Source organism: Anopheles coustani, chromosome 2 (assembly GCF_943734705.1).
Source record: "Anopheles coustani chromosome 2, idAnoCousDA_361_x.2, whole genome shotgun sequence".
NCBI classification, from domain to species: Eukaryota; Metazoa; Arthropoda; class Insecta; order Diptera; family Culicidae; genus Anopheles; species Anopheles coustani.
Window position 1 is genome coordinate 21,412,182 of NC_071289.1, and position 72,089 is coordinate 21,484,270.

Genomic DNA, 72,089 nt, shown 5'->3' on the forward strand with positions numbered 1-72,089 from the left:
TGCATAGTTTGTTTATCGGTTGACAGTTAGCGTTATTTTGTTGTGAGTCGTGTGTACGCGTGATGAGTTCGGAATCATTCAAACAACTGAAGTGACGACGAATGAAGGCTTCTGATGAATGAAAGTTGCTGTCATCTATCTGCACTATAGTTGTGTAATTCAGATTCAGGTTCATAAATCTGAATGGTTCTTTGCGTTTGATAGGTTCACGAATTTTTTAATGAGAGATTGATGAATCCTAAAGGTGCAGCAGCTAATGAAAACTGATGAGCAAACAGTGGGTAGAGGGACCCCCTTTTTTTTAGTCGCATGATCCAGGCCAATGTTTGAAAATTCGAATCCCTTGAGATTCATTAATCAATTGGAATGAAATCTGAGCTAAATGATATTTCTTATTTCTTATTTCTTAGCTAAATGATTCATATGAAAGAATCCCGCCAAAAGATTCATAAGGCACAACACTAATCTCCACCGTAAGGTTTAAGCATTTCATTCTTTCCATCATCATTTTAAAATTACGAATAAAAATGTTACAGAAGTTCAAAAAATATTCGCGAGCAGCATACAACAGACAGTGTTATCCATGTGTGGGTGACGCATCGCATCACTTAGTACTAGCAGCTCGTACGCGCTTTCCTTCGCCATCGATCGAAATAGTAACATATTTACCAAAACGGCGTTGTTTCGTCTTTTATCTCCCTGAAAAGTGATACAAATGTCGTCCGGAGGAAGATAAAATTCACTTTAACCAACACGTCATTCCGCCGGAGCGCTAGTGTGCATAATGTTTTTTACACGCTCTTTATCTGCGCAGGAAAATCTTTCATGCGAGCGATTTTTCTTCTCTTTCGGCGCGTGGTTTCTTTCCTTTTTGCTTTGAAGTGAAAAGGCACACACACGCACCGGGGCTGTTGGGAAATAAAACAAAACGTGCAGCAATCATGTCGAAGAGAGCACATATACTTTATATCCATCCTGGCAGAAGCTGCTCTAGACTCACGGATACAAAAAGAAGGACGCACACACACACACATACGCAAAAGGCACACATGAGCGAGCGGCGGATATAAAGTTGTCCTGCGAACGATAAAGAATACCCGGCGGATACTTTCCCTTCCCCGCCACCTCCCACCGTGGCCGTTCGTTCTACGGGACCACCTTGTGCGTCCTTTGGAGTGAATTTTCCAAACGGTTTTGAATTTGCCTCCGTCCAACGTCGCCGATGGTTCGTACCGGGGCCATGTTTTAAGTATGCATGTGGCGCTATTGGTGCCGGTGCTTCGCTCAGCTGTTAGTAAGCTTAGACGACGACGACGACGACAACGATGACTCCAGCGAAATGTACGTGTGCGCTGTGCGTGTGCGCCCTTCCGTTGCGTTTGCTCGTCGGACGAGACATTCTGTTCAGCTTTCCGCCGGAGCCTGAAAATCAAAGCCCGGCGCTTGCATCCTTCCACAGCACAAGCCATACCCCTTTATCTCCTCATGCCTTCCCGAGCGCTTTCCACGGGAGGAAAAAGCTACCGTCCGGAGGTGTCGCTCCGCCGAGCTGCAACCGTTTCTTTGGCGAACTGTATGCAAACTGACTGCAATGGAAATTGTGAAAATGGGGTTCAACGACGCTGAGCCGCTGGAAACTTTTGTGCTCGGTGGAAAAAAAAACGAGTCCAAAAGGAGAGGGTACCTTCGAGGTCGCAGTCACCGTAGTCAAGCCGGGGTGCGTGGGTAGAGCTGATAAATAAATTAGCATGGAAACTAGACCCGAGCAGCGAATTGGGGTGGATGGTAAGAGGACCGGTACGGAGAAGGTCTTTTCAGTGCAGACCAGAGGAATTTCCCCCCCTCCCGGTGGGAACGTTTCCCTCTTCGACAAAACGATGCTTTAGTTCTCCAAGTGGATTTTCAACCCTGTACCATCGTGTTCATTTTCATGAAGTAGTCGGGTTTTGGATGATGGAAAACGGTTGGAAAACGAAAGCACACCAATTTCCCAACATCGGCACACTCGATCCATGCGGTTTACGGGGCTGGTGTTTAATTGATTGTTGTTGCATCCGAATGCAAATTGTAATGCACCGATTAATAGCGAGAACTTTGATGAAATCCTACCAAACGCTTCCGAGTTTTCCTTCATTTTCCCCCAGTGGGAGCTTACGCCGGTTTCGGTTTTAATCCAGCAATCGATTTTGATTGATAATTTGAAACGATTTGCATTAAACCGAAACAGTACTCATATGGTCTATCGGTGTTCAATTCTCTTTGAGGTGCGTGGCTCTCATGGTTCAACAGATTTTACATGTTCCATGTTCCTTTTGCTGTGATTTTTATATTAAAAAAATATACCTACCCTGATCAAGTTGTATTGTTTGAATAACGAGTTGTCATTTAAATTGGACTTCCTTAACGAAGAATGAACAGTGTATTCACGCACAAGAAATGAGGTTACCCTGGAAGGTCGGCACTCGAAAGATCGCCTCATAAAATCCGTCCCACTAAACTCTCATTTGATGACCGGGTTGGACGATACGAAGCGATTTATTCATACAACATGCCATAACCGTTCGACGTCGGCATGCATGGTGTGTAGAGCATTAAAAAGCAGTAACACTTGGGCAAAGCAAAAAAAAAAAAATGTAATAAAAATGCTCAATAATCGTACGCCCGCGTTACTTCCGGTTCGACACCGGCAACGACATACAGCTGGACGCGAAATGGAGCATAGAAAGGGAGAACATTGTGATAGATCGGTGTGTGAGATGGGTTTTGTTGTTCGATTGTTTCTAGTAATACACACATAGACACACACGCATGCGGCTATCGATCTGTAGCCATGTCCGCTGGAGATCTTTTGGCCCATTCGTTTCCATTTCGCTATGCTCCGATTTTATTGCTTTATGATTGGCGGAAATGCGCCGTTGCGAACGTGCCGCGCCAGGGCCGGCTCCATAAATTTGGCCGTTGCGGCATATAGCGTTTGGTGCACGGCGTGGATGATGATTTGGATGATTTGATGTTAACATCACATTCACTCTCGTCTATGCCCTTCCGTGCGTCGGTTTGCGGGAGAATGCGATATGAACTCCCTTTTTTCATTATTATATGATTTTATGTCGCATTGTTGTTTGACCTCTGATGGAGGTTGATGCGGGATGCGTTCCGTTTCGAGTCTGCGAACTTCTGAACCTTAGCGTGACTTAAACGGCGATTATCTAACTGTTTGGCAAATATTGGTATGAGTAGATCAAATGTTTTATTCTTTTAGTAACGTCCATTTTAGGCTAAGAGTTTAGTGAGACTTAAACGACACCTACCTTCATTAATCTAGCAAGTATTGATATGACTAGTTCATTTGCCCTGTTACACGGGCTGGACTATGAATATTTTCATGGGAAAGCTGTCTAGGAGGTGAAATATGCAGTTTTAGTCAAACATTACATTCACTCAACATTTTATTCCAAGTCCAGTTGGCCCACTTTTCGAACCATTGAAATCGGTACTGTCCGACTTCATATTAATCTTAGCAAGCTTGGTTGCTGAAAAATGTCCATCAAACATCTTCTTTAGTTTCTGCGTGTTGTCCATCGGAGTCAGCTTTGGATTGCGTTCTGGTTGATTAGTTCTTTATTGGTTGCATAGCAAAGTTGCATGCAAGCTGAGCTTGTACAGCTTAAAGCATTACAAGTTGTAAGCGTGCTTTACTAAATTTTATATAGATAGATAGATTGTAAATAGATTACATAAAATTTTATTTCTTTCAACAACATGCAGCTCCTAAATTGAGACGGTGATTTTAACTTCGGTTTCTGTTTTCGGTTTACAGGCACGATGAGCATGATAGGATGGAGCGGAGAGAACGGGATAAACAGGCCCGTGCCCAGCTACAGGCCGAACGGGAGCCGGAACCAGCAGCGCCACTGTTTGCAGCACCGGTTAAAGTGGTAAGTCCAGCGTGGGACAAGTGGTTGTGTTGAATTATTATGCGGAAGAATTAACCCGCTGGTCTGTAGTGGATAACAGATTTAACCAATGTCATACTGTTGGATTCGAATCAAAGTCTCAATATCTGTGCCTCGCACCGTGTGAAGGTAAAGGACTGTAGAATGGTCTTCGGCGCACAACAATTACGATGATCGCAAAGCATTTTCATAATTGATCAAACGAGGCATCGTGGCTCGTCTTGGGAAACGGGTAAATTAGGTAAATGAATCGACGCTCAAAAGGAACTGGAGTGCTGGTAACAGCTTGCGGGGGCTGAGCAGGACGAACGGCCGTGGTTGGTCCTTGGGATGCACCTTCCAAGCCACTCGCAAGAGCCTCAAGAGGGACAACATGCACGCCGCACGCCGTGAGATGCTCGAAGGATTGGGAATTTCTAACCATCGTTTATTGGTTTCCGGCCCTGAGCTTCCTCACCCGGTTGCATATTCCGCAACGTTCCGGCCTGCAAGCCCTGTTACTCTAGCCCGGGAGAGGGGCTGTCCGGTGCCGGAGGTTCTTTGCAACTGGATCAACATCATCTAACTTTCTGGCTGCGCTCGTTTGTCCGATTGGTCTATCCGGCCGGTTGAGAGTCTCGGAAAAGTCAAGCATTGTGTACGCCACTCCTGGCGAGTGTGTGCACACATACCAGCGGCTTCTGTGGTGTGCCCCGGGTGTAGTCAAAATGCATGCCTGCCCAGGAAGGACGTGGCATGTGTCTCCTGTCGGTGAGTGTAAGATGGGAAAGTTTCAGATTTTCGTGAAAATCTCCCGTTGCTCCGGCGGGGCAGTAGCACACTTCGGTGAAGCCAAGTTTGGTCATGGATTGGGGCCACAGAAAAGACACACATATACACACGCACACACAAAGTAGATACATATTGTGCCGTTGGACGGAAACAAACACTGGAACCGAGGATGGGTGCATTCGAATTCGCTTCGGTTTCCTCCATCGGTGTGACTGGTTTGTCGGTGAAGGGGAAGAAGCAGTTCAATGTTTATCCAAGCGTGACCCCCCAGGCCCCCCGGGTTGGGCGAGTTTCCGGTAAGATTGCCCCCGCTTGCCATCTCTTCCTGGGTGGCCCGGATGTGCTGGTTCTCGAGTGAAGCAGCTGCTAGTTGCAGTTACCCATCGTCGTCGTTAGCATTATCATCATCGTCTACATCTACGTAGGGTACGGCCCTACTGTTTTTGAAGTATTTTCAATTGGATGGGATGTTCCCGTAATGCTGGATAGATTTTAGATGGTGAAGAAGATGGAGATACCTTTCTTGCATTCCCACCATCCATACGAACCTTTTACGGTGGGAAGGTTTCCGTCAAACGTTGTTGGTTCTTTTAAATAAATCGAGTGATTCTACTTGTCCGAAGTTATTGTTCTTGCATCTGAGGTTCTAAAGAAGTTACTTACTTCCTAAACGTTATTCTTGGCATGCAACTTTGTGTTGTGCATCATGTATATGGATTGCTTTATACAGAGTTTCGTTCTATACAATGGAATGTTTCAATAGGCAAAGGTAACATTTAAAAAGCATAGTGAATAAATGCAATCGATAGAGAGAGCATTGCAATCAAATAGGGGAATATGGCACACAACTAAGGGAAATGTGCATACCAAACGGGGAGCTTTGTAACCGGTTAGAGGACCAAGTTGTCAACCTCACAAAACTTAAAACTTGCTTTCGCGAGTTGAAGAAAAGAGAATTAATCATCATGTATTTTTGCTCGTTTATTACTTGATTAAACTAGTTTACACTCGTCTGTCAAGCAAACGTAGAGAATTTCGCATCGAGTGTTCTCCATCGACGAGGTCCATTTCATGTTTACCACGACGAATCTGTTGTTTAACAGAACCATAACAACTCGAAATATAGATGGTGAAAAATTGGACAATATTATTTTATATTTCAGTAGAAAAAACTTTCTTGGACGAAAACAACGTTTTTGAACGTTTTATTATCCATTCAGTAACCATTTAGTAAAAAGAAATGATGAGTTTTGCGAAGTATGAAGTTTGGTCCCCTAACCGATTGCATAGTATCCCGGTGGGTTTTCATGATTCTTTTTGTTATATTCTCCTATTTGATTGCAAAGTTCCCCGATGCGCCTGTAAACATCCCCTGTACCGATTCAATTTTCCCTCTACCACTTGAAACATTCCATTGTATAAATACATCGAAACTCTGTAATTGGTTTATAATTTATTGTGACCCCTCTATGAATGAATAAGCCAAATTGTTTGCTTACATTAATAATCAATGATATTTTTTCTTTTCTTCAGTGATATTCTTCCATTTGCTTCATTGTTGAGTGTATTTCTGTGTGCAGTTCAAAGTTTTTGTTTTGCCTTTCTCAGACTAAGCTGCCGTGCACAAATGGTGTTACGAGTGCCTTGGGGCGTGACGAAAATGTGTATGTGTCTTTTCCGGTGGACTACCTTTTTATTTGCCTTTTTTTCCAGATCCATGCCGACGCTGCCTCAGGGTGGCGCTCATGTTCCGTGTTTAAAGTTTCATCCCCGATCGCTTTTGGGTTGAGTTTTGGTCCGATTGGATGCGAATGGGTGTATTTCTTTCCTATTTGCTTTCCGCCTATCCCTTGTGAACTTTAGCAGCTGTATCTCGGTGTAGGTGCAACACAAGTATGTAGATTTGTGGTTTCCAGCCGGCACTAGGAATGTTCCACCGAGTGCTCCCGGAAAATGGTATATTCCAAAAGGGAGCCACTTCGAAAGTCCCGCGTTAAAACCGGATGCGAACGTCCTACCGAAATTCAACCAACCGCTCCGCCTCCCCACTGTTAAGGGAAAACGAACTCAACTTGCCCAATTTTGCTACTTCCTTCTCGAGGTCATGATGATGAACGTCGTTGGTTGGGGTCCCCGGGTCCCAGCGGGTCGTGCAAAATTACTTCATCAAGAAAAGGAAAAGAACGAAATGAGAAAGGCGGGCAGGACGAACGTCTTCTCGATGCACTTGATGGAGAAATTTGTCCGTGTCCCCGTTGACGGGTCGGGCGAATGCGTGCGGACTCTTGTGCTTGAGCTTTTGTGGAAGGGGGGCGGTAAGGGAGCGAGGAAATGACAGTATTTTCTGGAGAAAAGTTTTGCATTACTTTGTGCTTTCATCCGCCCGGACCGTTCACCGCTTCCGTGTAGCTGGGAGTGTAGCTGTTTCGGATGGCGAAAAGCGTGTTGTATGTTTCCTCTTGGACACTTCCGCCGAACCCCCCCAGCTCGTAAATCCGCTTTCTTGGAGATCCCTACGAGATTGAGTAGAAGAGTAGAGGGATGTAGATGGGGACGCATTGAAATTCTTATCTCACACTCCTTGCACGCTAAGTCTTAGCATAGCCACAGTCGTTCGCAGGATCTAGGAACGAGAAGCGAACTGTTGAATTTCTACGTTGTGCTTGATGCCTTCTTTTGCGCTCCCATTTGTGCTTCGTGTTTTTTCTCCTGTGATCCGGAGGGTATTCTTGGATAGCGCTGTACTTGGCGAAGGAAGACAGGTGTTGGTTGGGAAGGAAGTAGTTGAATTTTTCGATGGTTCCGTCGGAAGAGAACTTGCATTTCATAATATTTCAAGCAGGACCGAAAATTGTCAACCTTTGTTTCGATGGTTTGAAGAAAACTAAACCATCATTTTCCTATGTTTGATATTTGTAAACCGCTCTAAGAAAGAAACAGAAAAAGAGCTAATTAGTTTGAAAAGCATGAGTTAAACGTGTTTTTTCATCATTATCCTTGATTTTATGTTCTTTGCATGACAAAACCATGTACCATGCATGTGTGTGGGTGGTAAACCGTGCTTATATGTTTGCAATGGCAAAACGATCATTTGTGCACACATTATCTACCACATGGCTTACTCTCCATAGTTCTCCAAGTTCCATCCGTAGCAGAGAAGCACAATTTTCATTTCGCTCGAAAAGGATTATCAAGTACGCTTATATCCGCTATTCGTATTTAATATCAACTTTGGCAAATCCTTCAGCGTACAGAGAATGATTATGCGGGACGGGAAAATCTAAAAGTTAATCCCTCGGGAATGTATTTCAAACCGAACTAGTAGCATAATAACAAGCTGTGGTGCGCTTGATAAATTCCATAATATTTTTTTTACATTTTTCTTTTAAAACATGGTCTTATATACTATGTGTTCAATTATCGTGTGCCTTCAACTAATTGAAGAATGTTTTGATGATATGCTAAGGATTTCGTTCTGTATAATTTTGTCTATTTCTGATGTAAATTTATCCACACTTGCTATGCATTATTTGAGGTAGAACAGACAAAAAATGCCATAAATTTTTAAAATTTATTCCGTATGCGTGATGTGATGTCGCGCATTTGCCCGAGCTCCCGTACTGGCGTGCGGGAGGCAATTATATGCTAGAAGGCGCTAGCGAAAGATGTGCGAGCGTTTTTAAATATGTAAAACAATCACGTTCGCACCGATTGTGCATCATGCATTAATTGCAGATCCGGCACACGTGTTCCCCTGGAAACGGAAAGGAAAAGCTGACTGCGGGGGAAGCGGTGAGACGAGAAATAAAGCATACACTTAGCTCGCCTTGTGTTGTGTTACGGTTACTTTGGAATCGGTCCTTTTTGTCCTTTGATGATGGTTGCTGGTTCGATGGGATGAATCTTTCTTTTCCTGAACGAATCCCTGTAAAACACGACCCGTCAACAAGTGTAATCAATATTCATTGCCGCCGTGCTGTTATTTGCAAGTAAAAAGATCGATTAAACTTTCCCCATATCTTTATTTTTCTTGCGGTTTCTTTCTTTGAGCACGTGGCTCAAAGTGTTTGATGGATAAACTTATTCATCCGGTAAGCCAAGTTTACTGTTTCTCCAACGTGTGATTTAGAAATCTTGTCGACAACTTTTTGATCAATGAGGAATTGTTTACACTTTAAGCGTATGCTGGCGCAGATTTACATTAAAGCCTCGCCAGTATCACACCGTTGCACCGTTTTGTGCTTTCCTAATGCAGCCAAAACCACTCCGTCACACCTTTGCCCTTTCGAGCTAGCGGGTTTGGGGAAAAGTTCGCAGCCCACAGTCGTCGTTTCCGCTGACGGAGGTGTTTGTACCTGACAAAGCAAACACTAATTACCATAATTAGTCGCGGGAAATTGTTTCCAAAGCGGCCCGCGACGAAGCTGCGAAGCCATCGCGACCGGGTCGCTTCCGAATGCTGATGATGCTTCACGTGAACTCCCGCGCGCGCGTCCTTTTGTGCTATAAACCAGCGGGACCAGCGGGATTCCGTGTGCGAGGGAGAAGGATTGCCGGAATCGATATTGGTTTTTGCCAAAAAAAAAACCCGGACACACAAAACCTTGCGAAAGCTAAACCGGGTGGTGCATGGGGAGCATTTTGGGTAGCTTTGGAGATCCTGTCGGGATAAAAAGGACGACAAAACGGCAGCAGGAGAGAGGACTGAAAAAGAAAGGACACATAAAAGCACCGTGTGTTTGTTTTAGCCTGTTAAATCCTGCCCGAGGTTTTTTTTATGGCACACACCACCGGTGTTGTGTTTTGCTGATTTAGAACGACGAGCGCTTGGCAAAAGATTCTGATGACGACGAAGCGATTGCTTTTTAATGAGACCGAAGCCACAGTCTCGCGAAACACGAGCATGATTTCTTCGCCTCGCGCTTCTCCGTATTCCATTTTCTGCCTTTTATTTTTTGTATGGTGCCACAGGGCGAAAGCAGGCGCGCTCTCATTTTTAGCGACTTTCACTGATGACTTGAGTGAAGTTGATTTCGCTTCGGATGCAAAAGGTGATGGTAATCGTTTGTCGCTGGTGGTTTGAAAAACACACTGCAGTAGTTAACAAATAGTTTTCCAGCAAGGACATTTTACTTCTTTTTGTTATGTTTTATTACAATCTGAAGAAGTTGTATATCATTTTAAGTATAACATCTCAAATCTAAAGCGAGTAAATAAAACGGTTGTAAATGACACAATTTTCTTCAACCAATGTTAATGAGCTCCTTCGTTTCACCTTCAGTTTATTTGCGTTTACCTTTGATTTTGATGATTTTTCCCTAACGAATCCCCACTTGCTTACACCATTTCCAAGGTCGGTGCGGTTTTCCTCACATCTTGGCATGCATGCGTTTGGAAAAACTCAACCGAGACCTGCTTCCAACCGAGATTCTACCGTGTGTGCGTTGCTTTGGCAACGACAGCGCGGCGGGTCGATGGTTATAAATGGAAATAATTGATCCATAAAATATGAATGGCAGACAAATCTAATCACGCTTGGCGATTAAATTTTCCCCACTGTCGAGACCCAACCGGGCGACGGGTGACCTCCGACCTTTCGCATGCGAATGCGGCAGCCATCCATTTTCCTTCCAACTTGGATGGATGGAAGGTGATGAATCCGTGCCTACGGTTCGGGATGAACCGTCCCGATGTCGATCTAACGACGATGTCGTCTATGGCGATGATGAAAATGCCGGTTCTCTGGATGGATCGTTCTGGCCGCTTCTTCAAGGGAATGATGGAATAGAATTATCCAACGACGGTGGCGCTTCGGACGCCAGGAAACTCCTCCGTCATGTCTCGTTGCATTCCAGTGGAAATTGACATATGCACCGGTATCCATCGGTGGATTTTGATGGACCGGTTTCAAGAGTGTCGGTGTGTGTTTCGGATTTGCGGGTTGTCTTCTTCGAAACGATCAAGTTTAATATAAAACAGACATATGACAACGGTTACCAAAAAAAAAAAGAATTATTAAAATTATTTTTCTCCCATATTTCACTAACGACACAAATTGCGACTCACTGTAGGTCTGCCTGGGTTCCCGAGCATTCCCGCCTGATTGCACTGTGGGCGGGGATAATCAGCGATTGGGAGCTCAAAAAAGGACGACGAAATAAGACCCGCAGGTAGGCGGTTATGCAAATGTCACCCGTTGTGACGTACTTGCGGCCTCCACACACCACTTTGACAGTCGGGAAAATGCCGAACCACCGTCGTACTACAATGTTATCGATGCTTTGAACGATGTGGCAGAACCACCGGGGTGTGTTTTCTGCCGGTCGCGCGCTTACTTTTGCATAAGAGTGCGCTCGTCGTATCCGTTCCGCATCCGTTCCGCAGCCGAAAAATCCGTCTGGGAAAACTGCACGTCACAAGCTGTTCTGCTGGTGTGTCACAACCACCGTACGACCAAACTCGGTCCCTCCAGCCTGTGAAGCGTCGGTTCCGGGAGTAATCAACCCGAAGGATAAGAGACGATGACGACGAACGACTACCGACCGACCGACGGTTGGACGATCGAAAGAGCAAATGATCCGGTTGTTGCAAGTTTAATTACACATCGTTGCTGGTCCTTTGCGGCTAGACGGAGGACGGAATGCTTCGGTGGACGAAACGATTCAAAGGACGCCAGAAGTCTGGGAACGGAACTAAACTGGAGTCGAATCAAAATTAAATGCTTGACATTGGCAGAAAAAAGATGCACTTCCATGCACATCGATCCTGATATAAAGTGTTAGAACTAGAGTTGTGTAATTCAGAATCAGATTCATGGATCTGAATGGTTCGTTCAATAAGAGATTCATGAATCTTTAGATGAGAGATTCATGAATCTTTCGATGAGAGATTCATGAATATTTCGATAAGAGATTCATGAATCTTTCGATGTGAGATTCATGAATCTTTTGATGGGAGATTCATGAATCTTTCGATGAGAGATTCATAAATCCGAGATTCGTGAAAGATGATGAAAGATTCATGAAAATTCATTAAGATTTCGAAAGATTCATAAACGTTTGAAGATTCGAATCCCAAAAGATTCATGAATCCATTGTAATGAATCTTAGGTGAATGATTCTTATGAATGAATTTTGCCAAGGCACAAAATTAGTTGGAACCCGTTGGTTGTTAACGGGGTGGTATACACTTCAATCCTCACATGATGATTTCAAATTTAGTCTTATTTTGCATTGAAAATCCGAAACGTTCCTTCAAAACCTACTTTATCGTGTGCTGGTTTTTATTTTGCGAGAAACAAAGGGAAACATAAAATTCATTTCGACAAAAATAATTAAATCGCACACCATTCGGTAGTTATATACATGAACATGTTTTTTGTTCGCGAATGCAATGGTAAAGGAAACCATGTGATTCACGTACAAAACATAAAAAAGTACCATATACTGTGGTTCAATATAAGACAAAACAACATTCTTCTTTTGGGAATTTACATCACACACCGACACAAGTGCATGTAAAGGCCACACCGATGGCTGGATGCACATAAGTTATCCTTGTTGTTTTGTTGCGCTACCCAAGATAGCGCTGTTCATTTTTTTTTCTCCAATTTCATTCGAAACTTTTCGCTTCTCAAGCTAAAAATAATTATGCAAGGGTTCCATGGGCTTGGCCAACTAGTTTTTCCTACACTTTGGAGTTATTCTCGCAGGGGAGAGCGCATTCCGTGCTATTTCGTTGGCAGGGGGTTTCATATTATTTTTTCCTCCTTTTTGCATAAAAAGTATAACTCCCGAAAAAACTCCTGGTGGGAAATGTAACAATTTTTTGGAAATTTTTCCATTTCACTGGCTTGCAAGAGAGGAAAAAAAAGAAGAAAAACACTATCTTTTGTACACGAGCAAAGTACAAATGTCGAGCAACAATGGAAAAGCAAAATTTCATACAAAACATGTTGCCTATCCCGCTGAACCTCCCCCCGCCTTCCCCTTCCCGAATCACCTTGTGGTGTCCCGGGCGCGGGTTTTTCCGAGCGGTGCTGAATATTGTTTTCATTTATGTGTGTGCAAACGTTAAGCCCGGGTGTCATTCGCAGACGTACGCGATTGCATTTGGCGAGGCAGACGACTTTCATACCCCCGGCTGGTTCCGAATCCGAATGAGTAACGGGCTGCTATCTACCACGCGGTGACGCTTTTCCTGTTCGGACGAACGGTTGAGTGGAACGGGAGATGGCGCGGGGGACATATCGCCAACAAAGTACAGCCATGGGAAAAAGGAATCGTAATGAAACGGACGGATGAGATGGATTGACTAAATCGTCGGCTGAGTTGTGGTTCATAAAATGCAGTGATTTGTGCAGATCGAGAAGGAAGGACGTCGTGGGATGGGGCAGAGAGGAGGAGAAGGAGGAGTGGTCTGGTGGTACACATACATGCAACGGTGACGGCGGTTGAAATTAAATGCACCGAGCGAACCGGCCGGAGGCAACAAACATGATGGTCCGCTGTTTGGAGAGATTTTTTCGCAAATAAAGCTGAAAGAGGTCCCGAACTCCTCAACCTCAGCCGTCAAGAGTTGTACCTAAAACTGTGTGCGATGCGGTGCTTTGGGTTTTTTGTTTTGTTCCTTGTTTTTTGTTTTTTGGGCGGTTTTAGCGAGGTGAACGGAGGGCTTTTGCAACTGCTCTCCACCGCATCCTCCAACACTCGGTCTGGGGTGGTTTGGTTCAAGGACTTGAAACATAACTGGCACCGCGAGCAGTAATAAAATGGCTGCTACATGGCTATGTCTGCTCCACTTTGCTGTGGAGAGTTATAGCTTTTTTTCTTCCTCCTTAAACCACGTAAACCCGACACGATTTAGTTCCTTTGTGAACATTTTGGGGGCTGTATTTAAAATGTAACTCTTTTAAGGGAAGCAAGGTACCGCTGTCGTAATGTACCGCTCGAGTTTAATGAAGTAGCTAACCCTTGCGTAATCTATGTTTCAACGTTTGTTTTAAAGAGAAAGCTACTTTGTTAAGTGGCTTAGGCGTGATAGAATCGGAAAGCCGTACACCTTATTCATTGTGAAACGAATGATTTTCAAGGCACTTACACAGTTCCTTTGGTTGTTTGAATATTCCCTCGCCGAAGGTCGGGGGAGGCCAGAAAACAGATACAAAAGTGCACGAAGTCACATTCCACTCAAAACGGGGTGGTTTTTTTCTTCTTCATCCAGGCAAAAGGAACAACTGAGTCGCACTTCCGATATCAGCTAGAATTTACTGGGCGAACCCGGCGACCAAGGGAAATTGAAATTCAATTTTCCATTTTGCTCACGCTTCGATGGAAGCACCTACTCGCAAACACACACACACGCACACACATACATCCACTTACGCCCGCTTTCTACGTGCCGGGCAGGAGAGATAAGGAAAATCCTCCAGCATTCCAGACGGGTGGGGTTTTCGGGGTGGCGGAGGAGCACCGTGGTGGGAGATGTAAAAGGTGTACGTGACGGAGCATGAACTTCGGGAAGGTGGAACGTTTTAGCGCTTTTTGCCGCTTGTTCTGAGTTCCAGGGAGGTGGGTTGGTTTCGTTGGTAATATGGGATTGGAGTACTTGTGTTGTTTTCCATTTCCTTTTTTTTTTGCCGAGTGAGTCCGCGTGCCCATCGTCCTGCGAGAGTGTGTGTGTGTGTGTGTGTGCGACCACAATAAAGGATAAATGGGCGGCCACCCAAGTGCGGTGGTGCACAGTTTTCCTTTTTATTTGCCGGGCGCGTTGGTGGAAAGTCGGTGGAGGTGGGTGCCGGTGACCGGTGTATAATAAATTACGATTCAATGCTTTTCTGAGGTACCTGAGGTGGGTGGGGGCGGGAAGAAAAAGCACGGGGCCGGTCATCTTTAGTCGTTGCTAGCGAGCGAAATATTGTTCGCTTTGTTTGGGGCTGGTCAGTGTGCGCCTGAGAAACAACCACCACCTCGAGCGAAGAGAACTATTTTTGTCCATCCTGAATGGTGGGTGGGTGTGTGTGTGGGTGTCCTATATTAGGATTTCTTTTTGCGATGTCGCTTACAGGATTGTCACTCGCCGTAATTTTTCATTTTCATGCTATCGAGTCTAGGACAGTGAAAAAAGTAAAGGGCATTGCTTTTATTACATTCGTTATGATAGTTTGTTTGAATATTTCTCTTCTTCATTTTGTATATGCATCTCTAATATTTTCTCCAATATCTTAAACAAATTACTAACTCTAAGATTTCGCTACTTAAATGACCAAAGTAAACACAAAAAAAAAACACTACCTGTGGCTATCTGTATCCTTGAAATGAATGTCCCAAATACCAAATGAGCAAAAAAGCGCGCGCTTCGCCGCTTTGATTCGCAGCCATTCGCCGAATTTCTTTCGTTCACTTTCTTCGGCGGAAGCCGCTTTTGCCCCGGGCTCTGTTTGACAGCATCCGCATTTTGTCTGCATTGTTTCGCTGAGTGGTTCCAAAACAAATTAGGCTTCAAATTTCCACCGCTTCTCCACGCCGTCAGGACGAATTCGCACTCGTTGGCTCCATTCATTTCTCCTTCTCTTCACAACATCAGATGTCAAAATCAGTCAGTTCTCACTTGGGGGGTATAGCAACCCGCGGGCTGAAATGACAGAGGAGGCCCTCTGTTATACCTCCTCTGTGTTCGAGGAAAGCGCTTTAAAAAGGAAAAGTGCCTCCCCTGCCCCCCGCACCCGATATCGTATTCCTTCAGTCGAACAATAAACTCATCCTTACTCAACCACGAGAGCAGTGTAGTAGAAGGATGTTGAACCGTTTCCCGATACCGGGAATCGGGCCCCGTGGGTCGCTTTTCCGCGTGATTGCGTTGCAAATGCTCTTGCCTACATTTCCCCGAAGCACTCGGTGGTTTCGCTGCCAACGTTTGGGCAAAAGAGAGTAATAGTAGTGGAAGGATAATTGTATAATAGTCGAACACATTTTCCAGCTCCAACAGTCGGCGGTATCATTTTCCGCGTTTGGATGAATATTCTTTTCCTCGCTATCATCGTAAGGTTTCAAACGGGAGAAAAGAATGTGATGAAAAACTGTTAAACATCATTGGTGATTAGAGTTTCTGGGAAGAGATTGCAGACCGGAGACGTAAGGTTCTTCTGGCAGCAAAATGGTGTTGGTAGCTTGTAATAAATAAAACTGAAAGCTGATGATAATTTTTCTACGCTTTCAATTATTCTCTCCTTGCTTGATATTTTCTTGAAATTAGAATAGGTTCAATATTTTTACTCGAGGTTGGAGACTGTATTTTTTCCGTTCAATGCGACTGGAGGCTGTCAAAGGGACGTTCAACCTATTGTTTACTTTTCATTTAACTGGCATCAATAAATCATTAAAGACCGTATTATCTTCTGTTCTTCCTCTGAGTTTTAATCGAGTCAGTTCGGTTGCTTCGCAATGACGAATTGAGCTTCTGGGGTTAATTAGCTTGGATTTCTTATTTTCTAAACCTATTTATGTGAATGTGAATTTGTAAGTTTTGCAATTTTTTTCTCTATAATAAATTGAAGATATCATGCGAAATTTGACGTCATTTACACCGATCTGAAGGCCGCATTTGACAGCCTGCCTCATGGCTTACTGCTGGCAAAACTCGAGCGGCTGGGGATTGGGGAGCCTCTTTACTCCTGGATCAGATCGTTCCTTAGCGGACGGTCTTACTCTGTGCGAGTGGAGGGTACCTTCTCTGATCCGTACATCGGGGTGTCTGGTGTTCCGCAGGGCAGCATCCTCAGCCCTCTCCTGTTCTCTCTCTTCCTTAATGACTGTGTCAGTGTGCTGCCTCCTAATGGGCACTTGCTGTATGCTGACGATGTCAAATTATTCCTTCCCATATCCTCTCCTTCCGACTCCTTACTCCTGCAAGAATCCCTCCTCCGCTTCTCTGAATGGTGCTCTGCGAATGGATTGACTCTCTGCACATCCAAGTGCTGTGTCATATCCTTCAGTCGCTCCGCTGGGGTGACCCACTTCGACTACTGCATTAGTAGCGTTGCGTTGTCGCGAGTGTCGGTTGTCAGGGACCTCGGGGTGTGGCTTGACGCTGCCTTGTCCTTCTATGTACAGATTGACCAGGTGGTGTGCAAGGCCAACCGTTTGTTAGGGATTATTTCTCGCCTGGCATCGGAAGTGCGGGACCCGCGCTGCTTGATGGCGCTTTACTGCTGCTGGGTCAGACCGATCCTCGAGTATGCTTCCGTGGTATGGACCCCAACAGGTGTCACCGCCTTGGGAAGGTTGGAGGGGGTGCAGAGACGCTTCACGCGCCTGGCGGTGAGGCGTCTTCTCGGCTACAATGCCTCCTCCCTCCCGCCTTACGAGTCGCGGTGTCAATTGTTGGGGCTATCCACGATTCAGACTCGCCACCGGAACGCTCAGGCTATTTTCATCGCCCAACTTCTCCTACACTCCACTGACGCTCCGGAACTCCTCTCTCATATCCCTCTATATGTCCCTTCCCATAACCTTCGGGAAAGGCCTCCTCTCCTTATTCCCACGCGCCGTACGCGTTTCTCCCAAAATGGTCCTTTTATCCGCGCCATGTCTTCCTTCAATACCTTTAGCCACCTGTTTGACTACAACGTCTCCATCCCTTCCTTTCGTTCACGTCTTAACAACTCCCTCATGTAATCCATTCCTCTCCTCCTCTTGTACTTGGTCTTCTTGTTTTAAGTGTATCTATAGTTTTAAGAAATACTTTGTATAGCCCGCGTGGCAAACAATGTAAAATAAATTAAAATTGAAATTGAAAAAAAATTGAAATTGAAATATGACACTTTTTCGTGTTTAAAATATGAAGCTGCTTTAGTTTTGAAAACTTCGTCTTTCTAAAACAAATTTCAGAATAAAAATTCTAACAGCCAGATGCCTCTTTTGCGCTGAAGCCTTTCTTGCACCGTGCGGTAGCGTAAGTTTGCAAAGTAGTTACAACTTGTTTGTTGCCACACGGAAGGAGAGGGTGGTAGCTCTAATTTTCCCAGCAAACGGCATGAGTTGGCAATAAAAGTCTTATCTGCCTCGGGCAACGTTGGGGATATTTTCGTAATTATCAATTAAAAGCAAAACGCGGAAAAGACTAAGCGAAGAAATTGAGTTCCAGTTTGGGGAAAGTTGGAAACTTAACGAACATTTCCTAGCTTAATTTTAGCTAGGTGCTCTCCTTACCATTATTTACAACTTACATATTAAGTTGGTTGAGAACCTGCTGGTTCAAGCAGTTGCTACAAACTTACATATATGCGCTTGACTTTCGGCCAGTTTTAAATATACTTTTCATCCCAAAAAGTACGACGTTGAAAGATTGAGAACGGGCACGATTGACTGCAGTACCATCAATTAATGGTAATGCCGTTAATAAATCGTAACCAACCAACCTAGCAGTAAACGATTTGGCCGCTGATGCTTCTCACTTACACTTTAATATACGGCAATAACTCATCGGGCGCGCACACCCGCACCTAAAAGGAGGTTAAGGAAATGCCGTACTTTGCTTTCATCGTCCTTTTCAACTGCATCACACCGCGTCGGGCGGAGAAGCGGGTGTTATGAAATCGAATGATGAGAAAACGGAGAGAAGCGATTTATTTTTCCATCGTGTCATACAATTTATTGTAAATCTTTTTCATGACTCAAGCCTCGGTCTGGTCCTTCGGAATAATTTTATTTACTTTCAACGATTGTTCAATTGTAGTGAATATTGTAGTGTGTTCTTTATGGGTACTCGTGTTCTTAGTCGAGTTTTTGTGTTATAATTGAAGTAGCATTAGAGTCACGCTATCGTAGTCTCAATGCCGAGGAAAGCCCAAATATGCTTCCGTTTGATTTTTGCCTTGTCCTTGGATGATTTATCGGCGTAGCGTGTTAAGATGTATTTTAGGTATTCAGCCTACGTGGTTTACATACTTAATTGCTACAGCGATTCATTGAAATTGCGAGAGATTACATTAACTGGAAAGGGTAATTTTAGTCAAGTAATGTCTTGCATGAACAAGTCACACCTGGTTACTCCGCGAGTTTCGTTTCTTCAACGAAATCCACCACGGTTGGAGATAGAAACCTTTCGATCATAGTAAATGTAATTATTCCGCAAAATTTGGCAGAAAACCTCCCCGCACACGCTTCGCTTCGTTAGGTATTTGTTACGTGCTTCTCGACCCAATTCATTAGAGACGTCGAGTCACATTAATTTCTGTTAAACCTGTCTTCCCTGCTAATGACCACTCGAGACGAAGGTGAGCGAAAGTTCAAGGTGCTTACCGCACTCTAGTGTGTTGGTGTATGTGTGTGTGTGCGCACGATAGTGTACCGCTTCTAAGCAAAGTCAGTCTGAGAAGCAACCGTACAAAGCCCTTTGTTCTCCCCTGCATGACTCGACAAGATGTTTGCAATGTTGCCTGGATGAAATATAATCTAAGAATATCCTTCCGATGGACGTAGAAGGTTCAACTACACTTTTATGAAATATTTTTACTTTCGCTCGAAAATTGTGAAAGAATATAAATAAATCATCCCTTATCAGTCATCCCCCTACCCCCACCCCACACCTCCCTCGGGGGTGCGTTGTCAGAAGGTGCGTGAATCGAAGATGATCGGACAAGAAAAGTAAGTCACAAAAAATGGGGGCAAAAAAATAAACACGTATAACTTAATGAACACCCAAAAGCTGGACGGAGTTCAGCCGGGTCAAGATGATGGATGACGTCTAATGAGACGGTCCTGCTATCTCGACGCGTGCTTCTTCTCGTCTTTTTGTTGGTATAACTTTGACTGTGTTGTGTTTATGTGTGTGTGTGTGTGTGGCTGAAACTTCTGCGGGTTCAAAGCAGATTAGAAGCAGGTCGGCCCGTTCATCCGCTAATATGGATGACCTTTTTCGTGCGTTAATACGTTATGGATTAAATTATGCCACACAGGAAATTAGTGAATCGCTGCTACCCTATGTACCTCTGCCAACTTTAACATTATTATCAACAACCACGCTAAGCTCGCACTTCGCTGTAACACTATTTGACACTTTACATGGAGCCAGCCTACAAGCACAAACACACTTGGCATTGTGTGTTCCCTTTGTCATGCCTTTGTACATGATATGTTTCCTACGGCAATTTCATGCGCACCTGCTTCGGTGCGATTACATTGCATAATTGACACTTATTTAGTCCTAAATGGTGTGCGTCGTAAATTTCACTACACGGTGCAAACTTCCTTGTCCGATTTTCACCGAGCATTTTCACCTTCAACCGGGCGGTGTGAGTTCGTCCTCTTGTGCACTACTATGTGTGCGGGAGGGTGGTGGTGGTGTGCTCTAGGGAGGCGTGTGTATGTTTTGACTGCCTAATCATTGTTTATGTAATAGACGGCGTCGGGCGACAGCCGAGCCTCCGAATATCGGGCGGGAAATTGTATGAGCGGGGGATGACCGGGAATGGCGTGCGAAGAAAATCAATTTTCTTCATCACCTTCCGTGCGCAAGGCAAGGAGTGAGTGTGGGGAGGGTGGGAAATGAATATGAGGGTGGGGTTTTCTACCGGACCGGTCGGATGATGGATTTTCCCGCTTCACTGGAGAACCAACATAAGCGCGCATACTTGTGCCCCGGACCGACCCGGACGCTTTTCCTCTCCTCGGTACACCCGTTTTCCTTCGGGGTTGGAGAGTACACGATAATGGCATCGCTATAAATCAAATACAAATAAATTTACGGCCACTAATCTCTTTTCGTCTCGTGCACCCCGTCTCGGCCGTTGTCTTCCTTTGCTTTTGACGTGTTATTTTTTTCCACTCTTGGAGTATTTTTGCATCACCGCTCCCCGTGGGTTGTCTTTTATTTGTTGCTTTCCTTTTCGGTACCAAGCGTTGATTTATGTGCAAGGAAAGGCTAACTGTGGTGTACTGCTTGTGCGAGAGTACGTACGGTAAACATTTTCACGCCTAAACCCGGGCGCTCTCCATCTGGCGATGATCGATGCGGGGTGATAAAGAGCGAAATGTTTCTTCACCGCCTGATGGGGGTGGAAATTCGAAACAGTAGTTCAGAATTTTACGCAAAGCTTGAAAGAACTCCCAGTTGTGAACGCAAAGTTTCTTCAGCGTTCTCGTCCATTCGTTTTTTTTTGTTGAGGAAGATTGTCGCTTGCGGTACAAAGAAAACCCCCTTGTCAGAATAGTTCCGGTGGATGTTTTCTTAACTTTGACGGATCGTAACAAAAAGCACATTACAAGTTGCAACTATCTCTTCCCGACTCCCCGCCACGAAAACCCACCTTCGGGAGGGTGAATGGAAAACACATTAAATCGATGATCGTTCTTTTATGGTAGCAATTATTCGATTCTCGTAGATTAAGTGAAGCTGTTCCCGTGGCGCATCGCATTGGCCGTTTTTATGAGCTTCGGTGACAAGTTGGATTGTCGAGTTGACTCGTTCGAGTGAGAAGTTTGTTTTCAAACGGAAGGGCGATTGTGCGGTAAAACCATTTGCTCGACTGCTGCAATTGCTCTCGGTAAGCTGTGTGTGTGTGTGTGCTTGTGTTTGTGCGTGCGGCGGAGGAATCAGCCATTTGATGGTTTTATTTCAACTAGTTAAACCACTTTTATCTCCGGGCGATAAAATAAAACCGGGTGGGATAATTTCGAATTAGTGGTTGTAAAATCGAAGTTAAAGTCCAATCCTTCTGAATGCAAACTGTTAATTTGTCCTCTTTAACCTCTCGTGGTATCGATGCAACTAAAAGATCAATCGATGCATAAGTGATAGGGAAAATGTGAATATTTCAAGTGATTTATGGTTCATGAAAGGTCACAAATCATGATTCACTTTAAATTGATTTGATATTACAGTTTATTAGCAGGATGTTTTGGATTAATGCCACTTCCAAATTGACAGTTGACTTTATTTATTCATCATCTTTTCAATGTTTGCTCTCCCAGTCCTCTCCCAACGTTAAATTAGTATCAAACTTTTTTGCGCCCCACAATGAAAATGTTGTCGTTTCAACAAAGAAAGCAAACCAACACACAATCGATGGTATCGCAAGGTTCGTCGTTATGCCATTACTGCTGCCATGAACGTGACATTGCACGTGTCATAGTTCGCATACCCGAGAGAGGCTCATGGGAAGGTCATGGCTAACCTTTAACGAATTCCAGTTCCCTCCGGCCTGCCAACCTTGGCAGGTCCCTTTCACTTTGAAAACATTGTTTCGTGTGTGTTTGTGTGTTTTTTTTTATTGTTCGAAAAGCGTGAATAGTCAAATTAGTAGCACAAACCGGTCTCTTTTTTCCCGCAACCCTGGTGTGGAGTGGAGCTAAAACAATTGTGGAAGTTAACCTACCCTTCCACCGGAAGAGCAAAGTTTCCTACGTGGCTATCAATGGTGCGGCTCATGATTCTTTCTTTTTATGCTGCCCTAATCCGCTTCTTTTCCTGGATGGATTAGTTGATGAAAAACTCAGTTTGGTTGGTTGGTCAGTGAGGTTTCCTTTTGCGTTGTAGGGCTTCGGTTTTGTTATTCCTTCCAGGGGGTGGTGGTGTTGGTGGTGGTTTGGAAATAGGTGGTTGAAGTTCGTGCAGGCGTACTGTTTTTTTTTGTGTACACCCCCTTTGCTGCAATGTTTTCTTTGTTGTGTTTCTGCTGTCAATGGTAAAAACTTGCTCCCTTCTCTCCTGATCCACCGGTTTCCCTACCTAGAGAAGGTGAGAGCCCGAATGTATGCCAAGGTCGTTGGACTGACACGAGTCGGGTAGTGCAACGGTGGTTTTGATGCGATGACGGGGATAGTTCCACGAAAACGACTTCAGCAACAAGAAGAGAAGTTATGCAAAATGCGAACTTGAATTGCGAACTGGAAATAATTTGCCATCCGAGTAGAGAGTGAGAGGTAGGGTGTATGATGAGAGGATAAGTACGGTGGAATGACGGCTGTGTTAGGCCCGGTTGTCTTTACTCGGAAAACGGCCAATCCGACGGTGTGCGGTTGGAACCGTCCGGGTCCTCGGCTCACTATGGCCACTGCGAGACAACGTTAATTAAACCTTCATCGTTAGTTTGCTTGCTGCTGTTCGTGCTGGTTTTTGTTCTCCCTGGTTGCCATTTTTCGTCGCCATCTTCCATTCCATTGCGCCTTTTTTTGTTCTTCCACGAACGCTTAATCGGTTTCATTTCATTTTCCCCCTGCCCCTTAAGTAGCGTGAGTTGGAAAAGCTCTCCCGCCGGGGGTGGCATGACGGGAGCTAATTTTTACTCGGCATAAAGATGACATTCACGATCCTTTGAGAGATTTCCCGGAAAGTGTCCTTGCGGTTAGGGGTGAGTGAAAGAGCAAAAAGGGGAAAAGTAAAGGGGCTTCCTTTTTTCTTTCACCATACGCCATTCATCGCTGACAGTTGTTTGGAGTTGATTGGAGTTACTTTCTCAAGTCTTTTTTTTTCATTCTGAGTTGTGTCCATTTCAGTGCTGTTTAAATGTTGTTCTGGTAGAGTAGAGAAGTTCCTCGCATAAATTTCCTCAGCAGCTTTAGATTTATTGATTTACATGAATGTGAGAATTTTTGATGGTAAACGCATTTAACCATTTTATTTCAAGAAGGGAAAAAGATTTATTACTGCTCTTCCACCCTACCAAGGACGTTCGAAAGTACAAACAGACAGAGTGCAAAACAAAAACTGCAAAGGAGTAAAAAAAAAAAGCCAGGCATGCACATAATGTTGAACACTTGAATTAAGCAGCATCGCACGCGCACGTACCATCCATATTTGTGGCCAGCATAAACAACGTTCTTTTTCTCCCCCCGGTCCCCGTGACACAAAGGGACTGGACAACGAACCTGACTCCTCAGCTCAGGAGTGGAGTGGTTTCCGGGGGACAGCTTGCCACCGACGATAATCACACCCATAAAACGGACGAGACGACGGAGTGGAATTCCGTTTTGCCGGTGGCCAAAAGACGACATTCTCGCCCTCGCCCTTCTCCACCTCACATTGTTTGTCATTCGTCTGAGACCCTCTCCCTCCCCGCCAGGCGTCCCGGCCCGTTCCGTTACGGAGGAAATCCCTTTTCCCGGCTAGACAATATGACAATTTCTCAACTGTCTCGGGCAGTTTTCGTTGCGTCGCCTTTGGGTTTCTTGCTCTCTGTCTCTCTGTCTTTCTCTACTGCTCGTTGTTTGTTGCCGGCAACCGTCGTCCGTACGCAGAAGCAATCGTTTCGACGTTTGTCAGACTCCTGTTGAGCCGCATGCGGTGTAGGTAGAACCGGTAAGAAGTCCTTGTGCTAGGTAGGTGGTGTGCGATTGCTTGTGGGTCGCTCCTTTGAGTACTGATGTGTTACAGCTGCAGACGTGTGGGTTATGGATGCTAGGACGCCGTGTAATGGGCCCCGGCATACGTCGTCCCGGGACACGACAGACCTGTCCAGGGGAACATGGGAACGCTTGACATCCGTAATGAACCCGAAGGGCGAATCATAAAAGACTCGCAATTAGTGATCAACTGTCTGCACTACAAATGAAAATGAGACATGAACTAATATTTCTCGGGACAAACTGGCGTCACAACGAATTGAATGTTTACATCACGAAATATTACGATTTACACTTCAATTCTTAAACCCGTGGGTGCCAACTAAACTATAAAAATAAACTGTATCTCTTGCGCGCTGGCAGCACAATTACCCTGAATTACACGCTTCAGTTAAACGGTGTTAATTATCGCTGATGGCGCGTGAAGTAATAGTTCACTGTTGCATCTTATTTCTCTGTAACTGCTACGGACGGTCGGGGGTAGTCTTTCGACTTCGCTTGGAAAATCTGTCACCTTGCTCTTTCTTTTTCAATAATACTAGTTGTTTTATCGACTGTCCTATTTATGGAAAGGATTTAAGAGGCAACAGTTTATTCTGTTAACGCTTTTGTTGACTGTAATATTGTTACCTCTTGCTTTGTTTTTTAATGTGTTTAATTGGAGCACCTATTTCTATGCGCTACTAGTTTCATTTGTTTTATTACCCCCACCACATCATTCCCTCGCTGCTCCCAGGCATCTCTGTTCTGTAATTTGTTAATTGCTTTGTGCCATTTAGTGGCATGATGGACTGATTAAATTCCATTTCAATCCCACTCCATCAGCCATTACCCAGGAGGGGGGAGAGATGATTTGCATTCGAAAGCCTTCCCTTCTACTTGATAGCTCTCGTTATTTCGGGGGGAGAGAGTGAGGATCCTGGGTGCCATCAGGGCATTGCTGCTGTGGTAGGTAAACAATTTACCGGATTGTGTTGTAGTTCAATTTAGTCACACATATCTCTAGTGTTGATATTTATGGATAGTACCTTTGATCTCAGGTATTGATAGTTGGAGGTGTAATTGGCTACTTTTCTATGCTCAGTTGCCTATCAAAGTAATTATTTAACCAGAACCTAAATTTAAACCTAACAAGATTATGGAAACGGTTATTTAAAAAAAAGAGTTTTATTTATGGATATATACTAAAACCTTCGAATGGATATTATATATTGTCGAATAAATTAAACTAGATTATTTCTCATGAATATTTTGTTTCCTTTTCTCGTTTCAGGTACGTTACTCAAATATCAGGATCGATGGGCCAACTAAGCAAGTAGAATTTGTACCCAAAATGTACTTCTTGATTACACCGAAACTCACCATTAAATTAATAGATTTACTCCAAGTCTTTACCAAGTCTCAAAAATGCAGTTGCACTGTTTATTTTTATGTTTCAATGGTTGGTCTCTTCAACCTTACTGTAAGTTATGTTCATCAATTATAGCACTCTGAAACTAGCAGAACTTGCATTTCCATTTCATTGAAACCCTTCAAAGTTTTAACAATCATCGTGGCAGGGACCAAAATCTTTCGCCATGTAATGTTGCAACTTTTCCGTGCGCTTTTCCTTTAAGAGTTTCCTCCCCGTTGCGCTAACTCATATTCTTCGCTGTTGGCGAGATTCTCGGTACGTTTTTCTATGTACAGTTTGCCGGGAGCAAATCTTTATGGTTTCCCATTACGCAAGTGAAAACGTAAAGCGAGACTCGGGGGGTGTGTGTGGAACAGAGAATGTGGATTCATTGAGAAAATGGTTCGCTCCCCAGAATACTCCCACACAGCCGGTTGATGCTTGCACGTGTTACCTTCAAGAATATGCCGTGCAGATTGTGCTTGGAGGTTTTTGAAAAAGCCTGGAGTGCGTACGTACGTACGAGAAGAGGAATGCATTACAATTTAAAACTAAACAATCTTCGTGAATGAAGCTCTTCCGTCCGTAAGCTTCGATGCTGCTGGGCTGGCCGTAGCAAAACTCCAGCCGGGGAAAATTACAGCCCATCGTGTTCCTACGCTTGACGTACGGAAATATGTTGCTGTTTTATGTAAGAACATAACGTCGACCGCTTCAACCCGGGCCAGACGGTTTCGGAAACGGGTCGCTCGTTTTAAAATAAACTGATGTAGAGTCCTTTATGGCACTCGTCAAACGGAAACTTAAGCGGAAAAGAACTTTCTGCACTCAAGCTCGAAAGGGGTGGCTGTAGAACACTTAATGATAAAAGCCTAAAAGAGGGCAAACATAAGGAAAATTACAATTGGGACAAAAGGTTGTAGAACGAAACGACACCTTAAGAAAGTTTGATTGTATGTCGCATAAATGGTATTGAAATGCTTTGTTGATAAGATGTCTTTAGAGCAATTTTAATGAACGTGCTCTTCGAGTACATAATTGATGTTTTTATTTTTTATTTAATTCTATTGATTATTTCGTTAGTATTGCTTAAAAGAGCAATATTTTCCTTCTTTCACGAAGTTATACAATCTTGTTATAATTTCACTTGCCATATTTCCACGAACAATGTGACTTCCAGCGCGGTTTCTGCGTAGGTAAAGGCTTTTCAGTTAAAACGTCCGGGAAATCGATTTCAAACTTATTTATAACGCCGAAACGGAAGCACAGTTTTCCGCGTCACGTGGATGAACCGGGCACGCCAACGTGTCACGGCACGTGTGGGCGTCCGGTAGGAAATAAATTCATCGCTAGAACGCCGAAGCCATCGCCACAAAGTCGCTGAAATTATTCATGTGCTTAATCGTTTCTCGCCTGCTCCCGATGCTAATCGATTGCGGCTGATCTTGTTTTTCCGCGGGTGGTTTTTGTTGTCGGTCGGGGTGTGTTCGTACGTTCGTTCGTATGTGTGTGATGTGATGGTCGTCAGTGGGAAGGCGACTGATTATGTGAATTAAATTACCATGCTGATGATGATCTCCCTGCTCAATGAGTGCAAAGAATTATCATTATGCTAAAAACCCAGTGCTGCTTGGAATGCGTTATCCTTCTCGCAACAACCTGCTTCGTGGAAGAATGAAGATTCCTCAATAATTTAGCTTTTCGATTAACGAAACAGAAATCGACCCGAGCTCAGTAATGGCCACACGAAGCCGATGATCCTGCTGATGAGCCCTTCGGCTGTCACGGCAGTCATCACTTTTGCACAATCAAGCGGCGTACCTAACCCCCTCGGCACTGTAACACGCAACCACAGGCATACACACGGACATGCAAGGCAAGCCGTGCCTATTACACACACCGCCATTGGCGTAGAATACTCGCGGAAAACTGAAATACAGCTGTTTGACGCCTTCGAATGGCTACAGGGTGCGACTTGCGTCATTTACCCTTCTTGCGTCGCTTTCTTGTCTGGCAGTATTGGTGCGCGGATCGGTTTTATGTCCGCTGTAATAATAAGGGTTGTTTTTGTGGCATCGTACAGTGGCCTCACGTGGCGCACTATGCGGTCGCGGGCCTTCGGTTGGCTGAACCTGATAGTTGTTGGTTGAGTTTTGTTTTGTTTTTCCTTCAATGTTTAACATTGAAAACATTGGTGCGAGCACAGCTTACTTAAATGTTCATAAACATGTTTTTGTTTCCGATTGAGTTCAAAGTGATAGTTTATCAACACAAATGGATAATTCACTTCTCATTTGATTTGCTTCATTAATTTCCATTTCTGTATGTTCTTCGACATGTTTATTAACTAAACTGTGTTTGTGTTTTATTCGATAATATCCTTCAATAGATTAAATTGATTTTCACATTGGCCATTTTTATTTTAGACCAAAAAATGATCTCCTTGATGATTCGGTTTCGAATGTACTGTTTAAAAAAAGTAAGGAAAACGAAGCATCTTCACATTCGAAAAACGAGCAAAACAAGCAAAGAAGACATGAGACTTGACGAAGCTGCATCGGTGCCCTTTCGAATGCTCGTCCATTGCAGGCCACTTCACATACACCCCATTGACCGTGGCGTCGTAAATGTGTGTGAAGCATTTCTTTGCACCTCACTTACCCGTTTCGCTCGTTTCCTCTAATCTACGGTGGTGCCGGTACTCATTACCACCAATCGGTCGCCATTTAGATAAAGTCCCGAGGCGCCCGCCGGGTAAATCGTTAGAAAATCGCGATTATTTTGCCTTTGTTTTGTGTTTAGCGTAGCGGTTTCTTTTTTCCTCCTAGACTCGTATGAAATGCGGTAAACCATTTGTGAGAGTTCTTCAGAAAGGGTGATAAATTGGTAGTCAGAGGGGTGACAGGGTGGTGTTAATAGGTGGCACCAATGTTGCTTCTTGATCAGCTCTCTCTGAGCTTAACATTGTACCAAAGAGGTGCACTGAAATAAAAGCACTCGGGTATTCTATACATTTATTAAATATTTCTTTAATTATGAAAGAACTTGGAACCCATTTTAAAGGCGTTTTTCCCAGTAACTTAAAATTATTTCCAAGCAGTGTGAAGATGAAGTCGATGCGATAAGAACCCACTTGCAATGCCCTGCTCAAAATCGCACGTTATCGATAACCTGATGCGAGATATGACACTGCTTTTGCAAGTGTATTTGTTTCTCAAACCGTTGCGTTTCGTATCGGGTTCGATTCGCTGTTTCTTCTTGATCGCACATTCAAATCGCTTCCAAATTGCTCCCATCCGGAACCCCCCCTGTACGATTTTTACGATTAGGATGACCTTTTTTGGTCAAGAGACGGTAGAAACCTGGCACTCGCTTTGCAGCAGCCAAAACCAAACCGTTGGGCAAACCAGTTTTCGGGCGATGGTGCCAGCTGAGGACGAGATGGAAATGAAAATGATGATATAATTTAAGGCAACATCTGCAAAACAGCCGGCCCACAACAGGTGTACCGGTCGGTGGCCGGTAAGCTCGGAACGCGCGGAAAGGAAAACCGGAGAAAGCGCCAAGAGAGTGCTGCAGAAGGCAAAAGAGATTAATTGCCGTCACATTTTGCGTGTTAGCATAATTTTACCAAATTCGTTCTGTCAGCTCGTCGTTTTGCTCTTCGCCTTTTTCCCCCCCTGAGGCATGCCGTCTTCTCCCGGAACCATTATTCTCCGTAACGGCGACGGGTTTATCGATCCGCGGGCAGTAACGCCATATGCTTCGGGAAGATGTGATGCAATTTAAACTTGGAATGAATGATAATTCCTTGAATTTTGCAATGCTTTGTATAAAATAACTTGCTTGACGTCCCGTAAATAATAATAAAACTGAAAGTAAAATTTAAAATGTGTGGTTCCCTTTAGAGAAAGCATAAGTACCATGTGTTACTTGGATAGACTCAAAAGGGCTTCAGTTTTCTTTTACCTAACCATCATTGTAATGATGGCAGTTCAATTGGGGAGCTAAAAGACACTCAATAGCGGCTTAAAAGCCAAATTTGATTGATACTATTTCCTTCCCAACTCTAAGTCTCCCCATGATCGCTCTGTGCTGGGAAAGCTTCAAAACGTGCGACTCCACTGGAACCGGTTCTGAACGGTGCCGCACGTGTGTGTCATCTTCGAGCTCAAGTGGAAATAAGTCACGTTTTGTTTTATTGGCGGAAACGCGAACGGTTTAACAAGGTTCTCGTTAACCGTTGGTTGGCTTACATTCGAAATAAGCCGTAGGTCACCGAGGAGTTCATCGCTTTAAACTTGTGTTTCTTCATTGTATTGTTCCTAACAGGGATGGTTCATTACATCTTTAACTTGTGTAAAGTCAGCATTTTTATGACACTACTCACTCACGATGCTAAAAATGGTTTATTACTCAAACCTTGCCGGTAAAGAAGGAAGATACCACCTCGAAACACATTTGTCATGCCCGCTTGGAAAAGGCAAACGCGTTTCGAGAAACTGATTCCGTTGTGCATGTGGCGCGTGCCTAAATTCACGCACGCAAGCACGTGTGTTCGAGTTGCAAAATTCCAGCTCCAACTAGAAAACAACTCTCCAAACAGTATCGGGTTTATCGCAAAGACCGATGGTGAAATACCTTAAAGAATATTTAGGGTTTAAGATGCTCGAGAAACGTTAAACGAATCCTAAACTCCTTCCGCCGACGAAAAAAAAAGCTATGGATCACAATTGGTGTAATGGTTCCCACGTGCCACCCCCCTCGCCCCTCCTCCCCCACAATACCTCCCACGGGAGTAGAATGTGGAGCAAGCGAACATTTCCTTTCTTGGAAATTTTCTTCGTCGGAAAAGGATTATCCTTTGGCAAGTAAAGTAAGCACACGAAACGAAGAGGAAACCATGGGAGCAATGTCCTTGATGAAGCCTGAAGCTCAACGGAAAACCACACTTTACACGACGATGTGCTCCGGTTCTGCACCCGAACGATGGTTGCTGATGGGTTTTCTTCGTTTGCTTTTTTTTGTTTGCTCTTCCTCGGTAGCTCGTTGACATTCCGTTCGTGCGAGTAACACATGAAAGGACTCGACAAGAAGGTTGTCTACTTCCGCCGATAGGTTTCATGCGCTCTCCTGGGGAAGAGAGAAGGTTGTTCTCTCCGTCCGTATGGCCGGGAAAAGTTCGCATGCACAGGAACCTCGAAGCAATAGGTTCAAAAGTCAGTGTTTTGTGCAGTTTTTTTTTCTCCTTTCGTAAACCCGAAAACTAATATACCAACTTGAACCGCTCACGTAAATCAGTGTCACCTCACGTACGTTTCACGGGGCATGTGAGCTGATAACAGCGTTGCAGCGGTTTTTAAAACAGCGCGAGAAAAACGGGCTCCCGGCAGGATGGCTCAAGAAAGAAAGTGCAAACTGGGTTTTCTTCTTTAATGTTGCGCCATGACAAATTGGATGCGATTTAATGCATTTGTTGCCGCACGGATTAAGCGTTCGTGGCTTCCAGTTTCATTTTGGGATTGTCATGTTCTTTAGTCTATCATCTATGTTATTTTCTTATATTCTATTAATTTTTAAATTTGGCTTCTCCTTTATTGCATACATTATCTGTACATCTTTTTTTCTTAATCATAAATTTATGTCTCCAATGCGCATATTGGCAATGAATTTATTAAAAGCGAATCCCGTTTCATCCCTTGATAAACTGCCCGGTGATTTGCGAATGCCAATAACGTTCGTCCCACGGGAAACAAAGAGAGAAATATATCAATCCATAACGATTGTATTTCAATCGCTTTCCGCGAGCTTTCAGTAAATTTACTATCGAAAAATCGATCACCAAGAGGAATGCGAAAACCATCGGCGGAGGATGTAAATGATTGCATGTTTTGTCCTTTTTTTGTATTTGACACAAATACTTTATTTCACACGAGCGTATGGCCGTGCGTTTTCGAGATTGTCAAATCGTTTTGCGAACGGTTTTCCGGCTGTCAGAAAATGCAAAAAAAAATAAAAATAAAATAAATATCTGTGGCGGAAAATCAACTCGCTGCAATATATCAATGCGACACCAATCGATCGATGGCACTTTTGCCGATGTCAATTTCCCGAACGAACTCTCCTCGTGGCTGGCTAATTGCCGCGGCAGGTCATTGAAACAGGCCGCACTCGAGGGGGAAAGATCGCCGCTTGCGGGGGGGGGGGGGGGGGGGGGGGGGGTGGCATCGGTGGAAGAGAGGAGGCAAGCGAAATGCTGGCGCAAACCACTATCGATTCTTTGTGAAAGGATAAAATACGTTTTATTTAATCATCCCCTCGCCGCACGCGCTTGTGTGTGTGCCCGAAGGACATGGAACAAGCACTCATGGTGCAGCATTCTTTCGACGAAGCGGAACCATAAAACACACTAAACGGGCGAGGGGAGAAAGATTTTCCGCTTGATTTGTGTCCGGTTCAAGCCCCACACCGGGGTTGGTTCCTTGTTCGGAGCGAAGCTTTATGACTCGCCCGGTTCCACTTGTTGCACTTCACTAAAGGAAGGAAAGAAGACATCGAAAAGCTGTCCCGGTACTGATAATTGTTCCCATGCGTGGTGTTTAACTTACAACAAAAAAAAAAACCAGTGGATTATCTGAAACCGGATAAAATCTTTGAAGAAGCACGCGATGAACAATGATTTAATTAATTTCAATCCGAAAATGTCGACAACTTTTTGTTTTGTGGAGGATCGTACTTGATGATAAATGTTCTTTTCTCTTTCACTTGTATTTTGAAGTAATCACATTACACCCTTCCGGTAAGGGTTCAAACGGTGTCGAAATAGTAGACTGATGAAAACCCGCCCGGAGGGGAGTCTCACGTGAGCAGTTCAATGCAATTTTCACCCTTTCAACTCTCGCACGCTCTCGGGTTGACTATTTATCGGTGAACGCATACATATGTCGGACGCAGCGATGTCCTTTTCCTTCGGCTCCGTGGGGGAGGATAGGGGCGAACCATCGGGTGAATGTAATTGAATGTTTACCATTTCATCAGCTCTCCTCTCTGCCCGCAACAACAACCCACCTTTGCGTGTCCTTTCGGTTCGGTCGATATCGACAGCCGGCCCCGTAGGTGGGCGAAGGTTACTCAACTCGCTCGCCGAGCAGAACATCCATCCTGTGATGCCGATGCTTTTGATGTGTACGCGCGTCTGTGTGTATCGTAGCATGATATGTGGTAGCTGCGGGATGACTGGCCGTCCCCGTCGTGCACCGCACCGCGACCACCCTGCACCCGTCGGTTGTGGTTTGTGCAAATTTAAAACGATGTTCAAGCGATGCACCGCATCGTCAAACCGCTCTGGAAGTGGGTTTGCGTCTCTAGGAACGCCACGGCCATGCCAAACACGGGATGAGTTTGCACTATTCTGTTCTCTCTTACCGTGGGGAAAACACGCTGTAAAAAGGGTGCTATAAAAAGGAGATCAGAAGGTACTTTTGATGTAACTATGAGATACTTACTGTTTTGTGGAGAGCATTAAGCAAGAAAAAAAATCTAAGTACGTCGAAAGGTAATCAAAACTCGGATGCCTTTTTTTAAGTTCGAAAGGGTAAAGTGCTAGTTCCTTAGTATATGTTTTTTTTTACCGAAAACTCCCCTTCATTACCCGAAAGGGAAATTGATTCACCGCATTTGTTCTCCTCCCTAAAAGTAATTTGAGATTCTTATCGGGTCCCTGTAGTGCTGTGCTTTTGTTAATCTTTAAGTGAGATTTATTCATATGAATCTTTCACCTAGGATTCTTTTAGATTGATGCATGATTCTTTTGGTATTCTAATTTCCAAACGTTAACGAATCTCTTAGGAATCTTCCACGAATTTTCTTGATTCTTTCGTTGGCGTGGATCAAGCGACAAAAAAGGGTCCCTCCACCCACTTTTTGGACTTTAGTTTTCTGGGCTTTTAACATTAATGAATCTTTGGGATTCATTAATCTCTCTTTGAATGATTCATCAATCTCTAAAACGATGCAAAAAATCACTCAGACTCATGGTTCTGAATTGGAATCACTCAACTCTAGTTCTCTACAATCACTGAAATTGTCGTCAGTCCCTTCGGGCCGGTCAGACACTAACGACCCGCACAGTATGTGTGTGCATCGTTTGTAGATTTGATGAGCTGATCAAGATCTAGATAAACGTTACTCCATCATTCATTAAACCCGGCGGAGTCCAAACGGACCTCGTTGATGGTTCATTCTTTGTTGTTATTCTACTCGATACAATTAAGAGTCTTGTGTCCTTTTCCACAGTATTCAATTGCGGAACCGAACGCAAGTAAAATGTTCATACACGTTCGTCAATTTCGTCTTCGTCAGCTCGTGGACAGGGCTGATATCGATCGACGATGATGGTATGAAGCGAACCTTTTCCTCCAGACCTCTCCCAGAGTGTGTCCATCCGTGCTGGTTTGATTTTCCTCCGGACAAAAAACTAAAAGGACTCTTCCCGTCGCGTGTGCTTTCACTCGAGGATATGTGGACGAGCGTTTCCCAGTTTTTCCACCATTTTCTTTTTTTTCGTTTGGTTTGGATGCCGCAGTCATCCGCAGTCCAACTTTTCACCGATTGTTGTCGACAGATTTATTTATCGTTCGGTTCAATGAATCGTTGACCAACATGTGAGAACGGGTGGGGAAAGAGTGTGGCGCACCACCCTTGCGGTGGTGGTGTTAGTTGGAAGTGGATTCATTGAAGTATTTATTTTATGCTACCACCGGTGCCACTATCAATCCGATGTTCCGCCTCTGCACGTGCGCACATAAATATCGATGTATGTGAGGTGGCGATTTTGTGGTGCCATGTTAGATGTATGTGTGTGTGTCTGTGTTTGTTTGGGTTTTTTTTTTGTTGCGATGCAGTCGCTTTCGGCAGAGCTTCCATTTGTTTCCGCTAATTGAGTTGTTGACAACTCGAAAGCGTAATTGTTTTACTTAACCGACGGAGGCGGCTGACGGTGAACTTTATTGTGTCGCTAATTGATTCGATGAGAGCTTTTCCGTGCACCCCCACTTTAGCTGGGGAGGGAGGTTTGGGTGATAACCGTAAACCATGCCCCATGCCTTCACAAAATGCCTTCGTTGAAACGATTCAAATTATTACGGCAACAAGAAAATAAATGAAACTATTTTCGTGGCACAATATTTGTATGGCCTGTTTCTGATTTTTTATCCAAACTAATGCGTATTGATAATGGGGGCACTGATGGCGTAGCGGTAGTGTGAGAACAGACTACGCTACAAACCGTAGGTTCGAATCTCGAATCTGGACATACAATATACCTTTTCTCAGTCGAGCTTAGTAATTCTCCTCGAATGGGGATCAATTTCAAAAAGAGGATTTGACGTGCCATTTGAAAAATACATGCATTAATCAAATGCTGTTTTTGTGTCACTTTAAACAACACCTACAGTATCGAACTACAAATATACAAAGTTAATGAAAAAGCGCCTTGCATCCAGAAATCAGCCCCAACCCATATTTTGTCTTCTGTTTCAAGGCACTTTTATTGCTGCTTTTCCAAAGTTTTTCCTCTTCAGCCCATCGACCCGCCGCCGTGTCCTTTGCATTCCAGTGTATTTGAGGTATCTCGGTCGTGTTTGATACTGTTTTAGCGCGTCCGTTCCCATTCACCCGTTCGCTCGGGCGTGCACTAATTAGTCTTCTAATTAATTAAAATTCAATTTTCTTCATATCGGTGTGGTAGACAAAGTGCGGCTACCGTACTCTGCAGCATCAGCAGCAAACGTTGGTAGTGCAAGTAAAATGAGTTGTTAAAGTATGCAATGCCAGGACATGGAGGAACACATCTAGGCTCCATCGCCCAGCGTTCACCGATCGTAGTGGGCGAAAAGCCGTAGTCCGTAGAAGGACAAAAACGTTGCTCATTGTACATCAATACGGGCCAATGGAGAACATGTTCCCATCCCATCACATTTTCGCTCCCAGCGCAAACGAAGAGGAAGGCTTACGCCAAGGGACTATGGGCGAGGAAAATGCAATCGAAAGGATGCGATTGACCTGGAAAATGTGAAGAAATGGAGAAAATTAAAAAAGCTTACACAAAATGGACCCAATGCAAAAAAGGGGGGGGTCGGTTAATGTTTGGGGAACGATGGGTCCGAGGGGTTGCGGTGGAGAATCAGGCACAAGTCGAGCCGCGAACCAACGAGCCAAGCTAGCTAGCTGGCTGGCTGAAGACGTACCATTCCCACGCGCATCGGAGCCAGCGGCCCCGAAAGGAGATTCCTTTTTCCAAGCCACATTGTGCCAGCGCGCCGTTTTCTATCCACCATTTTTATTTCGTAGTTTTTCTTTTTGGAAAACATTCCATGTACTATAATTTTACGAGCACAACCGGTGAGCAGGATATTTTCACCCCGCATTCAGCGCCAGCTGGTGCACGCGAAAAGTAAAGTGCATTCGTTAGCCGGGCCGCACACAACGCCACGTGGCCATAAGGTGAAGCGATGGAAAGCGGCTCACCCCACCCAACACCTCGTTTTCCGCTGCCCCATTTTTCTCCAAGAAATTTTTCCTGTTTACCTTTACCATCGTCCCCGACCGGGAGAGTGGGAAGTGGTGTTTCTTTTTTGGTGTCATTTTGTTCTTCGTTATTCGTTCCTCGGATCGGATGGAATTTTCTTTGTCCTCGTTAGAGTGAGACTTTCGGAGGCGGAGGACCGTAGATCGCGCTTTGTCGATGTCGTCGTCGTCGTCGTCGGTGAAGGGCTTTCGGAACGAGGTAGACAACACTGCACAAACGTACGAAAATCAGTTCCTTCGCTCGAAAGACACGAACCAGGGAGGAAAAACCCTAAACATCGTTCTAATGAACGACCCCTGGCGATGGACAGTAGTTCGCAAGATTCTCCTCGGTTTGGGTACACCATTTTGCAATCGCTGAAAAAAGGAAATTTTAAGGGAGGGTACCGGAGAAAGGGAACTGCCAATATTTTGTTTTCGTAACTCCCGTTCCGAAATTGGAAGCATTTTTCTGCCAACGATGCGAGAGATACAAATCGAAAGAAAATAGAACTGGACGCGCAATCACTTCTGCGTTCATGTTTCTGTTGCCCGCAAAATGTTTCAGAGTTTTCTTAAGGGAATCGAATGCAAGCTTTTTCCCGTTGTTAGCGACGGTAGTCAGATTGTTTGCATTGTAAGAGCGTTTTATTTTGTGCAGAATTGAACAACATGCCCAAGTCTATATACAACGGTGAGAGCCCATCCTCCTCTACCGTTTAACCACGAGTTTTACAAACCCAGCGCCATATGGTGTGTTGTTAAGCTGAATGTTCGATATTCAATCGACACGAACAGCTTGTGCAAGCATTGGATGTTGGCAGCAAAAGCTCTCGAATGATGAGAGGTAACAGCCGTTGCCACAAAACTTTGCCACGAAAGCATCTGAGTGTGTCTTTAATTCATCAGTTTTGTTTTTCTTGTGAGAAACATGAAAATAGAGAAAGGTAATTCTGGTTTTTCTTAGACAATTATACTGTAACAACAATAAATAATCACTTATTGGTGCCTTCAAACTATCTTTTGCCTTTAACAGTGACTTTTTGTATCGATTTTTCGAGTACATTTTTTCAAAATCCACACAGAAGCGGTGAATTCTGGAATATAAACTCATATTTATACCTGTCAAATGTCATATATTCTATTTGTTTACAATCCCTGCCATACATTTTTAATTAGTACCAATCTTTGAAATTCATTAACAATTTGGCCTCTTTTTCTTTTTGTTTTGAGATTTGCAAAATTATTTGTAATACAAGAAATAATACAATAATCATATTTACATTCATTCCAAATAATAAAATTTGAAACAAAACCTGATGAATACGAGTCAAACGCTGATGGGTTACAGACAAACTTAGATGCGTTAGAGATTGAAATTGATGCGACGAGGACTTTAGCTGTCATCTTTGTCCAGACTTTTTCTGTCAAATCTTGTTTGACAAAAACATTCCTTCCTCAAAAACGGAACTGAGCATGCCTGATTCCGTTTTTGACAGTAAAATTCTGGGCAAAAATTAAAGTTTAAGTCCTCGTCTAATGAGGGCATAAGGAGTTTTAAATGTACACAAGGTTTTTACAAACCCAACGGATTGAGCTTTTGATTGCCGATATACTGAAGGTTGTTTGGAATAAACTTGGTTCTATCGTTGCTCGAACGAATTGTTTATATTGCATCACATGGTAACAAGCCCCTCATAGCTCATCATCTACAAACGTTTGCGTTCTCCTGCAGTTCACAAAACAAACCTGTAACCTGTCGTATCTCTCTGTGTACAAGGAAACACGGGAACTTCCTCACGCCTTTGCCAGATAAGTCAAATAAATGACGTTTCTCGATCACTGTTGCTGTTTCCCAAGGTGTTGCTGTATTTGCAAAGTGTGGGCTTAATTTCGAACGATATAAGCGAGCCCAAGAACGTGTTGCTTGTTGGCAAGCATTTGAGCTCCGTTTTGACTTGTTTGATAGATCTTTTTGGTGACCCAAATTCGTGGCTTTATTCTTCCACGATCATGCAACGGTTGCCTGTTTCGTTGAACAATGTTTTGTTCAGAAATTCTATTGATCCCATACAAGCGCATATACATGTTAAAACGGTTCAAGTTGTCTTTCCTACCGGAAGAGGTTGTGTTGAGTTGAGTAATTTATATGTTCCCTCCGCAAATAGCCCTGTTGAAACTCAAGTGGAAGTTGGAACGATTTTCCGGGGGGTCCTTCTCACCTTTCCCTCCCCCTCCATTTTGGGGTGCCAAAAGTGGTGTGCTTTACCAAAGTCGCACGGAAAAAGTCGTAATTTTCACGACCCAACGGGGGGTCGTCTGTGTCGATTGCTTTTATGGGTTTCTGCCCCGTTCTACCACCACCACAACTATGTTAAACTTACCTTACCTTACGGTTGTCTCCTTCCGCCCCTCCCCGGAGCTGGCCGATGCCATTTTCCGCGTGGATTTGTTGGGAAAATTCCTCTCGCCGGGGTTCAGGTGTATCCGAGGCTTCGGACGTGACGCCAATGAAGATGGCACGGGCCACGAGCGCTCCAGCGCAATTTCTTTCGGCTCTTTCGAATATTTTGGCTAGCGGAGGAGAAGGCAAGGGACCCTGCTGGACTGACACTTGCTACCGCTCGCGCGTTTTTCCGCAACCGTCAAGTTAATTTTCTCCGTACTTTTCTGCACACTCCGGTTAAATTACTCTCACGCGCATCCTTCCGGCTCGGGGTGGACTGCAAAATGAACTACACGCCGTCGGAGATTCCTCCACCGGTGAAGTGAAGTTTTATCGTTTTTATTTTATGAAAGGAAAAACCATCCCTCCATTTTCCCTCTTTGTGGTCCCCATTTTCCCACGGGTTTGGACGCAAGATTTTATCATTTCACTCGAGCATAACTTGTGCTCGCAACAAACGTCTGTCTGGCAGGGGAGGAACGACCAGCTCGACTCAAAGCTACACATTCACTCGTGTTTAGTTTTCCCTATTTTCCTCCCACTCCCCACTGAAATAAAAAGTATGAAACAATGTCACGGAGTGCTTTCTTTTGCTGCCAGTATTAAAAGCGCATATGTCAGACTCATTTATGAATCGCAATTGGAGAAGAGGTCCTTTCCAATGTCTACAGCATGTCTTTCAGCAGGAGGCGTTTTTGCGTAAAGTATGCTTATACTTAAAAGCATAGCGAGTGGTATGGGCTATAGACATTCTCTGTGATGCTCCTGTCCAGGGTCATAAGCGAAACGATACACATATTGTATTCCACGCATAAATCATTGTGCCTCCATTGTTCGCACACGGAAGGAGCTGTGGAAAATCGGTGGAAAACCGCTCGAAACGCGTAGGAGGGGTGCTCATTCCCAAGAGGACTCGTTCCTTCCTCCCTTGCCATTGCCCGCCATTTGCAACAATGTTGCGTGTCCGTGAAGAGAACGTAGAAACCGAAACGCATACACAACGCGCGGTTATCGCTTAAAAATCAAACCCACACGGAAACCAGCGATTGCCTCTCCTATTCGGGCCCATATATCAACCGGAACTGGCGGCCACACATTTACCCGGCCTTGGATTCGTCCTCCCGATACGATAAAACGGACCACAGCTTCCGTGCGTGGGTCGCGGGTGGACGTGAAGAAATTGATTTTAGCATAAATCACAAACGCACTGTCGAAAAGAAGGTGCGGGTGGAAATTTCTCGCCGAGGCTTTACTTCGTTCCTGCAACACACAGGGGGAGGGGAGGGAGAGGGAGGGGAAGATTTATTAGCAACCGACGACGCAATCGAGGGCAGAAGCTGGAGAGCCATTCTCCGACGCACACGACGTTGGTCGCAGATTTCGTTCGGTATTGTTTTCCACTTCCATGGATCTTCGGGATTCATTTGTTTTGTTTCGGTCCATGGTGAAGAGAATGCTTTCCCGGTGCAACGTATTTAGGGTACCATTTCGGGGTTTGTCTCACTCGCCAGCACATCTGTAACAGAGAGTGAACCGGATCGGAAAATATCTGCCCTAGACCCAACGCAGAGAGAAGTAGAAAAACAACCCCAACGATCTACGGGCAACCGGTTGTGCATGGGAAATGGCGGGAAAACATCACTCTACCCTCGGTCCGCCGAACGGTATCAATCGTAGCAACAAACCCCACCGTTCGATCGATCCGATAGAAATGTGTTTCCGAAACGATGAAAAAACGAGGACATCCTTACGCCATACCGGGAGGGGGGATGAGGGGATCCATTTTCCAATCGATCCGACACTCTCCGTCGAACGTTTGGCAAAACGGTTCACGATGCGCCAGCCTTTCTTCCCGGTGGATTCTCCGAATTGGGGTATCGCAAGAGTGCTTTTCCTGTAACACACGGGGCACGTCGTGGGGGGAAAAGTCGTGGAAAACGTTCGCGCTCTCTTTTTCCGCGCGCGCACTCGTGCAAGCGAGCACAGGCGCGTTTTCCATCGTTGGGGAGTAGCCAGAAGCAGCAGCAGCAGCGGTAGAAGAGCCGGCAGTGTCAATGTCATTAACATTACGACCGTGGGGGTTTTTCCTAGAAAAATCGTCATGCTAGAATCGCGCTGGGAAAAGGTGGCCGGTTGGCGGAAGCAGTTAACTCAAACGTAACCTGCTGGAAACAGAATGGATAATGCGATGAGTAGAGTTCAGAAAGACACATACACATACACAGACTTATGGTGCGCGGATCCATTGTTTGGTCGTTAGGTCAGAACCGCGAAGCAAATGACGAACTTTCGTGCGGCGTTTAAAGTTATGCCTTAGTTTGCATAGCGCCTCTCTGTGCTGGGCTGGGGACAGAAATAAAGACTAACCTTAAAAGATATATAAGGATGGGGGAAAAATCAAGTTCAACCTTCGTTTCTTACCCCACAACAAATGTGGCATGGGCCCCTCCTCACGAGTACCTCACACAAGAGGCAGCAATGTTTCATTTAACCTCCGAGGTGGCGTCTTGTATTTTCTCCCGCATATGCCATGTAATGGAGCAGTATCAATTTAAGGAAAAGGGTCTTTTGTTGGACTGTTTATATTAAATGTTTTAAAACATTCCCCCTTTATCGAGAACTCACGTAAACCCAAACCCTCTTGGTTATTTAATGGTTAGAACCCCAGCGCCCCTTAAAAACATTCCGTTGAAGGTGCCTCCACTTAACTTGTGATGCATTTTCCCTCCAAATTTCTAATCCTCCATATCGGCGTCTGCATGGGGCTGCGTACAAGGCCGTGAAAATCCGCGCATTTCACTCACAATCTCTGCCGACATGTGCTTGCCTTTTGTGTATCCTTGTCGGCACGTTAGTAAAACACCTTCAACATGAGTTCCTCGGGCAAGTCCCAAAACAGTTGGATTAGACGGGAGCTTAGTACGGCGCTTTGCACCTACGTTGCCGCGAAGGTTGTTAGCTCTCCAGGTGCATTGATTGCATTATTGCATCTACAGGACGCACAGTGGGGAACGGTGCAGGGAGGGAAGGATCAGCTGCAAGACAATTGCCAGTAGCTATTGCAGGAGCCAACTTCACTGCACCGTTGCCCTTATTTGACGATGCGCCGTAAATCACCTGTGCCTGTCTGTGTATGCCTGTTCATGTGTATTTTCTTTGTCCGTTGCGTTTGGGAAAGGGTTCGGCTGCTCGGTGCATACCACCGACATACGCCTCTCGGGGCCGTGCGTTCCGATGCAGTTTAAGTGCATTGCAATGTTTCGCCCAATGTGTCTCTGTACTGTTCGTCGCTGCAGGCGATGGTAGCAGTTGATGACGCCACCGTCCAAAAGAAGACTTCATGCGAATTGGAAGCATCTTCCGGGGCATTAGCAATGCAGAATGTGTGAGCTTCTTCTCGTAGTTTTGAAACTATTAGGGATTGAAACGCTTGTTTAATTGGATTTATAGATCGCTCTTGAGCATCGGAGGCTGAGGTTACTTTATAATACCACTCAGATTATCCCTTTAGAGCTATACTAAAGCGTTCGAAAAGCTCATTTTAATTGCTTTCCATGTTTTGCAGTTTATGTGGTAAAATTAATTATTGTACTCCTTTTTGAATGTAGTTATAGTGAAATTATCATTGTATAAGAAGAAATTAAGTTCAGTAAACCAATAAACTGAGCATTTTTATTATCAGCAATGCAGTTTACATGGCCAAGTAATTTTCAAAACATAAAAACAAGCAAGTGCATTCAAACGTTCGTTGTTCTTGGTTCGTCTTTTAAGGGTAGCTCAAAAAGTCCGGATTTCGAATGGAGTTAACTTTATTTCACTTTGGAAAACATGTTTAAGGAAAATGGAAGAATATTTGCATAAACAAATTTCTATTTGCAACAATTTCAACGCAAGGTTCTTCAAATTTGACACATTAACAGAAGCGGAAACACAACTCTAGACAATGAAAAGTCGTTACGAATTGTCTTAATTTTGGCTTTTCGATTATCTGGATGCACGGATCTTCAAATAGTTCGGAACGGAACACACATTAAAACACAAACGCATGTAACACACAGTGACACACAAAAACAAAAAAAAACATTTACCTTCAGATCACATCATTTTGCTGAGATTACTACACGCCAGATGCACAAAACATCCAAAACACAATACAGAACTCACTCTGATGGTCTCTACGTGGAAACAGAAGGACATGTGCTATGCACTATAATTTAAAATCTGGTTAAGATTGATTTGCGATTGGACTGTATTGATAAAAATGACTCGAAAGTGATAAATTTTATGTTTGATTAAAGATTTACACTTCCTTACCAACCTTAGAAATCGTTCAGTCCGTATAACCGGTCACATAAGCTAGTAAGTTATAAAAGAAGAAGTTTGTGGTGCTGTAGAGAGAGAGAGAGATACTATACTATGAATCATACACATCATTGAATAAGTTCTAAAAATGATTTCCAGTTAGAACGGAATTTCCGTTCAGTATTCTTTTCCACTTCAGCTCAGTCTTTTATTTTATTTTGAATAACAGTTTACAATATGCTTAACAACAATGCCGTTTTGAACAGTAATACTGAAAAAGAAACGCAAAGCAGCTAAACACATTTCCATATTCGTCATCGTGTGTGGAATTCCTCAGAAGTGTGGTTCAAATTTCTTTTTTCCCTCTTCTTGTGAGCCATTAAAAACTCTCACCCAAGCCACCCCCATGTGGGTGGCGTGTGTGCGAGAGGCGGTTTTCTCCCGATGCTGGATGTTCTGGCTGCGCCGTTGAGATTACGGCTTCCTTTCTCCTCTACAATACGACTACCAGTCGGTGCGTGAATGTGTGTGGATTGTATCTGCCTTCGTTCAGTTTTAGGACCGTGCATCATCTTATGGTGTAGGGAGGGGTAGAAGCGCGTGGGTCGATGGATGGTGCCATTTTCCGGCACCTGTTGCTTCTCGCGATGACGAAGCTTGCCGTGCGTCGCGTTTGCTTACCTTTTTCACTCACTTTTTTTTCAAGACAGAAATAAACCTTAAGACGGTAGCGAACGCGTTCGTTCGTTCGAAAGAATTCGCGCATCTTTTTGAGTTCCATTGAGGTTTGTGTACTGAAACGTTACCGTATGTATAGTTTTCGATACGGCAGGATACACAATCCAGAACGAAAATTTGTCATTTTATTTGGGTTTAGACTTTGTGGAATTTGATTATGATAATAACCACAATTATTTCTCTCTCAGCTTTAAAAACTTCGATCACGAACCGTTCGGGAATCGATCATGGCCAAAAACGAAAATTGTGTATTTTTCCACAACACACCATCAACATACGAATCATAGCATTCACTGCTCCACTTGTTGTGGCTTTCATTTTTACTTGCCCCGCATGCACAACCGGCCGTTCGGCGGAACAGGTTCATTTCCGGCGAGTCAGCATGAGTTCAAGGGTTTCCCCTTGAATCCGCAGATTCCCCCCGTCCGACCCGAAGGATTATTGACTACATAACGATGCTCTTCCCTCGATGTGGAAACACCTCCGGGTGGGTGGGAAAACTGATAAGAGGATTTACGTACTGCCCATCGCGCCGCACACAAGCATGCATGTGCTCGCCTCTGCAAACATACCAATGACGGTCGCCGTGATGTTCATGTGTACACTATCTCCACCACCAAAGCGTTCACGTTTCGGAGGAGTGGTGGGGGAATGGGGGTGGGGGAATGGGGGTGGGGGAATGGGGGTGGGGGAATGGGGGTGGGGGAGGTAAATGGAACCTACTCATTCGGAAGCACTTCTCACCACCCTCTCGCTGGAAGTGAAGCACGATAATCATTTAATGAAATAAAGCGAGCGATAATGATAAAAATTTAATTGATTTCATTGCATTGATTATTCAACACGATATTTTGTTTCCTTCGAGATTGGACCCGGAGTTTGGGAAAAGGTGCGGAAGTAAAACAACCGGGGGGAGGATGTTTAATTCGAATCGAATGTGACACGCTCGGGGGTTGGTGCTTGTGAATGAAATGAATAATTGATGGAAAATATGCTTTTATGCACAATCACGGGCCTCTCGTCGGAGGGGTCCGTCTAGGATGGGCGATAAATACGATACAATTATTTACTAGCTAGCTTTCCGAGGGTTTGTTTGCGTTAGTTAGCCAGCGTGAAGCGAATGAAATTCGAAACAGTTATTTATTCTTTCACCTCGCGTATCTTGTTTTATTGAGCTTGTTTGGCTTCAAATTTGGGGGGAATATTGTTTCATCGGGGGGAAAAGCTTGGGAGTTGCCGTATTTTCCCGCATTTTTGTGTCCGTCTGTGTGCACCCACCCGTCCGGCCGTACGAATTTAATTAAATGTCAATAGGTTACGAAACATTTTGGCACAATCCTGTAACCGCCTCTCTCTTCTTCCACCACCTCCACAGCAAAGTCCATCCGAGGGGGACATGCAGATCGCCCAGCGCCTCGGCAACTTCGAGGTAGCCAAGAAGCACATCCTGGAATCCTTTTCGCATCAAGTGATTGGCATCGCGCCCAGCCCGAACCCCTCGACGCCCCTGCGCCCCGCCAGCCTGCCCACCGGCAGGTCGCTTGCGCCGAAAATCAATAGCAATAGCACTAGTACCAATAGCAATAGTAACGCCAACTTTGTCAAGCCAGCCGACAATCGGATGCTGTTTAATGGCCGGCCGCCTGGGTCAACGTCGACGACGTCCTCGAGTGCCAGCCGGACAGGACACTACCCGTTCGCCGATGCCGGTTCTTACACCAAACATGAGGTAAGGTGCAATCGAGAGGAAAATGATGGAAACATTTAGAGATGGGAATAATAATTCTTTTTGAGTCAATTTCAATCAGACTGAACAATCATTGGTAACTCTTGTGTAATTTAAAACAAATCAAACAAAATTGTAATTGTAATCCCCTAAACATTGTGTGATTTCCTAGCTAAGAGTTTAACCATTATTACTTGTTTGAATTGAATTGAAAGATTGAATTACCAAGCCGGGATTCGAACCCTAAGAGTTTATGCATAGTTATAAAAAAGTCGCATCACGGATGTAAATCCTAAACACGCAAAACCCGGAAAAGGTGCATAAATTACACAAAGAGTAAATAGGTTAGAGCGCAAGTATGTAAATTTTAACATATTTCTAGTTACTTTTTTTTACCAACTCACTCTCGTTGTTAATTCCAATCCTGATTAGGGAATCAAATCTTTGTAGTCATTCCTAATCACTCTTTTCGGGACTCGATTTCCCGTCGATGATAGAAGTATCGCTGTAGTATTTTATTCCATGTTGGATGTTTTCAATCCAGTTCAATCCAGCTCAAACAAGCCATATTGTAAAATGAATAAAATTTGTCCTACAGTTTCTAAAAGTACATGAATCCTAAGTATACAAGCGGTCATCATTTTCCGTTCAACAGAAGTTGTTTTCACATCAAACTAGCATCCCAATCATTTCCAACATCGATTCCATTCCAATTTGTAGCATCATTTTTCATCGCCCCGTTTTCCATTCCGTTTTCCAGGTGCACGGACTCCCACCGAAGGGACCTCCCACAGCCATGCCGACGTCGCTGATGAACGGCCGTGTGTCGGCGTCGTCCGGTGGTGGCATCGGTGCGGGGGCCACCACCACGGGACCATCCGTCGCCGGTGATAAGTTACCCTCGCAAATGCCCAACGGCCGACTGCCCCAGGTTGCAAATGCAAAAATGCCTAGAGTAGTTAGTTTTCCTCTTTTTTATGTCCTTTATTTTACTCACACATGTTGTGCTCACACAAACACACACCCACCCGCATACTGCATCCATCGCTCGCTCCACCCGTACACTTTCTGGTGGACGGGCTGTTTCACTCGGTTGGAGGGAAAAAAAACGCACGAAACGTAGCATAATCGCCCATTGCTAGAACGTCGGTCCCTTCGTGCATTGATCTCTGCATGAATGTTTGATTCCCTTCGGAGACTGTTTTGTTTTCCAACGATCGAACGCCCACCAGTGGGGTTGGATATTCAATCCCGATAATTGTCTGTTTGTAGTACGCATTAGTAGATGTTCTCCTCTTTTCATTCGATAAAAACTCCTCCTTTCAGTAACTTTGTATTATCCACATGTCCGTTATTTTTTTTATTATTTCGGTCCATCATAAAAAATACACTAGAAAAATTGTTAAATGTTTGTAGGTTATGGTAGTGAATCAGAACAAGTGCGTCTGCTTTAGTGAAGTAAACAATTTTCTCACCTCAAGCCAAATGAAGTGTGTATCTTCGCCTGTTTAATTAGAAAAGGACATGTTCCGTTGGTTCTACTCTCAATGTCTTGTGTGTGGAAACTAATTTCCTCATCCGGACCGAAGTTTCCGGTTGCCCTTTTCAACCTCCATAGTTCCATAGTACCATTGCCCAGCGAAAGTTTGTTTACGAGAAGTGACAAGATTCTCGGTTCGAATCTGATGGTATCACAAGTTTCCCCATTCCGTTGACCATTCCAGCACTCTAGAGCATCTGTTTTTCTTGCGACTCTTTACCATCCTTTGTGTCCTAACTCGCCTTGTTTGTGCATGAAGTAATTTGTCACTAGTTTTTATTGACTTTCGTAGCTTTTGTGTTTTTGTGTCTTGCCAATGTTTCTGCATTTCCATCTGCCACAGCACGGAAGGAAAACTTTGTTTCTATTTTCTAATTTTTTCTACTTTTATTTATCTACTTTATTCCCGCTCCCGTTTCTACACATGTGTTCGATTGTGCCATTTTGCGTCCATCTGTTTGACCGTTGCAATGGGGGTGCAACATTCTCATCGGTTTCATCACATACAAACACAAACACACATACATTCAACTCAACGAGCATACGTACACAATAAAAAAAACCATCCTACCGACACCGCAGAACTCAAGTGATATTTCAACCCCGCACAAACAGGGCAGCAACGTGGAGAAGATTCTGCACGAGATGAAAATCAACGTCATGACGCCGCTGACGGAAATCGGGGCCACGCCGCGCAAGGAGCTGGAGTCGAAGTTCAACTTCAATCCGAACGCGAAGCCGACGCACGTTTACGCCACCCTACCGCCCATGCTGGGACCCTTGAAGCCCCTGTCGGCGTTGTCATCCGGTCCGACCAAGTCGTCCTGTAAGTAGTGCAACCGGGGGTGGGGACGAAAGGTATGGGGAGGGGGAGGAAAAGGCGTGGACGTGGTAGTTGATGAGGGTTGTCCCACGTGTGCGAAAATATATATGTGTGTATCGAAGGCAGTTATCGCGTAATAATTGAGTTTATGGTCGGTTGGACGCGTTGTGTTTCGGATCTTCTTGGTGCCTCTTATGATCATTTGTTTGTTTGCTTGTTTGTTTATTTTCTTTCTTCTTTTTATGGTCTTGCTCTGCTTGCCAACAATGTTTCTGTGCTATAAGCAGACCATTATCCAAGGGGAAAGTCGTTAGTATACGAACTGGCGTTAGCTTTACCAAAGACGTAGTTAAGATTGTGATTTTTTATATAAAACTAAATAATCCGATTTAGTACTTTAACAAGTTAATTGTTTAAAGGTCATTCGAAATAGTTGTAAATTAATATAGCCATTTTTATTATTCAATCAATATTTATCCCATTTGCAAGATGGCTAGTAAATATGTAAAAAATTTACTATTTCGTTTAGATTTTAAATAAACATACAACTGCTCTTCATTAAAAGTTGTTTTCCCAAGCTGAAAGTTTCCCCCACTGGACGTGTTTTCCATCAAACGACCGATTTTTTTTGACCTGATATGCTTTCCTTCTCACTAAGAGGTGTCCTTTTGTGTGGCCCTTACCCGGCCAAGCCGAAGAGTGTTCTACTTCCATCATCGTTGAATTATTGATTCCAACGTTTTTAATCGATACCTTTCTTATGCTCTCTTTCTTTGCTCACCGTTTCCATTGCATCCTGCCCGCTGCTGCTATCTTTGCTCCGTCACCCTGCGTGACCTACCACCATCTGCCTGTGTGGCTGTGTGACAAAATGCTACAAAATGTGTGTCATGTCCCTGGATTATCCTGCTGCCGACACATTCGCTAACCCGGCATCATTCGATGCGATGATCGATTGCCCGTTTGGTATGACTGTCATTTCAACGTCACCCTGGGGGGGTTCATCGTGTCCGTTCGTGCCTCGCGTCGGTTGGATGTGTGCGGTGCTACAGTTCCCGGATTGGCAATGCCTCGTCCGTTAGGGTATGTATTTTTTACTACACCCAATCATGGACTGTCGGATTTAATAACTTTGAGTTTTGTTCCCCTTTTTAGGCCAAGCTTAGAGGACGATAATCATAATAACGCCTCCGATAGTGACGACGCTGGGGACGGTGGGTCCAAGAAGCGCCAGTCTAGTGATACCTCATCGAACGAAAGTGCGGACGAATCGTCGAGTGAAGATTCCAACATCGGCAATAAGGGGCTGGGCAGCGGGGTTCCGCTCGGTCCCGGCGGCGGGCCGATAGGGGCGGACCTTACCTCGAACGGTGGTGTGGGTGTAGGTGTGGTGGGTGGAACGGCCGGTGCCGGTGGAACCGGCGGTGGCAATGCCCCCGGCGGCGGTAGCCCTGTCCGCCGACCGATGGACTGGTCGCTGCTGAACTTCCTCAAACAACCTACCAACAGTAGTCAACAAGTGCCAAGCGAAAGTGCCCCCCATGGAGGCGGTGGTAGTGGTGGTGTTATTGGTGTCGGTGCCATAACCGGGAGTGACCGTCATCACCATCTCAACGCCAACATGCATAATCACGAGGAAAACTCCGTCTCATCGCCGCTCCGACCGCTCCGGATCAGCTCCGGTGGTGGTGATGGTGGAATTGCATCCCCTGCCGTCTCGGACCGGTCATCGTCCGGTGCGGCCATCAAAAATGAACCGTTGCCCCCGTTGACCGACGATGACCACCTGTCGAATGCGAGCAGTAGCGCAAGCAATGGCGACGGTTCGATGGCGGCCAACTCGGGTGTTGGTGGCGTTGGTGCGACCGCTCACATATCCTCGGCCAACTCCGTGAAGCAGGAACCGTATCCCAGCGAAAACAGTGCCTCATCGCCGCCACAGACCGGCATCAAGAGTGAACTGAAGGAAGACGCGATCGATCGGTTGTCGTCGTCTAGTCCGGGCAAAAGTCCGGATGCTCATCCGCTCGGCGGAAACTACCACCAAAACAATGCTCACCATCACCAACAGCAGCATTTGTTCAACGATGTCGTTGAACAGGAGGATGTGATAAGTGCCCTACAGGAAGCCAAAGAGTTTAGCCTGATCAAACCCATCTCGAGCATGTCGGACAGCGATTCCGATGATGCGGAAGCGCTCCCTCCGTCGGCGGTCATCGGAGACATTGAAACGCATCGACTGAATCTGCATCACTTAGTGCAGGACGGCAGCCCGGTCGGGGTGACCGCCACCGGGAACGGGGTAGCATCATCTGCTACGGCTGCTACTAAGAAGAAAAAGCTAAAACGCAAGCCCATCGGAGGCTCGGGCACTGAGCGAGAATCGCGGGACAGTTCCACGAGCAGCAGCGAGGACGAACGGTACGGCGGTCCCCGCCGAAATCGCTCGCAATCGTTCGAAAAAGACAAGTCATCCCATAAAACGCGGGGACGAGTGAAAAAGGCAACAAACAATGGCAGCAATACTCAAGGCGGCGGGGGTGACGGCACGACCAGTGCCGCGTCAAGCGCGCGCTACTCGGACGCGGACTCAGTCGCGAGCGGGCGTGGTGGCACGGGTAGTGGTGGACGAAGATCCAGTAAGACGCCCTCGCTCGGTTCGACACCGACGAAGAAGTCTTCGTTGACGAATTCCTCCGCGCATCTCGGCGACATCGGTGGCATCATGAGCCCACCGATCAGCATACCATCGGTGGATGGAATCGGTGGCGTCGTGTCGAAAAAGTTGGCCTCCTCCCGCAAGTCACGCACGGCCAAGATTCTCAGCAGCGAAACGGTGATCTCCAGCGAAAGCAGCTCAGCTTCGTCCGGTCTGTCGGACCACCACCACCATTCGGCTTCGTCGGCCGAATCGGACTTTGCCACCGAAAGCCCGGCACCGGTCGAGATCGAAACTCCTACCCCGGCCGCCGTTGTGGTACCTGTGAAGACGAAGAAGCAGAAGGCGAAGAAGAACAAAGCGGATAAGACTGCGGCGGCGATGGTGGTGGCTCCGTCGCCGGGTGGTGGTAAGGTCTTAGGAGCGGATGTCGACGGAGTCGAGTTACCCGCCAAGATCAGCGCCAACGGTGGTGGAGCGGGCAATCGCGGAAGCAATAGCAGTCGAAGTAGTAACAACTTCCCCCTGCACAATTTGTCCTCGGACAGCAATGACGAGTGAGTTGTGTTATTAATCTATAAATCTATCATTAGCATGGTAGCTTTTCACTGAACGCTAGCTGACAAACGCAGTATTTGTTTTTAATATTAGATTCTATCGTATTTTTAGTAGGGTGTCGAATGCCAAGAGTGAAAAGAACAGTTACAAATTTGTTAGGGATTTGAATATTTAATTGGAATTCGATTCCTTGCCCGGATTCAATGCTCTGCGGCTCTGCAGGATTTACCCACTCTTGAAATTCTAATCCCCCTACTTTAGATTCGAATCCTTCCTTAACAGCGATCCAAATCCCAAGGAAGGATTCGAATCGCTGTTAAGGATTCAAATAAAAAAGAGTCAACAAAACTATCCGTGAGGATTTAAATCAATTGATTCAATAGCAAGATTCTACTCACTTCGAAGTTATTCTTACTTAGTACGCAAGTGACTGATTTTAATGTTTTGGTGTTAAATTGAAGCTAAGAATATGATGTTACCTTGGTTCAGGTACAGGTACAGTTTTAATTCACTGTTCTACACTAGAAAATTAGAACAATGTTTAGATTATGTTATGATCATTTCGAAAATTATAGCGCTAACAAAAATTTCATTATTATGGCTGAAATCTAAGAAAAAATGTACCTGTTTGCTCAGTTTAGCATCTAAAATATCTCCTTGCTGCACAGCCTGTCATCTGTAGGTTGACAGAAATGTTTGATCTATTATACGTAAGCAAATAGCCATTTCTAATCGTACATATTTTCTGCTCTTGTGTTTAATTTTAGAAGGCCTTCAATAATTTCGCCGCCATTCCCATCGAACGGTGCGAGGACCGCGGAAGTGGCAAATCATGCAATGGATGCCAAGGGCAAGAAAAAGAAGAAAAGCCGCAAAGGTTCGACGGCGTCAGCGCTCGGATCGGTCGACGAAGAGGATGACAATCGAGTGCCGAACGTCAACAACATCGACAACCACGACGACGACGACGATGATGACGACGATGACGATGATGACGACGACGATGACGATCGATCCGACAGCAACAGTGACAGTGACAGCGATGCTCCGGGCAAGAAGGAGAAGGTTTGTGTCCGAATTGGAATCCAAGGAAAGGAGAATCATCTGGTTAATATACATTTGTTTACCCTTTTAGAAGCAGAGTAAAAACAATAAAGCTGCCGTGTTCGTGCGCGTCTTCATCAACACTGCAGGCGCCAGCGGTGGCAAGGGTAAGGGTGGAAAGGGTAAGGGCGGCAAAGGCAAAGGGCAGGTTTACATTGACCATGTGGATGAGCTGCATCCTGCCAAAAACCCAACTGCCACCACACCGAACTCTGGAACACCATCGTCAGCTTCAGCGACCGATTCGCGCGGACGACCTCCGTCCCGGCAGCATCTAACCGTGCCGGGATTGGCGGTGGCCGGTAGTGCCTCGACCCCACCCAGACCTCCATCCGCCACCGGGGATAGTGGCCGTCCGAGCAGCCGAGGAGGTACAGTTCAAACGAACTCCTCCGCATCACCCGCGCCTACGATCGACAAGCAGCTGCTGTTTTCGCCCGCACGAGGTGCCTTAAGCAATAGCAACTCACTTTCACTGCTCTGCCGGATCGACCTGACTCGACTGCTCAAGATTCCACCGCCACCAAAGAGCAACGGTGGCGGATTTGATTCCCGGCAGCAGCAGCGACCGAACGAAAGCTACAGTGCCCAGCGCAGTGCCTCCGCTCGCCAGAAGAGCAAAAGTCCGTACGATCAGCAGCTGCACAGTGGTGGTGGTAAGCGGAGAAGGAATTCCGTGGGCCAGCAGCAGCACCAGCAGCAACAACAGCAGCAGGATCATGACAGGAGCGGTAGTTCGGTGCATAGTTCCTCGTCGACGCCACGATTGCTAGACGACCGGATGTCTTACGGTGCCGGTGGTCGACTACTTCCCGATGGTCTGCTCGATTCTTCCTCCCCGCTGGAGAACGGCTCCGGACCGGTGCGACATCGAAGCAATTCCATCAACAGTGACCACAGCGGTGCGGCACAGAAGGCACGTGATTATCATCGGGCCGGACTCGACGGTAGTGGAGTTTATTCACCGTCGATGAACCACCGGGGCAGCCATCACAGCATCTACCAGTCCTATCATCAACAAGGGGACTCCGGGCCCGGCGCGAAATCGTTAGGTGGCAAAGCGTACGACGAAAAACTGCTCACGAAATCGGAAAAGCTCGGGTACGGCGAGCAACAACGACTGAAGGAGGATAAATCGTCCGTGCTGTACGGGGGCAAATACTCCAATTACGGTATGATCAAACAGGAAGGTAATTCCGTGCAGTCGATCATCAAACAGGAGTACGGTGGTGGTGCCGAGATGGTGGACAGTAAGATGGGTAAGATGGCTCAGTCTGGTGCGTCCTCTGCCGTCGTCACGAACGGGACACTGGGTGCAGAAGGTGACCCGATCGGAGGTGGTAGTGCATCGTCCGAAAGGATGCGCAAACGGTCCACCAGCTCGGGCAGCAACAATACGTACAAGGAGAAGCGTCGGAAAAAGGACAAATCTACCAACTCACAGGTGAACTTCTTTGGGGTCGCTTTCGTAGGAAGAACGTTCATTAATACCACTGCCTTTTCTCCCCTTTGTTTAAAGACTGATCAACTTGACCAACTTCCACCGACCAACCACGATCGGTTAGATGACTGCCAATCGGTACCGGAACGTTCAGGAGGATCGTCTTCGACGATGGTCGCCTCAAATGCGACAACATCCGAAAGGACGTCGGGCGGCGGAGGAGGTATGCAGCATCCATCGCATCACAATATCAACCATCATCACACACAGCAGCAGCAACTGGTGGCCGGCGGCGCAGCGATGGGTTCTAACGCTGGTGTAGTGACGGAGATTATCAGCGTACCACCGGTGCTAGAGGCCGTTCCACAGTCGTCGGTGCAAATCAAAAAGGTGTACGTATCGTACTTCGAGCGAACCGACGACGAAGTGCCGGAGATCCGTGACCAGAATCGATTCCTATCCGAGGCTAAACGATTGAAGCATGCCGCGGATCGCGAACTGGACCATCTGAAACAGGCGATGCTATACCTGGAAGCCGTACTGTTCTTCCTGCTCACCGGGGACACGATGGAGCGGGATCCAATCACCGAGAAAGCTGCCTTCACGATGTACAAAGATACGCTTTGTTTGATTAAGTGAGTACACTTTGTTTGGGAACGAAGGAATGAACCGTCGGTGCATGAATAACCGTTTGTACTTCTGTTCTCTTCATCAGGTTCATTTCATCAAAATTTCGTAGCCAACTGCAGCATCCAACGGTGCAGGGCAACATTCACACCAAGGTGGCCATTTTGAGGTAACTACTCACTCGACACGAAAAGTCATAGGTCATGCATTTCAGCTAACAAGTTTCCATACCATTTGCCCTTCACGCTTGCAGCTTACGATGTCAGTCGTTGATCTATCTGAAGCTGTACAAAATGCGACGAATGGACATGAAGGAGGCGGTCAAAACGATCGGCGAGTTCAACCACAAGACGAGCATCGTGCCAGCGCCAACACCAGAACTGATCAACGGTAACACACCGTCACCGCTCTCGCCGACGTCCGTAACGTCGCAGGTAATGTTATGGGAACTGCATCTCGGTGAATGTCTTAAAGCTCACAGTTTATTTTCTTTGCCTTTGTAATGCGCTAAAACAGAGCTCAGGATACAGTTCCGGGCAGAACAATCAGGTCGGTGCAGTACAACCAATGAGTTCCTCACCTGCCCAATGCATCATCATGCCTATGAACGTAAGTAAAACGGTTCGAGGACATATGGAAAACTGTGTTTTTAATTTTAATCCTTTTATATCTTTTAAATCAGGTCCACGGTGCATACCAAAAACAAACCACCTTATTCACGCACCTTTCCACGTGTCTGGATCTATGGGAACAAGCAGACAGTTTAGTGTTACGGGGGAACCATATCGGTAAGCAGACAGCGGGGATCGATTTACGGCTGTTTCGAGTTGTTTTTACATTGGTTTTTCTTTTCTTGTAGAATTTTTCATCGACCTCGATCACGAAAATGGACCTATGACGTTGCACAGTTCGCTGTACAACGTCGTCAAGTACGTACAAGCCGGCATCCAGAAGCTGCGGCGCATGTAACATTGGACGCTTTCGCCGGAGCCACCGTTGGAGAAGTTGTTAGTTCCGTTCTAGCTGCTCGTCTTCTGTTTTCCTTCCTGGTGACAATAATAAGCAACGACAAGAGAGGGCGGTAGGACTGTTTGATAACTATCTCCCCACGCCAGGGGTGGTTGAGGATCATCACGATAAACTCGGAACTCGGTTTCCGCGAACGACGAGTATCCAAAAGCAATGGGTTTGATGCCATTCAACTGGACTGCTGTGCGTGGGTGCGTGAGATTTTGGGCGCTTCCATCATCTTCAGTTCGACCACAAGAAAGATCCAATGCTTTGGTAGCGTTCCACAGCAGTCTTATCTAGCAATCAATCAATCAATCAAACAAACAAACAAGCAAACACGTGGGAACATATTGGATAGGAGGCGGAGCTCGGAGAAGTTGCAGTAGGATGGAAAAAGGAGGGACAGATAAGAATACGATCAGCAGAATCCTGATCACTGTTTAACCAATGTGGTTGAAATTCCACAAAACATTACCAGCAAATTTTACTTTCTTTGCCGTGTATTGAATGATTTTTATTGAACAAAAACACCTCCATTATGTTAACGTAATGAATCCATATAACATGATGTTCCCAGTCTTTATTATTTGGATACACTATTGTAAAAACCCAGACCTCTGCTTTTGTTTCATTTCATTTCTTCGGTATTGTTAACCATTGTTCCGGAAAGAATCGACACGGTTCCTAATCATCAACTCGATTGAACGATTCCTAACAATTCTCAAGACCACCCAACACACTAAGCAAACGAAGCGGAGCTCAAATTCGATATTAAACTTTTAAATTTCAAAGACGGACCATATACCGAAGCTCACCAATTCTCTTTTAGTCCCCGGTATGAGATCGCAAGCAAGTCAAACAGGACGTATACACTGGAAGACGAGTGTGACCGGATGCAATAGGCAGTTGAACCCTTCTTTGAAAAATAGTAATTGTCCCTAAACTTCCTCACAGTCGACGGAAGAAGTGGAACGGTAATGTAAGCGACTATTTTATGAATACTTTTATCTGTTTATTATTAACATGCTGTAATGCTCACACAAGACACAAGTTGAAGAGACACGGGAACAGACAGAAAGGAGACGGTTTATTGGAAGGGAACCGTAAAGGATGCGAACACGAAAGCTTAAAAAACGGCAATAGAAGGTACACCAAACACAAAGAAGAACGGTATAAGAGAATGGAAAAAAGCTAGCATAATTTATTGAACCACAATTTTACGTAGCAATAGCGGCAGCGCGCAATGGAATGGAACGAAGGTAGAGAATGATAGTGGCTGACATCAAAGATTAAGTAGTTAAAATTTAGTCAAATGAAAGAGCGAAGCGGTGCGAACGGCAAAAGAAGGTGATGTCGACGACTGTCTTGTTCGGCTTGAAAACCCGACGCAAGTTGTATAGAATCGGTACACTGTTTAGATTGCTACATTTGTTTTTATTTGTATACCTATTTTCTTCTGCTCTTCTCTTTATTTGTTGAATGAGTAAAAATATATCTACACACATAAGTTAGTCACATACTCATGTCCTTTCCCTTTTTGGTTCTATCGTTCGTCCAGGTTTTGTTTTCATAATGTTTTGTTCGTTTTTGAGAAAATCTATCTTTGTTCGATGATTTCTCTAGGTTCGTTGTGGCTAGGAAAAGGATACGTGTAAATTCGAGCACAAAACTAGTGATCTTCTTTTATGCCACCCATACGTAATACCATCTTAAGATAACGAATGGCGGACCATTCTCAAACTTATATTGGCGTTGGGTGAGGTGAGACACGTCATTATCATCTTCGCTAATCCCACAAGTCTTTTCGGCTCGTGAACTAAAGGTGCTTGATAATAAGCTGCAGGAGATTATTATTACGCAAAGTCTTTAGTTTCTGTATTGGTTAAAGTTTGATGTGCAATTTCGAACGGTGCGAGATATTTGAAACAGACTCTAAGAATTACAAGGCAACGAAGAACTACCACAAGACAAATGACCCCTAGCCTATACAAGGCCATCAATCATGCATACATGGCGACAAACAGCATTTGTTTTCCAGAGTATAAGTAACTATTTGCGGAATTCCAATATTTAGCATGTGTGCGTGTGTGTGTGTGTTTCCTTGCTTTTACTACGGTTGTTTTTCCTTTATGAAATGTTATTTGTTTATTGTTCTCTATGAAACTGTAAGAGCTTTTTAATTTTTATTCCGTTCTATTTTCCAAGATGTGTTTGTGATGTAGTACTATTTTTTTATGTTAGAAACACTTTGAAACGTGTTGCTCACAAGAAAATGTCTCCCGCCAGTGATGGTATATGTTTCTTTATGCGGACCAATGGTTTCATATCAACAGGACTCCTCCCTAGAAGCCTTTCTCTATTCCTTATCATGCTCGATCAATGCATCCAATCCAATACTAGCTTAGCAAGTAGGGCCCAAGGAGTTGAGTTGTAGGACTAGTGTAAGAAATAGGCGTGCTTAAGGTTGATAAGCGCGGAACCCATAGCTTGGCTGGGGTAGATGATTTATGCTGTGCACTATCAGCGAGCATCATATAGAGTTTGACTAGCAGTGGGCCAATTTCAATTCTTTCGCATCAACGATCCACATAATCGCTTTAAACAAGATAACTTTTAACATACACACTGACCACCCTGAGCAGCGAAAAAGCGATTGATTTATTATACTGAACGAATAAAAAAAAATGAAACCAGGGAAGCAAAGGAACCGGAAAGGAATTCAATTCAAACATGCAGGCGGAAAAGTACGATTAAAAAGGTTGCCGAGCCGTGCCCACCATAAGGTAGTGAAAGGTGGTAGATTGTTGAATCCATAACAAACGAAACAGCTCTAAACCATTCACAAAGTGCATCTCAACTCAACACAAAAGCAAACACCTACTCGTAACGTAAGCAAAAGTGAAGACCGGAAGAAGATGATAGCATTATTTGCAATCATAGAAATAACCTGCAGCGAGAATGTCGCCACCTTTACCTAAACGGAAAGAGCAACAAACTGAAAGCATTATAAACTAAAAGACTATAGTAATAAGCGTTGGTGAATCAAACGCAAGCCATTCGGACCGGAAAATGAGCAATGACAATTCATTCTATATTGGTGTTTTCCGACAGGATTTTTCGGTATACTACCGAACTACCGGGTATAAAAAAAAACAGATTGCTAAACATGAATAACAGACATATAAACTTATAAACACGAACAAGGTACCATGAGAAAGCCAGGCAAAAAAATTTCGCCAGCAAAGATTGGAAAAGAAACGATCTGCGTGAGGAGAAAAGATCAAAGAACAAAACCAACATAGCAAGAGGAATCATTAAAGCAAAGTTATAAGAACGATAAGCTTAAAGTGTATTGTGAGATATTATATAGTGCTATACATCTATATATACACATGCATCTACATATATCGATATATATATTGTATACAGAGTGGACGATGGATAGCAGAGGCAACATACCTACGTATAGATTTAGAAACGATGTAGGGAATCAAAATTACCAAAAACAAAAATATAACAATAGGAACAATGGGGGGAACTAAGCAACGTACTAACAGGAAGCACGTGTAAGGAGAACCATGGCCGGCGTTTGCATTTTGCAGCAACCGAGGCAAATCGCGTAGGGCAAGGCCACTCACAACTATCCTGAATCGCGATATTCGGGTAAAGAAAACGTAACAACAGCACATACAACAACAAACATTGATTAAGAGTTACTATGTAAAAAAAGGAAACCTAGCAGCAATGAACGAAACGTGTAATAACATAAAAAGGAAAACAACTATTTGTAAGTAAAACCCACAAGCAAAGCAAGACAACAAACAAAAAACAACAGCAACTAAGCAACAGAAACTGTATAACATCAAGAACAACTAATCCTAATAGAATCCTATTTGTTGCGTGGTTTTGCAACGACTCTCATGAAATGGCGAACAGCAACAACAAACAACTAAAACCGTACGACTGGGGAGGGCAATTTATTTTTCGGTGATAGGTGATTGATAATGTTAATGGAAGTAAATAGGAAAAAAAGAATGTGAAACTGGAAATCATCGTGACTACGAGTAATTTTGCAGGTGAAAGCATCGATGTGTAATGTAAAAACCACAAGGATCAGAAAATCATAACAATGGAGAAATGTACATAAATTCTATATACACAATATTAATATATACCATTAATATTGCTATTATTATTAATACAATTATTATATTATTATATGAAAATTGATTGAAGTTATGTAGAACTTTTAGAATAAAAACTGAAAAAATGATTCACAGCTAAGCAGAAACGAGTATCTTTTTTCTTTGCCTTGATGTTGTGCTGGATTGTTGCAAATAAGAATACCATTGTGTATAGACAATAAAACGAAAGTATTTAAGGTGCTCTTTAAATTGTAATTTTCGGATTGCGATCAACTGTTAATTCAAACCTTCATCGTCGCAGAACCCTACAACGGTAGCAAAGGGCCTTGGTGTCAAGTTTGGAGTTGGGCAATTGATTAATTCATTAATGTGAATGAGTCGCTACATTTATTTTGAGATTCGTGAATCATTAAAATAGAGATTCGTTAATCTTTGAATAACAGATTCATGAGGCTTGAAGAATCACAAAAAAAATCAAAAAGATTCCTAAGGTTGTTTTGTCGGCGCAACAAAGAATCACGAAGAATCACGGCAAATTCTTTAAAAGATTCATTAAGATTTATGAACGTTTCGAAAGATTTATCGATGTTTTAAAATTCGAATCCTCAAAGACGCATGAATCAATCTAAATGAATCATGGTTGAATGATTCTTATGAGTGAATCTTCTCAAGAGATTCATAAGGCACAACACTAGTACTACTGTCAAGATCTTTTATTTTGATAGGTCGCTGTTTGTTGTTTCGGCAGGCACTGCTGTTGATACAGTTGTAAAGTTGTCGCTGGATTAAGTGTGAATTTATTTGATAATTTGGTAAAAGAGTAAATGAGGCCCCGGGCTAGATTCTCCTCTTCCTGCTGGTTCACATTAAGCGCCTGAAGCTATGCAAAGCGCGACACATGCATTCGTTTCGATTTTTGAACGCTAACGGTTCGCTTAAAAGAACATAACGGTTTAAACTAATCACGCAGTGGAGGTTGAATGCGGGTTAACATACTTTTACATGTTAAGTTACTGGTAAGTAAACTATACCACACATGATGGACAGCATGAAACAATGAGTTTAGCCGAAGAAATGATTTGGAAACGGCGGCGCGCCCGCAGCGAGCGCAGCGAGCGGACTGCGCTAGGTCTACCGAAAAAGAGAGTTTGTTATAGTTTTGAGAAATAAGGGGGGCCCGTGGGCCCCCCTCATACCGCACCCCCTAGGTTGATTGCGTAGCAGAAATTAACGGTACACACTACGGTTCAAATATTCGTAGGTTGAATTTAACGAATTAATGTTTCACCAATTGCATACATTCAGTTTAAACGTCCACAAGAGGTGTAGCCACGATCGAAAACATGGCGGCCGGGGCCTCATTTACTCTTTTACCGATAATTTTCATTTTCTCGTTGATTACGCTCGTCGTATGCACTAATAATCTCTCAAACTCGAAGAGAATCTTCTCCATGTTTTGTTCGTGCACTTGTGCGGTTAGTGAATGTTTTGATGAGACTTCAGGCCGGTTGCTAAGGAAAGTGTAGTTGCGTTATCGTATGCATTTGGTTTGGTTTGTGCCGTGTATGCCGGGCAAAACAGATCAGGACCTGCCGAATCTCGTTCGCTTTCAGCGGCCTTTCCTCCGGAATATTAGCTGACGTCGAAAGTTCCGGTTTATACTTAACATAGTTCCATAAACGAATCTGTTTCCATCGGAAAAGTCAAAAACTCTGAACAGTGGAAACCTGCCAAGAGCAGCTGTTTGTGTTGAATGGCAGGTTTCCATCTCGAACAGGGTGGCTCTGAAAAATACGTTTTTTAAACGATTATAGTTTAAATCTGCTTTTAAGTTTTTGTTTGCATGTTCTGTGTGCTCTCTTAAATGTGTCGAAAACTCGTCGAAAAGGGTAAGTTTAAAATTAATTGCAGATAATTTCAATTGGATCAATTTATCAATCAATTTAATTTATAAAGCATAACGTTTAGAATGTATCACCGAACAAGCCCATTGATTAATCGTCAACACTCATTCCTGGGGTGTCGAACGATCGTCGCAACCATTATTTAAAAGTGTTTTTGTATCAGCGAAATTATAATAATATTTTCTCTGCATCAAGTCTCTTTTACCAATCTGCTTTTGATAGCCTCTTATAAGACGGTAGGCCCTCGGAATAAAACTTTTCCAAATTGTCCTACTGGAGAGATCAACGTCCAATCAAGAAGCAGACTCACGTCAAAGGTTAGACACTAACAAGATGGATAATTTGTCTTCTATGTACGTCCTGTGTTGAGCTACATAAAATATAAAATTTCTTACCAATTACGGACACGCATATACGGTCGACATCACCCTGATACGATGAGTTATAAACTCTTTAATTCTTTAACAGCATTGGACTAATTCTCTTCAACTGATGGAGAGTTCCTCGTAGGTTTGAATGCTAGGTGATGGTGACAAACGACGGGAAAGAGGGGTAAAAGTTGTGGTTACCGGTTTATGCCGTGGCCTTTCCCCATTCGGTGGTAATTGGAAGGAACTAATCCTTGAAACCACCGTCCCACACGAGGACCTTTTCGTGGTCGTTCGTCGTTTACGGTGGCGAACAATGATGACGAACTAGAAGAAGAAGTTGATGATGATGATGATGATGATGCTGCTGCTGATGGCAGATGATGATATGTTGTGGTCTGCTTGTGCCTTCTTGTCCTTGTCTCCTCCGGTGTGTAGGAGGGCTTGGGATCGGAAATGGTGGCCAGCTTCATTAATGTCATGCATAAAGTTGAAATTAATCGAAACCAAACCAACGCCTCCGAAACGGGCCCGGATGTCCTTTGAGGTCCTTCCGAGAGGCTGGAAGGAAGAAGAAATGAGATGGCGAATAGAAGAATGTCCCGTGATATGATTTCCTTCCGTTTCCCGGGGGAAGGTTCAGCTTCTTCAGTGGAAGGAGTATTTGTTTTTTGTTCCTCCCCCGAATGTCTATGCGTGAATTCTTCCAGTCTGGCTGCTCGGATGCTGGAGAGAGGTGGTTCTAGGAGAAATGTTTTCACCCCCCTAGGGGTGAAAGTCTGTTTCTTTTCTGAGAAGGGATGACGGGTTGTTTTCTTGCTTTACGAGCATCACTTGTTCTTGGTTCTTATTTTTGTTTTTGTGTATTTTCTTGTCACTTTAATTCTTTACCCTTTTTTTGTAAATTAATTTATCTTGTAAGATAGTTTTTGATGTGTTTCTTGGTTGTATGGCAAAATATAAAGTGTTTTAAGGTTTATGCCGATTTCATAATGGCTGAAATATCGTTCAAAATACCATCAGTTAAACATTTTTTGACTTGATGTACCTTTCGTCCCATATTTTGTTTTTATTGTTGCTAGATTTTTTTTTATATTTGCAAAATGCTTTACAACATACCTATTTGTATGTATCCAATGACCTGGCGTCCCCTTGTTTGACCTGCTTTAAGCGTTTGCTCTCTATTCCGTTACCTCGAAAATAAATGACCAAAAGCGGGTTGCGATTTGTGAAAATCATACCCATCTTCCTGTCCTCACTCTTCTTATATTCTCCTCCCACACTTCCCGCCAGCTCCGCACAACCAAAACCTGCCCGTCGGTGCTACCGTGCTGAGTGCTGCTCCATTGACTGCGCTGGAGTGCTGATGTTGAAGCCGGGTCCGGGGTGCTTAAGCTCCCGGTCCGTGAAAGTGGTCGAAACCATCACCTCCATCGCCTGCCAACCGGGAGGCACACTCCTGCAGGCCACCATCAGGTCGATTGCTGTTTTCTCGGGCGTGGACAAGAAAATAAAAGCGTGGAAGTAAAATCTCGCACCTCGCACTCGTCGGCTGGGAGTTGTTTTTCCACCCGCGGTTGTTTTTTTTCTTCTTCTTGCTCCCGACGAAAGTCGGTCAAGTGACCTGTCCGCCCGCTTTCAGTAGCTTCACCTCGTGACGGGAACTTCTCCGCTCGCCGGATGGGTGTATGTGCTCCTGCTGGTAGTGCTGGTGTGAAACAACTATGGACAGGACGATGCACCGACGCGGACGATGCACATGACACGCGGAAACCAGTACCGAGACTTGAAAGAGAGAGAGAGAAAGAGAACGGGCTTGTGTGTGTGTATGCCCAAACCGAGCGTAGTACGGGACATGTTTTTTTTCCCATCACTCGTGGCCATCGGAATGTGGCTCCCGCGTCCGGAAAGGATAGCCCTGTGGGTGGTGCGCATGCTCGGTCTCCTTTTTTTTCCACGGTAGATTTACGGTGGTTCTGGGCTTCGAAACACACCCGCGTGGGTTTTTGGTTAATGTGGGCCAAAGGGAGGTTCGTTCGCACGAGCACGACTGCAACTAGGTGCGGTTTCTGGGGCTTATTATGATACCTTTTACATACCTCTGGAGTCTGTGTCCGAGAGATGTTCGAATGTTTGACACAACAATCAATTGATCAATGTTTAGAATAAAACATTAATAGTTCTAGTCTTTATTTTATTTCCCCCAAAGCACGGGCTTATGATGTCTGGTGTTTTACCTACGACATGCCCGACCGTCGACCGGTAGAATTTGCCTCTGTGTGGAGGAATTCGGATGCTGCAGCATATCCGTCTGTTGGGGCGAGACAGTTTCCCCAGCCGTCACTCAGCCGGTGTGAGTGTTGAGTTCTCTCGCCTCATTTCCCGGCGAGTGTTACCAGCTGCTGAAGGGAAGTAGAATCCCACCGGAACACGGGACGCTGTCAGGATGCTGGATGAGCTTCCAATGCTCCTGCTCGGTCACACTCCCTTCGTCGGCTTCGTTTCATTTCTCTCTTTCTCCGCTTCAACGAGATGATAACAAACCTCTCGCGCGAGAAGATCGAGGGCGCATCATGCTCGCTACCGAAAAACGGGAGCCTCCCGGGGGCTTCCTTGCATAAAACCACCCGTTTCACCCCCCCCCTCCCCCCCACCCCCTCCCCGATACCTTTCCTTTGAGAGCCCCAAGAAGAAAAGGGCGACCTCGAGCACAGGCTCCGGCGCTGGTTCCGATCGGCACCGTCGTCATTTAGTTGCCGCACTCAATCGAATCAAGTTGTGTCCGTTTTTATCTCTCTGTCTCTGTACCGCCACCACCGCCGCCGTCGCCGCCGCCGTCGTCGTCGTCGCCATCGTCGCCGTCGCCGTTGTCGTCGTTTGACACCATCATCCTTTTAAACCGGCCAACCATCACCAGGAAGCAACCGAATCCGCCGACGTTTTGAGCCAATTCGCAGCGCACCACCCACACCGTGGACAGGTTTTCCACTCTGATCGCCCTGTGGTCGGGGATAGAAAAAAAAAAACGGTTCGCGTGCGTTCTACCGTGAGTTTGTGTGTTTGTGTCCTGCAGTGCAGCAGCAGTCGTACGTGCATCCTTCCTTGCAAGTGGCCACCATATTATCAGACTGAAGGAAAGCGTTTTAGTTTCGTCCATCTCACGCAAGGACTCTGCGTAATATCTTCCCTCAGAAGCTCCGGCACATACACACACACATACACCGAGACTGAACGATATATCTCTTGTCAATCAAAATCTATCAAAAAAGGCGCGTCGTGTGTTTTTCTTTGGCTTCGTATTATCCTTTTTTTTTGGGGAAACATTCGTTTTTCAATTCCGTCCTGTTTGGGAGATCTTTTTTTTCATACAACAAATGTTTCATACCATTGCTTGTTTTTATCATCAATCCCGAGTGTGTATGTGCGTGTTGGTGCACGAGAGTGCGTGAATTGAGCTTAACATTTTAGGTCAGACACAATCGGAAGCTGGCGGATTGCACAACGCTTTTCTTTTACGCCACGATTTCCATTCATCGGCCTCGCCCTCAAACATTCCGCCGGCGTCTGTGTTGGGTTTGGGCCTCAGACAGACCGATTAGTAGCAACAGCCATTTTCCTCACAAAAACCTATCAGCACACGGAAAATTACTGAATGAAAAAAACTTATGTATACTGAAACAACATTGCCTTAAGCATTGCATTTCTTCAAAGACAAATGCAGCTGACGTTTTGTATGCGTGTGTGTGTGTATGTGTGTGTTTGTATTCTTGTGTATCAGAGTTAACTCATTCATCAAGGGAACTGGGTGGGTCCACCGATCGTCCGCTGATAACAGATTCCATTCCACATAGTTAAGATAGTTTTCGTTTCTTTTCTTCTTCGAAACACAAAAACAAATACCAACATCGTAGGTGTTTTAAAGGGTTGAGTTTCCTCGTCCTCGTGGTGTACGTGCTCGTTGGTGTGGTTTGTGAACAAAAAGGGTGTTTCAAAAGTCCGTACAAGACCTTCAGCGCCGATTTGCGTTAATCGTTTGCGAATAAGTGACGTTTTATGAGTACAAGTGTCTCATTTGACTGTATCGAAAACCAGGTGAGCAACACAATTTCCTACGATCTATTTCATAGTTTTTTTAATCATTTATTTTATTTTATCTAGGAATTAGGATGTTTTGCTTTTGACTACATTTTTCTCTCCATCAACGAACTTGTTATTGTCTATGGTATTTTTTGGTAAGAGAAATATATGATTTTGCGCCAAGGTGTGTCCAATATTATATTGATTTTATTTTATCTTCGTTGGGAACGGCGGTACTGCGGATATTTCTTACCGTAAACGGTTTAATGCTGCTTACATTCCAAAGCAATTCAGGTTCTTAGTAGAAGAGGAAAATCAATGAGAATAATAATTCAATCCACCCACGTGCTTCCACTTTAGGGCGGTTCCCTTTCCGCACGGTGGTGAATATTGTTTTCTTCCTTTCACCATCATCGTTTCCCAATTCTCTCCCATTTTCCAATACCGGAAGGAAAATCTTTGACGGCACCGGCCGCTCAAGCGAGCCCTGGGCCGGGGCTCAATTCTTCATCCGAATTGGTTGTGATTTTGACATTTCGAACGTACGGCAAGCGTCCGAGATTGCGCTCGCTTCGCCCACGTTGATTTTGTGGCCCGGGGGCGGAATGCTTAATTGACCGTACTACGGCGTTGCTACATTGATCTACGGATAAGGAAGTCGATTTCAGTAGCGTGAGAAAGCGGCATAGTTTATTGTTTTGTTTTGTTGTGCAGTTTCGTAATTTGTTGGGGTACTTAAATATGCTGTAACATGTCGATGTATTTCGATAATCGTAAAATACCATGCGTCTCCATTTGATAGGTTGCCGAAATAGGTTTTATTGAATTAAAAAACATAGAAAATTAAAAACAAAGTCAAACTCTCTAAAACTGCAACTTAATTACTTAAAAAAGCAAGCTATTTTATTTGTTACGTATTCAACAATAAACAATAGCATTTGATTGTCGTTCCTTCAAGCAAACTTGAACTTTATTTTCCAGAAGCAAACGCTTCCATTTTTCGGCTGCCTCGTTTGCCCTCCAATTGCCGTTGGGCGTTTTCCTTCGGTTTGTTTGCTATTGCACCGTTCCTTTGCTTGAGCCGTAAGATTAGGCGTAATTTTCCTGGCGGTTGCTTACGGTGCGGCCAGAAACATCCACGTCAAATGAACGGCCGTATAGACCCTCGCCGCGGTTCTGTTCCGGGGCTTTGGGCTTGTGCTAATGATGAATAAATTTAAATTAATCCTAGCAAAAGGATTTTTTTCCTCCCGCGCAACCGAAGAAGCAGCCTTCCGAGAAGGCGAAACGGAAATGTCTTAGTTCGTTCGTACGGTTGATTCAAACTTTTTTGCTCCACATTGTTCCGGTTTGTTTGTTTTTTTAACACATTTGAACACGGTAGAAAATCTTTTCTTAACGTTTTTTTTTTGTACATCACAACGAAAAACGTCTAGGTGATGGGAACAAATTGTACTAAATTCAATTTCGGTTGAATTTGGGAGATTTGAAAGCATAATTGAATCACTGCCGGGTGTTGGCGCCCGCACAATAGAACGGAAAGAAAGCCTAGGGAGGACTTCGTGTTCATATCTTGATTAAATCTAGTGATTGAATTTAGAGGAGTGCATCGCCTCAGAGAAGCTTAAAGATGCTCGATTACAGTTTTTGTATATTTGTGTCATTCCACTTTGAACGAAGATGCGGGGCGTGGCATACTTTCGAGGTTAAAAACAAACATTAAACTGAACAACCAACAGTTTCACTTATTTCAACAAATTTTCAATCCATTCGATGGTTTGATTTGCGAATTTGTTGATGATAATTGAGTGCATCGTAAAGGAAAATTCAAATGGCCCCTCAAACTGAACTTGAAACGCATGGACGATGCTGTGAATGGTTGGACGCGTTCTACCGCAAAAGATAATTTAGGCATGGTTGGGAAACACCAAAAAAACACAAACTCGAGCCCATTTGTGACGACTGAGCGACGCTTTGTTTCGTTCCGGGAGTCTTATCAGCAACGCCTAATCGAAGCTGTAAATATCCGTCATGCTTCGTCGGGCGAACCCCTAACCTCAAGTATCTTATTGAGGTTGCAAAATTTTATGCCCTTAAGTGAAATGTTTCTTTTCGCCTCCGCACAAGGGAGGGGGTGGGGAGGGGGGAATAAGATGGAAGATGAGCCGCGTTAAAACATTGTGCAATTTGTGGGCACAGCACAGCAGGTCCTTGGGGATATGGCCTTTCGGCTTTGCTTACAATCTCTATCGCCTTTCGGATCGGTGGGCATTTCTTCACTCCCCCTCCCATACTCCACCAACCCCTTACCTTATCTTCTCGGTTTTGGGCAAAAGCAAACGCTATAAATCTCTGCCTCTGATGGCTGGCTTTAGTTCACTCGAGCTTCCGTCTGGATGGTAATTTTATGCTTTCGCTGGCACTGGCCTTTTTTCCGTTTTCCCTGCAGTTGTTTCGCTTCGTAGGCTATTACTTCAGGTTCCAGTTGTAAATTTTTTATGGATTTTCTTGACGCCTCCGCTGCGGCGAACCCGGGGCTGCTTGCTCCGGCTAAGATGCGGCCAAGGTGGCCCCGTAGAGATCTCCGGTGTCGGGTGTGTGTCGCTGGTTGATGGTTGAATGGTGTTTTGTCTAGCCGTCGAACGGTGCACAAACACTCACACAAATACACAGACCGTATCTACCAATACGGTGTAGAAACTTCACATGAAGACATTTTAATACATCACGACCGGAGAAACGGTCCAGCTTGGCAGAATATTGAACAGATCCTCGGGAAAATCGGGAAAATGAGATGTGGCAAATTGTTCTCCATATACTCTCGTTACCACGTACCATCCGAGTGCGAGCTGTAGCGCTGACACACGCTGTATATTGTGTGGAAACCGTAGGGTTTCCAATATTCCCCTCCCCGTTGCCACGAAAACGGAAAATCATTCGCAAAAAACGTGAAACATCCTAAGGGGAGAAAAAAAAAATCAAGAGATTCCATTTACTTTATCTGGGTGATTTTTTTACTCCCCCACCACTCACAGTACACCCCCACGCTTCACGTCATACGTGGGCGAATGTGAGGGTGGTGGGAGGAAAAAGACGACGCAAATGAAAAGCATTTGTTCTCGCCAACGCACGGAAAAAGCTTTTCGGCAGCCGGGAGCAGAAGCTGAAGCTGGGAGCGGAGTGAAATCATGAAAATAGGTATCAAAAGCCTCGAGTGAAAATGGTTTCGAAGCGTTCGAATTATTTGATATTCGCGTTCGACCCGTGGGCGTTTCTGCTTTCCCTTTTCCGCTGGCTAAGGTCACCTTCTACCTTGCTTCTTCGCGGGATTGCTTGTTTGATGATGAATATTTCAATCAGCTTTGATATATCAATATTTACCGCTTGTGTTTCACGGAGTATTTATTAAGTTAATTTTGGTAATGTGTTTCTTTAATTTAATTTTAGTAATGCGTTTCGTCAGGTTAAGACCGCGCAGCGGTTGTAGCGCCACATAAGTAAGTAAGGTTGTTTAAAATACCTAGCCAATGCATTTTTCATTGTGATCACCGGGTTCCCAAAACAAACTAAAGTATTAGATGTAGTAAGAAGGTGCTTAGTACAAACGAAGAAAGTAACATAAAATCACCTATCGGAGCAAGAATGAATGGCTCTTTTGTTATCCAAAAAGAATAAATAGTTCATCCGGCAAGGACAGGAATAAAGACACAGCAGTTTGTTTTCTGATGTATTTTTGTTCCTTTTTCTTCTAGATCTATTTATTATGCTTGAGTATGGTTAAAATTTCCTGTGTTTGGAGGTAGTAGAAACATATTATTCAGTTCATTGGAGCATATTGAAGATACATTGTGAGTTTTTATTTGATCATGAAGTATATATTTTGCTCGAATCTTCACTTTGATAGAATTTGATTACAGTTAAATGGAATTGTTGGAATTTAAAGATACTTAAAGGTACATTCTTCGAGCAGACCAAGTATGGCAGGCATTAGTACCAATTTGTTTGTTTCTCGGGCTGTCAGCAGAATTTCCCATGCATCATAACGTGTTTCTTTTCATTCATACCTCTCTGCATGTTTGTGTTCGAGGAAACACGATAAGAATCGATTACAGCCGTTTATCTGTGAGTGTGGAACGACCCTAACCTCCCTACTCACAAGCTTTTCCTTGTGGGGCTTTTTGTTTCACTGCGCTTCCGGGTTGTTTTTTTTTACCCACCCCCGGCTTCAGAACCGAACGGAGATAGATTTTTTACACCAGCCGAGAAGGCCACTGCGGGGCTACACTTGGGATCTTATCCGTTACTCCATCTCCGGGCGCGAGTATCCAGTTTCCTCCGAAAGGGATATCCGTAAACCCTTCCAGCAGAAATGGACCGAGGAAGTGGCCGTCTCTTTTCGTTCTCCTGGTGGTACCCTCTCCGGTGTTTTCCCACGCCACTTTTGTTTTGTTTTTGTCAACCTAATGACTTCTTCTCCTTTTGTGCTCTTCACGTTGGCACTTTTTTGCTGGAGCTGGTTTTTCCCCTAAGATAAAAATGCTCTTCAGATCGACTTTGACAAAGTTGGCCGAAGAGATAGTAAAACACCGCTCGAAAGAAAAGCTTTTGTTTGGCCATTCGCAAGGATCAACATTACTTGAGAATATTCTTGAAAGCGGTCAATAGGGGTAGCAAACACCAATGAAGAAAACTCTGCTATCATAAAAGTATCATGGTTAGAGTGTTTGATTTTTTCTCATTCCTCGTTAAAATTCACGAAGAAATAGCATTGTTGTTTCGTAGTGTAAATGTGTTTTAAATCACTCGTGTTCGCCGTGAAACCCGATCATGGTTGTATTTATATACCATTCTGGGTTCTAAGGTACTTGCTCGAGATCGTTTCGAGAGATATTTTCCACCCATCGATTATGTCACCAAACAAATTTCTTCATTGTCCTCCAGGCCTTGATATTCCTTGCCAATCCCTCGCACAGCTATCGAAGCTCTCTTCTCGTAATGAATTGCACAATAACACTAACGAGAGTCCCACTGTGCAATGGGTGGTTTTCGGTTTCCAGCATCGATCGTCGTATTGTGTGTGCGGTAGGGAAAATGGCACTAGAACTGAACGGAACGTTTGCACGAAAGCCCTTAACTAAATTGCGTTAGTGGAGGCAAATGTTCGGAAATCGAATCTCTAATTGCTCTCTCTCTCTCTCGCTCTCCCCCTCCTTCCCACGGTGCGTGTGTTTGGCTTTAGAAAATGTGTTGAAGAGCTGCAATCAACGGCAACGGGATTTAATTAGTTGTCGACACAGTTTGACGTACACCCGACGGGCCAGCAGGAACCACAGCGAGCCAACGTTGACCTCCCGCCCGCCGCCCGAGGGCGGTTTGGAAAAACGAGGTTAAAATGGCTTCCAAGAGGCTTGATTGTGAGCCTTTTCCGATTGATGGGAATTAATGGACGTGGAAAAGGCACGTGCACCACGGCCGATTGACGCCCGCGCACTCCCAAGAACGACTCCCTCTCGACATTGACGACGTATATTAGTTTTCCCACGGCTAAGGGGAAGTCGAACAATAAAAGATCCATGGACCTACCTTGACGTCATTTCCCGCTGGAGTACGATGCATTTTCATGGCGCGATGAATGGTTTTATGGTTTTATGTTTCCCTGGTTTTGCTTTCCTGCTTCAGCAGGTAAATAGGTCAGCCAACCCAGGTGGAAATTTGTTTTTGATATCGGAAATCAGATGAACTAGTCTTCGTGTGGAGCGATGGCAGGACCATTCTGCAAACTACAATTATCCTAAACCTTTTTTAATGGCACTTCAATGCTGCAACTCAAAGACGATTATTCTAGTCCTTGCATCAAGAGCGGAAAATTGTACCAAGTGTCCTCTCGTTTGAAATAGAGCTCGCTATGCCTTTTACTCTACGCGACGCGATACCGCTGTAACTGTATTTGACATATGCTGCATTAGGAAACAAGTGCTCCCATCCCAAAGTGATGGGATACATTGCAGCAAAGCATATAACAACAACAAAAAAAAGAAAACCAACGAAAAAATAACACCTCCCTGCAATCCGACGTTGCGCTTCCGTCGACAGTTCCTGCACGCGGATGTATCACTGTAAGAAAAAAAGACAGCGTAAAAAAAAACAACGTAAAGTGACATCCTGCATGCGTTCATCCATACAGTTTTGTCGTCGTACTGCACCATACTGCACTCTCTCGTGTGCAGATGGCTTTTTTTTGTCCTCTTAAGGTTGCCTTCCTGCTCCGTAATGGAACAGCGGTCGGGTAAAGCGATAGAAACTTGCAGTTGAAGGGCTTTTAAAGCTTTCGGCAGCAGACACCAAGGCTACAACAAGTGGGCTGTCGAGTGGGCCGGAGGTGGCGCTGAAGTTCTCGTGTGGTAAAATGTTGCATTTGGAAGGATGGGATTGTTGAAGTATGCACATTTTGTACTAATGGCATTGAGGCATGATTGGCCTCCGATCCGATGCGATACCGATGGGTGCCTGATAAATCTATTTCGCAAATCGTTTCAAGTTCGTCGCTTTGATCTGACGCATTCTCTACTCATAAAAAAGGCATATTTTTAGTGT

The 72,089-nt window shown here is 44.6% G+C and overlaps 1 protein-coding gene across 1 annotated transcript; it reads left to right on the forward strand.

Annotated features, from left to right (window-relative positions):
• Positions 1–3,812: 3,812 nt before the first annotated feature.
• LOC131264072 (uncharacterized) lies at positions 3,813–56,520 on the forward strand (the record flags this gene model as incomplete). The annotated part of the gene is made up of 14 exons (XM_058266361.1): positions 3,813–3,938; positions 44,888–45,241; positions 45,999–46,196; positions 47,361–47,604; positions 48,654–48,684; positions 48,757–50,817; positions 51,586–51,883; positions 51,954–53,366; positions 53,442–53,998; positions 54,079–54,159; positions 54,244–54,424; positions 54,507–54,599; positions 54,673–54,778; positions 54,850–56,520. Coding segments are annotated over 14 exons (5,853 nt in total), but the record flags the coding sequence as incomplete, so codon positions are not given.
• Positions 56,521–72,089: the final 15,569 nt, after the last annotated feature.